A 70777-nucleotide genomic window follows, 5' to 3' on the forward strand; every position below is an offset into this window, starting at 1 on the left:
CTCTCCCAAACACAATCAACAAACAGAGAACTGGTAAATCATATAACATTCATTCTTGCTGTTAAAAATCTTGAAGTTATGGTGGTAAATATATAAACCCTTAAGAACTTGAGCAGGACCTTGTGAAATAAGAAAGAATATTATGACCCTTGGGAGGAGGAGATTTCCATTTTGTCTCCATATTTTCTCTCTCCTATCGTATGAAGTCCGAAACTGCCTTTGGTATTCCATTTTACTCCCACAATAATAGCAGTGAGGAAGAGATTCTTCATTTACTTATCGTGAAATGGATAGTTGGGCTCCTTTTATTTTCCACAAATATGGGATGTAAGTATTGACGCAAGCCCTCTGATAGAATGGCGGTCTCGTTTGCTGGTAAGCGGGCCGTGGGGATTGCAAGAGGGGACTTGCTCCCTGTGTAGTGGGGTGTAGGGGGGCACAGCCCCCGCTCAAATTTTTTATTTGAGGATAGCTTTGTACTTTTCGATATTAGGGTTTTTCGCTATATATTTGTAACGAGATTTACTTTCTCTGTAAGTAATTCAGAGAGATGCGAGGACGAACGATGTAACCCTATGCTCCATTGAGGTAGAAAGAAAAATCTCATCTCACCGAGGACGTAGGCAATCTTGTCGAACCTCGTAAACCTGTGTGTATTGTTTGTTATTGTTTTTCTATTACCTTTTGCATTGCTTTTAGGGTTGTGTTTCTATAGTTTTCATTCACCTATGATATATAAAATACTTCATACAATAGGAGGCCAACATATTTGACGGTTGATTTCCTTCACCAATGGTGAAGGAAAACTTTGTAGAAAGTTTTTCTTCATTCACGAAATCTCTTCCCACATTATCCTAATTTCATCGTAACTCCCAAGTCCCAACCCTTATTGACTAAGATTCAAAATGTTATATCTGATAGTTTAAAAGTCTAATATGAAGATTCTGAACGCTAGTATCCACGAGTGAAGGTATTCTACCTTCACCCAAGTAAAGAAAAAGTTGTTTCCTTTTTATGTCTATGCTTTACCAAGTACAATCTCGTGAATCTTCACTTATGTGAAGTGGATTCCTAATTTTAATATAAAAATTATTGAAATTTTATATTAAAAACAATTATTCTAATAAAAACGAAAGGAGATTAATTTCTTTCTCTTTTGTAAGTTTGAGAAGGATGAAAATTTCATCCGGGATCATGCTTTCACATTTCTTAAAAAAAATAATAATAAATAAATAAATAAATTTAGCCTTATAAAAGTAGAAAACCATTGGTTAGTTGACTGGTGGGGGCCCATAAATTCAAACAAATAGATTTTTTTTGGTAAGGAATTCAAACAAATAGATGACCTACAGGACACGGCCCACCACAGGTGGCAATACTGTATTCCGTACACCGGAAATCTATGAATTTTATTATCAACCAACTAAAAGTCTAAAACGAGTAGAGTCAGAGATGACTACCACCAGCCTCCAAGTCCTACACCATTCAACAACTAACTAAACCAAAATTCCAAAATACAAACCACCAGCCACACACACTCTAATCTAATTGTTTAATAAGGTTAGAGAAATCAATGCAACCACGAAACTCTTGTTACTCAATAATCACGGACTCGATTACGAAAGCTTCTGGTCTTTATCGTGCCATTTGTCTTGTTTATTTAATTAAGAGCTTAAAATCATTATTAAGAAAAAAGGTTCTATACAAGTGGTGTGGAGAACTGAGAATGTTTTCTCATGTCATTTCACATTGTGACCTTGTGGGTCTAATTGGGTTGATAATTTCAACCATATAGGCCCTTTATTGAAACCGTTTTTCACATTATGATTGGTGTGATGTGGGAAATTCCCCACATAAAGGGGAGTTCACATCCTTTATAGTGAGCAATGAGATACGGTGAGTATCGGGCGACCGAGAGTATCAAGGTAAACGCCCCAAGGGACTCCTAGACAATTGATGCTCACTACATTGATACAATGGTTGTAGTCAATTTTCACATCATAAGGGCATGTGTAATCATTGCCCAAATTGTTAATATGAAAACCATGGGGATAGAAAAAAATTCCGTTGCTGCTTGGGTTGTAGCCTAGTATACCCACTTAGGGTGTATATTTCCCCTAAGGTAATAGCCAAAGGAACGAAATCCCGGGGGCAAGTTTGAAAATACCCACCTAGGCTTGAGATTTCATTCCCCTGGCTGATACCAGGGGTTGTAGGTACTTGGCTGCAACCCAAGCAGCAACCAAGTTTCGATTCCTCTCCATAGAGCCTAGGGACTAAAGAGTGATCCTAGGGTTGGAGTGACATAGGGATGCAAGCCTAGGTTCTCCAGACCCTAAGATCACTCTTTCGTCCCTATGCTCTATAGAGAGGAACCGGATCAAAACCATGGCCATCTCCTACCTAAATTCAATTATATTTACTTTATGCAACCCTCCTCCCCCAGTTTGGATCAGTCTCCCAATGTTGGAGGGGGCAGATTTGGACCCTCCATGGGGTGTGGGTCCAGCATGCCAAAGATGGGTCCCACACCCAATGGAGGGTCCAGATTTGTCCCCACCCGTCCCTATGCGGGAAGTGGTTCCAAACCTCTCTCTCTCTCTCTCAGTTAAAGTAAAGCACAACCCTAAAAAATAAAATAAATGAAAAAGGAAGACTAGGGTATATGGAGCCTGTCCCTAAGATCCGAATATAGAAAAAGAGAAATGATCACTTCACACTGAAATGAAAAATCCTATCCCTATTAAATGCCCCTTTATGCATTTCATTGATCAGCGCTGATGAAAAACCACGCAACCTGGCACCGACACCCATTCCATAAATAAAATACTCGAGTTTCTTCCTGATTATTAAGATCGAGGGGTGGGGAAAGATATGATTAATTAATTATGTGGGAGCATTGCCCTGTTATACTGGTAGCTAGGTGGGACCTATGAATATTAATGGAGTCCACATCCTACCTAGAAGCTACGAGAGTGTCTTAGAGAGTCATGTGGGCCCAAGTCTAAGGAGAGAAAAACGTGGACAAAAAGGTGGTTTCTTTATTAATTATCTGTGTCCCCTTCCCCATGTCTATCTCTACGCAACCTGAGTAAACGTGGATTCCGTGAGCTAATTTCAGGGGGTGGATTCGCGTAAGATGGTATTGGTCACAAGGTTGTCAATCTGGTGGGACTGGTCAGTGCATGAGTGTCCGGAAGTAGTCACTGTTTTTCTTTTACCCTTGATCCGTACTAATCCCCCAATATGGGATCCCCCTAAGATTGGGATCGGCCTGAGTCAAAACTGATTAGATTCGGGCGATTTTCCTGATACTAATCCAATCCCTTTAACCATGAACGAAGGCAGAACTCGGGCCATGAGGCCCATGACACGCCAATGCTAAATCCCCAGTCCCAATTCCAGGCCCAGGCCCAGCCCAGCCCCATAGTAGACTAAACATGGGCCTAGGCCATGTGGAAATCCTGGAGTTGGCCAAGCACATCCTTTTGGTACAATTACATCTTTAGATGCTAAAGAATGTGGTTCTAGTTCAAAGTTGAGGCCAGAGTTTCTCAAATTACCAATCTGCTATTCTGTTCATCATTGTTTTATTTCCCTCTCTTCTTCTTTCTCCCACCTCAATGGGTTCTAGGGAGGGGCAGAAATCTACGTAGACTTACTAACCCAGGGTGCATGACCATACATGGAGGATTCTCCCATTATGTAACGGATTTTTTTGTTGACACAACACAAGATATCAAATGATTTGTGATCTTTTTTTCTTCCCCTCCAAATATAACACATTATTTTTCCAATGAGGGTAAATAATGTTATTTCACAAGTATGCTAAAAAAAAATGAGTTAGACAATGCCGTTATTGATAATGATATAATGATAAGTCACTTTTAAATTATTTAAAATTTTTATCAGGAAAAAATAAAAAATAAGGACTAAAACAAATGACAATTAAATGAAGGTATCAAGTTCTAACACTCCTATAGAAGTGTCATTTACGACTGGGGGGAGGGAGGAGGGGGAGGGTGACTGTAATTGTCCATACCATTCTTTCATGAGACACTACCCCATATGTTGAGGTGTCATTTAGGCACTCCCATAAACGTGTGGTTTGAAATTGACATTGTGAAACTTGGACTTTGCCTTTTTTTTTTTTTTTTTTTTTTTTTTTTTTTTTTTTAATTTCTCATATCCAAGGCAGCTTACCCCAAACAAATCCAACCCATATGACTAGTTAAATTTTGGAGGCGGTGTTATAAACCTTTTGAATGAAACCAAATAGTAGGGACTTTATAGGACTTTCATTCTAAGGGAAATAGAAGAATCAACCCAGAAAAACTAGTCTACGAGCAACTCGACTAAAAGGAGAGAGTAAACACTAACGTGTAATAGTGCTCTATGATCAACTGTATTGTAGGCTGATCGTTGACCAAGCTGATTTATGATTAAAAAAAAAAAATCGTTATTTCTTTGGTGGTATATGAATGATCGAAATTATTACCTAAATTTCCAACAATTAGAATAATCATCAACCTTCCAAATGGCATTAGCTAAGTGAGAAAAACAACATAAGGTTACATGATCTATGTAGACCAAGAATGAAGAAAACTGGTACTTTGTTGAAAACCTAAAAAACCTTTATAATACATTGAACTATCATTAACCTTATGTGGTTTATGTCACATTTCTATCAAGTTCCTCTTTTATGTCTTCTTTCTTAGATTTTTCCCCCTCCAAGGGCCCAAGACTTTCCCTCTAAATATTTTTCAAGTGTTAAATAATAGACCGATAGACACCCATTACACTGGAGTCATCAAAGAACAACTTAAATAGCATGCTTTACATACTTTTCCTTTTCTTTTCTTTTCTTTTCTTTCTTTTTCATCTACTTGCCAACCTTTTAAGATCAATCCAAAAGGAAAGAGTCTAAAGAAATGTGAGCCTGCGCATGGATGTTAGATAAGTCACCAAAAGCATATATTTTGTGGACACTTTTAGAACCCACTAAGGCCATTAGGCCCATAACCAACTACAATTTGAGTCTCAAAAAGGGGTAAACCTAGTGCTGCTACACTAAGACCAAGTCTACATCTTTAGTGGACGTGAATAAGTGATTGTGAAATACTGAAATATTTAGGGGTCTACCCGTTAAACATTGACTGGAACCAGAGGGTCCCTACGGTCACTCAAAGTGTGTATTTGTATAACCTCAATGTTTTTGAGGGTGATACAATTAAAAAAAAAAAAATCAATAAAGAGATATAAGACAAGAAGAATCACAAAGGATCATTTAACTCTGGGGTTGTTTATGGACTCACTTAACGAAGTTAAATTGGAAACAATCTCTTTATAAGTGTGTCAACCGATTGATCCCCATCGATTTTGGTTGAGCCTAATCAATCATCACCAATTTAAGATCCAACATTATTATCGCATTACTTAGGGCCCGTTTGATAACGTTTCTACTGTTTCTGTTTCAAGAAACGACAGAAACAGAAATTTCCGTTTCTGGGAACAGAAACAGAATTTTGGGTGTTTGATAAGAAAGCCAACTGAAACACTACTTAAGGTTAACGCGGGAATAAAGTTCGCTGAAACGCTCAGAAAGCCAACTGAAACACCTCCATCTTTGAAGCTCTTTCAAAGAGGAGCTCCAACAATGGCGGTTGGACGAGAGGTTTCAGTGGTAATGATAGGAGGTAAAGGTTATTTTCTTTCTTCGTCATCGGTCTTCGCCATTGCCAATGGTCTCTCCTAGGTAAGAATTGATTCTGCCGTCACTGATAAGCTAACTAAGAAACACTCCCTCTCTACGGTTTCTCTGAACAACTCGGAATCGAGACTTCTAACCCTAGAAGAATCCCGAGCTGCTCTTGTTGTCCTACTGAACAAGCTCGCTCTATCCAACACTAGTATTCGTGACTTTCTTCCTGATTCGATTGTAGAAACCCTAAATGCTGGATTTAACCCTGAAAGCTTGGACTTTGGTTCTGTATCTGCATTTCTGGATTCCTTGTTTGCATTGAATTCGAGAAAGCCCGAGGAGGTTGGGGTGACGGATGGAGAGCTGGCTGTGTTGGAAAACTCTTCTGTCGCTTTGGTTGGCATTTCTGCGCTTTTGGATCACTCCTCTTTAGTTTTGTCTACTGTTATTGATGTAGTAGCTTCACTAAGAATGGTAGTGATGCCAAACTCCGTCTTCAATATCGATTTTTTGTGCCCCATTTTTGTTTCGAGAAACGAGCGAAACAAGTAAAACTTGTTTTGTCATTCATGTTTCTTGAAGCATAAATTGTTATAAATTTCAATTTATGTTTCAAGAAACAAGTGGAACGAAACACTTTTACCAAACGGTATTTATGCCGTTTCTTTGTTTCTGAGAACAAGAAAACACAGAAACACGTTTCTGGTTACGTTATCAAACGGGCCCTTAGTTAATTATGCCTCTTAGATTAGGTATAGACATGTTTCTATTTAGTCACTCAGCAACTAGTCCAAGTAGGGGTGAAATATTCACACTATAATCATGTTTAAACAAGTTAATTGGACTAAGTGGAGATTAATTGGGTCATAAATAGTATGTAAACATGCCTTAAACAAGTTGATCAAGTTATAAATTGTCGGTCTCAGTTAGGCGCCCATTAGGCTACAATTAAGCATTATGAATGCTTCAATAATAATCAGTTTGAGTCTGGCACTGAACCATTTACTAACATGTCAATTCAATTTCAAGTTTTAACCAATCGATTTTGACTGGGTAATACTATTATGTTTGTCTCGAATTCTTGACCCATTTTGAAGAATGATCGCTTCAACATATTTTGGCGGCGATTCGAATGGGATATTTTTTTAGATCAGTGATGGTAGCAGAGGGGTTAGTATGGCATAACCTGATCGACCGTGACCCGATGGATCGACCAGATATGGAGGAGTATATAATGTACTATCGATTTGTTGAGCAAGTAGAAATTTGGGGTTTTCATGTTAGAGTTTTCTAGGCGAGTTTTCTCGTTACGATTTGGGTGCTCTTAATAGAAATCTCTATTGTAATTTTTCCTTCAAACATAGTGAAACATCTTCTTTTTCACCAATGATATAGAATACCATATTGGTATGTAAACCTCATTAAATCTCTTTATTATATGTGAATTTATATTTGTTTTTCTTTGTATGTATTAAGTGTTTGTTCTAACAAACAGTAATGTGTCCAACTTTTGACACTCCTATCTATATATTAGGAAAAAAAAATACATTGAAATAGTGTCGAAGAAGAGAAATTGAAAGTGAAGCTACTCATGATGACATCATGCTAATATCACCGAAGAGCGGGTGGGCTTCAGGGAGGGCTGAATGAGGTCCAGATAGTAGAAGAGATTAAGCATGCATGCATGGCACATGCATAGGATTTGGTGCCTTTTGGTTAATGAACCATTCAAGGGATTGGTAGGATGTTAGTCAGAAGCTTTCTCAAATGTCTTCTCCAATATTCCTTTTGGCCATTACAGATTTGCACAGACAAGGAGGCATGGTGTATGGGTACGTAGTGGGAATCCAACCCACCACCAAGTGACACTGGCGGCAGTGCCATGCCGATTCAAAAGCAACATATTAAAGGGAAAAAAGAAGGAGACGACCCATTCCAAAGCATTTGGAGCCAAATTTCTAGTCCAAGAGACTAAAGACCCACTTTCTATAATACAATGCTTACAAAGTTTGTCACTTCTTGTTGTCATCTAAGTTCTAATAATCTGTCATCAACTAAATGTTGTGAATTGTGTAGGAACATTGCTGAATGGGTCAGATTCCATATGGGTTGGTGTAATCAAAAGCTAAATCTTTCTCTAGGGTGTGAGAATTAATGATGAACCCAAAGTTGAATTATAGATTCATATGCCTAGTTCAAATACCAGTATCGGATGACTTATTCATATCGATATTGAACGATACAGTATCAAATATAATAGTTCATAACAATGGCAAAATAATCAAGGAACTAATTTTTATAAGAAAAATGGGATTAAACTAACCAATATGGACTGATCTAGCTGATTAGATTATCAGTATTGATATCATATTTAGAACTATAATTATAAGGTCACATTTTTTTTTTCTTTTTTTGGATAGAATAATCACCACTATCTTTTTTTAGTCCAATATCTTTTGTTAAATTAGATTTGGTTCTATATTGTTGTATTGATTGCATGTGCAAAGATTGTTTAGTACAATAAAGCAAATTATACCATCAAATTATGTGCCTTCTACCATTAATAGCACGTGTGTGTTATATACAACTTAAAGAGACGTATTATATATCACCCCATATTGTCTATATAAAATAGAATAAAATACGATGAAACCAATATAAAAAAATACTTTTAAGAGTCTTTGCCTAGAATCATTCATTCTAAAATTGACGGCTGATAGCATGCTCACCCATATAACCTTTCTCAATAAGCCTTATTAGTTATGGAAAAACGTTGGGCACGCCAGCGTTGTGGTCAACCTTGTGTCTATCTCTTTCCACCTTTGAAAAAGATTTTCCTACCTTTTTCATAATGCGCTTTCCATTGATGCATGATGTTAGCTAACACTCGCATGTCAGCTGCATGCCTATCCTCAGCCTTTGGTTCATTTAAAGTAAAAATCCCAGTATTACCCTATCAGTTGCTAATATTAGATGCAAAAGTGGATGTCTCTAGAGAGAGTTCTTGAAACATGCTATGTTTTTACCACATGATATGTTGGACAAAGAGCATCAGACGTCAACACAAGTGACTGACAAATACCGGCGTACATATAACACATGGGATGAATAAATGGCCATATAAGAGTTTAGTTTGCTTTGGGTTGAATCAATTGGTTTTGATCGTTCGAATTGATTTAGATTGAAATTTGACATTTCTCCACTACACTAGTGATCATGAACTTGAAGAACCAACCTCTCACTTACACATGTAGTCCTCTTTTCCATTTTTTTCATTTTTACATATTCAAAGCCCAGGTGTAAATAGGATGAGAAATTTATTTATTTATTTATTATTGTTATTATTATTATTTTATATTTCATATAAGTTCTTAGTTCCTGCTTTCTACAGTTTTTTTTTTTTTTTTTATCTATTAGGCTATGTTTGAAAGATAAGAAAAGAAAATAGTGCAAAAGATATAATAGGATAAATTCATAATTACATAACAAAAAAATTATATGCATATTTTTCTTTTCTTGATTTTCAAACATAGCGTTAAAAGTATAAAAATAGAAAGAATTTACTTTAAAAAAAAAAAAAAAGTATAAGAGAGAGAGAGAGAGAGAGAGAGAGAGAGAGATAAAGAGAATAAAAAAGAGAGTTTCAGAATCAAAGATGGAGTGCAACAAGAATTTTGGAATCCCATATATCTAACGGTTTAGAGATAAGGAGCAGAGTACACCAGTACATAATGATGTTATCCGGGAGGGATCTTTTGGGTCTGGAGATTCAACCTTTATTCTGATCCAAAAACAAAGATTAGATAATTTTTAGCCCATCAAAAGTAAAGATTAGACAATTTTGAGAATCTCTTTGTGCTTCTCTTTCAAATCTCAACTCAAAAAATGAAAATGCTTAGTTAGGGAGAGAGAGAGAGAGAGAGAGAGCAAAGTTGCATGCACAGTTGCACTTAAAAGTTGCAAGTGATAAAGAGGGCACCTACCTACAAATATACCCTCAACTCAGAGTCCTTCAATTCAATGGCTTCGAAAGGTGGAATTCGCGTCGGATTCACGAAAGCATCGAAAAGTTTCGAATAGTTAAAAGCTTTTCTTCTCATGGATCCGATATATTAACACTTCCACGCTTGATTCTGATTATTCTCTCTCTCTCTCTCTCTCTCTCTCTCTCTCTCTCTCTCTCTCTCTCTCTCTCTCTGAGTCTCTGTTCTGATTTGGGGGTGGAACCACCAGCTAGCAAAGGTAAATGGGCAGACGTGGGATGCTGTCGGAGACATGGCATCATATTCTACGGCATCGATGTGATTGAACATCATCATCATCATCTTTCATTCCTTCTTTATTCATCAAATATTATATATAAATAGATGATGATCTTTTGATGCCGTATCTCGAATAATCCAATCCAGTTGCACACACCTTTGACACAGTTACCTGATTCCCGTATTGATTCCGATCATTGAACTCTTTCAGCTCTTTCTATATTTATAAATGGATCCTGCTTTCGATCTACTCCGGGCCTGAAACTTTGCTTCATCCTTACTCGTTGGAGAATTGGAGATATTAGTTTCTCTCTAATTCCTGGTACGTATGATTTCACTTCCTCTGTTTCAATTACACTTCATTTCAACTTTGAATTAAATTTAAGATTTTGATCTTACGTTGTGATTCCTATCTTTCTTTCATTTGTTTCTGAAATCCTGATGAAGTCTGAACTCTGAACTGACTTCTCATGGATACGAAATTAAACCACTGCTCCATATGAGAACAGAGGAGTTTTTTTTTTTTTTTTTTTTTTTGTACGAAGAACAGAAGAGATCGTAGAAAGACTGAAGAGACTTCTTCTGTGGATTGGTGGGACCCATGGCCCACCGATACGAAGTCGGGTTTGGATTTTCAACCCAAGCGCTATGCTAGGCTTGGTTTGAGGAATCCGTATTGGATTGATAGAAATTGATATAATACCGATACATATCGTAGGAATTGATGCTTCATAGGTATCAGTCAAAAATTGGTCTTTCTTGAATTTTCGATCAATGATTTAGTTCTCGGGTATTTGGGTCCAGATCGGTCAATTTTACACCTATTTATTATTATTATTATTATTATTATTATCCATGTTCCAATATCAATATCGAATCCGGATAGATCAGGTATCAATATCGGTCTTAGTCAAAACTAATATAATATGGTTGATTCAATATCAAATTACCAATACTTAGAATCATAATTTGAACAGACAGCATTTCAACAAAAAAAAAAAAAAAATCGATAGCATTCAATTTGTATCAGTATCTATAACGGATTCAAAGATTCTGAATTTGGACCCATTTTAGGGATGTCTAGCTTATTAATCATCACTAATAACATAGTATATTGATGGGAAAGGGTTATGATGCCAGCGTGGGAAAGAATTTATACATCACATCAATAGCAACATAGAAAATGGCATCATCCGATCCACATGTAGCCTACAATCCTCATGGATCAAAAAACACGAGAACGTGTTAAGAGTGTTGAGTGTTGAGTGTTGATTGTGAATCCTACATCTCATCATATGAGATAATGAGATGATGCAAATTGGAATTAAAAGGGTCAAATCAAATGAGTAATAGTGCCAAAAAATACCCTTGTGAGAGGGTACATGTGGAATCTGTACTCTAGCATCATGGGTTCAAATTAGAGGGGTAAAGAGTACCAAAAATACCAACCTACTTCAATGCTTCCTCTGTTCCTCTTCACGTGCTTTATCAAGTACAGAGCATAGACAATGCTCGAAGGTTTCTCTTCCAATTTTTCATTGACTTCAAGAATTGATTGATTCCCATCTAATTGAGAGTGTTTTGGACAAGGATGAACACTCAATCCTTCACTCACTCCTTGGTCCCTTATCACTATATGCTACTCTACTTAGGAGCAAGGGAGTTTTGACACAGAGGCCAGAGTCACCCTTCATTATTAACATCTGGTAGTGAGTGAATTTTGATCATCTCTTATTTGTATATAAATTTCCAGGTTGTTCTTCAAGTCTTGGGGAGTACAAACTATATCCAACACACAAGTTCCTGCGAGGGAGCATTTTGTAAGTTGCCCATTAGCTTTCCTTCTTTCTTTATGTCAATTTCCTTTTTTCCCTTCTCATATTATGAGTTTTTCAAGTTCTGATCAGTCTTGCGATTTTATAAAGCTTCTGGCAAGATACCCACTTGCCCATTTAGAGGAAGAAAAAGATTTAAAAAACCTAGAAAATTATCTATGATTGATGAATATTCTTCATTTTGTATTGAGTATCAAGTGTTTTGTTTGGTTGTGCTTAGTTTTTCATTTGGTTATAGGAGAAATCATGAATGCGTTAGCAGCAACCAATAGAAATTTCAAGTTGGCAGTTCGCCTTTTGGGTTTGGATTCAAAGCTCGAGAAGAGCTTACTCATTCCTTTCAGAGAGATCAAGGTAAGAATGAGTTACCTCAAAATTTGAAATTTATTTATTTATTTCACCCGTGCCATTTCTCCCGCCATTGAGAATCTGTTCCATATTTTTCTTCTCACTTGGATCTTATTTTGTGCTTGACTCAACTCAGTAAGCCTTAAACTACATCAGCTTTCTCATTTTTCCCATTACCATTTTATCTAGTTGGGCAACTGGGATGCTGCATAATTTCCTTAGCAATTGTAAGGAATTTGTAGGTTTGTTTGGTTATCAAAACTTTTCATGCCTTTGGTACTTCAACTCTGAATGCCAAAACTATTGTATTTTTATGCGAAAACATGAACTTGAATTCATATGTTTCTGGTATAATACTAATTTTCAATTGAGAATAGGTTGAGGAAATTTATGTATGATTGTTTAAGGATTAGAGGCATTCTAGTCAATATAAGGAGGAGTCTGTGCTTACCTACTCTGCTCTCACTAGTATTCCCTACTTGTATAATTTATCTTTTTAAATGATTTAGTCCCCATCTACGTGTTTGAATTTGGTGCCAGGTTGAGTGCACCATACCCAAAGATGATGGCAGTTTGGCCTCTTTCGTTGGTTTCAGGGTTCAACATGATAATGCCAGAGGCCCAATGAAAGGAGGTATTAGATACCACCCAGAGGTTGGTCCCTATTCTGGTGTCAGATATCTTACTAAAATTTCATGTATCTGCACTATCTTTCTTCATAATTAATTATGAAGAAAAGGCTAAATTCAGTTCTAATGAAATAAAATGAAGCTCTAAATATAAGTCTTTGTCATGTGACACTTGATATAATCCCAAGTTTAATGTAGGTTGACCCTGATGAGGTGAATGCTCTAGCACAACTTATGACTTGGAAGACAGCCGTAGCAAACATTCCATATGGTGGTGCTAAAGGAGGTATAGGGTGTGATCCAGGAGAACTAAGTATCTCTGAACTAGAGCGACTTACTAGAGTTTTCACACAGAAGATACACGATCTAGTTGGAGTCCATACAGATGTTCCAGCCCCTGATATGGGAACTAACCCCCAGGTTTGTTATTGAGTATATAGATTTTTGGAACATTTGATTCAACAAACAAAAATGCATTTGAGATATTGCCAAGATGTTTGTACATATTTTCAAGTTTTGACTGACTTTCTCTTTTTGTGAGTAACAATTAGACAATGGCATGGATACTGGATGAGTACTCAAAATTTCATGGCTATTCACCTGCAGTTGTTACTGGAAAACCTGTAGTAAGTATTATCTAGAACTTCAAAAAATATTATAAAAATGCAATCATATCTAACAAAGTCTTGATATCTCTTACTCAATATTTTCTAATTCTCAACGTTTTATGAATCATTTTGATAAGATTCAAGTTTATCCATAGCTAATTAGTTCTCTCACATTCCCTGGAGTTCATAAGTGATTAGAAATCATATAATCTTTTTTTTTTTGTAACATTTAGAAATCATATAATAATATTATGCCTTAAACATATCTAATTAATGATTTATCAGTAGAAGTTTCTATATTGATCACATTAAACAGTTTAGAATCACAATTAGTGCCTTATATTAATTTGTATGATTACCATATTGACCAAATTCGTGTAAAATGTTATATATGTTAATGTAAATTATTGCACAACTTGTGTTATTATTTGTCATTCAGAATATATTAAGATTTAAGTCATGACAGTGGAAAATTGTTAATGTTAGGATCTTGGCGGATCTTTAGGAAGAGATGCAGCTACAGGAAGGGGAGTACTTTTTGCCACAGAGGCTCTACTTCAAGAATATGGAAAGAGCATCTCCGGCCAACGATTTGTTATACAGGTCCATATTTTTTACATGATTGTTTTATTTGTAAAAATCCTTTAGCCATTATAACATCTATAAATTTCGCAGCATTCCTGATTTATTCAAAATGTGCAATCTTTGCATGATAAAGATCAGATGTGGAAACTTGGAAGGGTTCCTAAAATCATAACAAAGTCATACATTTGTGGGTGGCAGGAGACAAGTCAATTAATAAGAATGAAAACTACCCTTCATCAATATTTGTGTCTATTTAAATAGATTGTCTGGTGATGGTAAATCATTTTTCCTTTGAAACCTCAGGGATTTGGAAATGTCGGTTCCTGGGCAGCCCAACTCATCAACGAAAATGGTGGGAAGATTGTTGCAGTAAGTGACATCACTGGAGCTATAAAGAATAGCAATGGTCTAGAAGTACCAAAATTACTTAAACATACCAAAGAAAATCGAGGAATTAGAGGTTTCAGTGGTGGTGACCCCATTGATCCAAAGTCAATATTAGTTGAGGACTGTGACGTTCTTATTCCTGCAGCCCTTGGCGGTGTCATCAACAGGTTTTTCTCATTTTTGATCTCTCTCTCTCTAAAGTAACATTACTTCCCATGTCAACTAGAAAGTTGAGGGTCAAATATTTCTAGATAATTTCATATACTAGCTTTTCAGAGAGAAGATAATTCTCTATTATAATACACAACCAAAACTTATTAATTGACGATTTTTTTTCTTTTGATCTGATTGAAGGGAAAATGCAAATGAGATAAAAGCCAAATTCATTATTGAAGCTGCCAACCATCCAACTGACCCAGAGGCTGATGAGGTAAGAGCACTTTATAGATTTGGAGAGTTATAAACAATGATGTGTCAAGGCAAATAAAATGATCATAAACATGGGTCGATCTTCTTCACAGATCTTATCAAAAAAAGGTGTCATCATCCTTCCAGATATATATGCCAACTCAGGTGGAGTCACTGTGAGTTATTTCGAGTGGGTTCAGGTATTTTCTTCTTTACTTGAGGGATTTCTTCTCTCATGAATTGGCTTTTTTCAATCCTTTAGTTCTTAGGATTTTTTTTTTTATGAAATTGAATTTTCAATATCATTCCCACCATTAGAATCCATTACTAGAGTCTCTTATTTATATATAACTCTACTCTTTTGTTTGACTAATAGAATATTCAAGGATTTATGTGGGATGAAGAGAAAGTGAACAATGAACTTAAGACTTATATGACAAAAGGTTTAAAAGATGTTAAAGAGATGTGCAAGACTTACAACTGTGATCTCCGTATGGGAGCCTTCACCTTAGGAGTCAATCGAGTTGCTCGAGCAACTGTCCTCAGAGGTTGGGAAGCTTGAGATGAAGTACTGCAAAGATCAAGAAAACTAAGTAGCATTGCAATGAGAAAATATTCCTCGACTCCTATGACTTACCAATAATTTCATGTATGTTAGTTTCATGTTAAGGCTTTAACTTTTTGTCAGTAACATCTTTTTATTTATAAGACCAGAAGGCACCTAGATTCAAATGAGGAAAGATGCTGATAATTGCACTTTTATCATTCTGTTTGGCGCAATCAACACTACTTTCACATAAATTTTACCTGTACTATTCTACAATGCTTCTTTTTACAAGTTTCAACTTCCAACCTCCAGGCTCCCTTTGTTTTCTTTTCCTAGAGAAAATGAAAATTTTGGTTTATATATCAATATAATCATTTGATGTTTTTTCTTTAATAAATATAATTTTCATGCTTTGTATAAGCTTCATTTGTTTCACATAAAATAGGAGGATTTTGTTTTTACCGTAAATATAATTTTCTATCGCTTGCTCCTAAAGTTGTAAAACTTTAATGACAAAAAATTTCAAAAAGACCACACGTTTCACGAATTTTGCCTTACCAAATTTTTATGCTCAATTTGATCGTAAAATCCTTCCTTGTTACTTTTCCGATATCTAATAATTATACTTACAACTTTACAAAAAAAAAAAAGTACATTTCAAATCACATTTACCTCTTACATTAGGGTGGCGGAGGAATCACTATCCATGCAAAATTTTCAAAGTTATTTTATTTTTCTTTTGGTAAATTTACTTGTACAACATTCTACATGGAACAAATAGAAGCTATGAAATTCAACCACTTAGTTGATATGCCAACATTTCAATTTCCAAGTAAACCAAGAAAACCTTGGAGATTATACCTTGTGTTCCCTCCATCCCACAAGGATAATTATTTGATGCTTTTCACTATCCCAAATGTTTGTTCATTAAAACCTAAGATATAAAACTTTGTTGAATTTTCCATAAAGTTCAAATTTAATCATGCACGCATTTATTGTATTCACTTTGTTCCAATTATTTTCTTCCATTACTTAAATCAACTGATATGAGTAATGTTGGAAACAAAGTTTGAATTAGTGATTTATTAAAGCATTAATAGTATTCTTAAAGTGTGGCTTCTTTCCATACAAAACAAGGACGAGGAGGCTAAATTACTTTTCTTCTCTGAATCGTGATTTTCAATGACATTCAAGTGCTTTAACCGTTGGTTGCATCATGAAGGCAATTTAGGTCCACAATGAAAAAGTCAAGCTCAAGAATCTCAAATTTCCTTTTTCCACAAAAAAATAAATTTGGTTTGCGGTTTTTGAATCATTTATTTGAAATTCCAATGAATCTAGGCAAGGTGTGCTAGAAAAACAACCTAGACCCTACACTAACTGTCTAGGTAGAATCTTCGTCCTCCATTGCAAGACACACACTTGTAGCTAGCACTACCCAAAAGACAATGAGTGATTGGTAAAGCTATTTATTCACAAGGGAAAATCTAGTTGTAACTGAAGTTGGTGAAAATATTTTCTTATCTCTAACTTAAAAATCATTTGAGAATAATTCAAGAAGCAATCAAAAGGAGAAAAATGGCAACATCCAATACAATCATAACTTGCCAAATTTTGGCTTGCAACTAATATACATCCTTATTCTTTTTTTTTTTTTCTTTGGTAATCATCCTTATTCTTTTTGAGAGCTTATGCAATGAACATATTTGAAGTTTGCACAAATGTTTTTTTTATAAGTAGGCTCCAGTGAGAATTATCTTTGCTATGAACTATAATGGTTACTAATTAAACAAATCAATCTCTATCGGTCACTGACCATTGCTCCTCAAACACAATATTCTTTGTTGCATTCCAGTGCTTAGAAAGACAAGTACTTTGGAATGCAAGGTGAAAAGGGAAAAACAGTTGTTCTATAATCTTCTCGGCCCCTAAAGCACCACCACGGCCACCGCCTCTATCAGGTCCACCCCTTAGACCACCCCTCCACCACCAGCTTGGCCTCCCCAACCTCCACCTCTTGCAGTGGCTTGTGATTGTCCTTTGCAGAAAAATTGAAAGCATCTAGGGATTTTTGAGTGGTTAAGTGAGACAGAGAATGGATATCAAGTTAAAATCTTACAAAGCATAATTGTGTTCTTGTTACGTCGAATTACAATGAAATAACTTCACTAACTTAAACAACAACCTGCCTATATCTTCTTTTCAAGTGACATCAAAAGATGAGTTTGATATGGGATATATAGGATCCAAGTTCTAACATTGTTAATTGCAATAGATGATACAAATCATAAACAAGGACCTAACAGTTGTAGTGTAACTTTTAAGTTATGAAAGAAAGGATTAAAAATAAGTATTTTTCTTAGAAAAATATAAATATAACAACAACAATAATCATAATCTTATCACAACTAAATGGGGTCGGCTACATAGATCCAATATAAGAATAAGAATATAAAAGGGCAACATTAGTAAAGTACGATGAGGTAAAAGTAGATAATAGAAGAAGTTAAAGCAGTAGCCCCAGAAGCATCACAGAAACATTCCCTACAAGGGGTCGGTTAACGGTTCCTTGTCCTCTACAAAACTTTATATATGGTTATACTACAATTGAGCTCTACCATATGCTTGTCTTTTCTTACTACTTCGTCAATAGTCATTTTGAGCCTGACCTACCTCTTCTGGTTCTATCCAATAGAAAAATATAAATAAATTAAAAAAATCCATCAGGATGTTACCATAGAGGTAACATTTTTCAATAAACATAAATAAGGTACTATATGTATAGTTGCATATCAGTACGTTAAGGTGGAAATTGGATCCTCCACACGTAAATTCACCTGGACGCAAGGATTAAAGTATTGGTATCGGTCGCCGTATCGGTTGGCCAAAATTAAGATACGTATTGGAGGGTATCGTATCGTATCGGAGATACACTAAGATACGCTAAAGATACACACATAAATGGATAGGAAACATTTTTTTAAACACTTTTGCATAAAGAATTTGTTAAAAAAAACTATTGATAACATATATTATGCATAAACACTAAATTGAGGGTATCGTACTAAGAATTCAAGGTCTGTAGTTGTCCCATAAATGTAAAATCCTTGATCCCAACCTTGATTTCCACTTTAGTTAGAGAGAAATATGGCTGACAGCAACTTTGGAACAAAAACCCTTCAAAAAATCGTTTTTTTCTGAAAAATTACCCATATTGGCCATTATATGACCGTAGCGCCGATACGTATCGATACTCACCGATACGTACCGATATATATATATATCAACACTCACCGATACGTGCTGATATATATCGATACGTACCGATCAATACATACCGATACTCATCGATACGTACCAATACATACCGAAACGTACATTTTACCTAAATTTTATATTTTTCATAGAGTCGTATCGATGTGTATTAGTGGTGTATTGATGCATATCGGTATGTATTGTAGGATATATATCGATACGAAATGATTTAAAAAATTCAATGTATCGTATCGGTGTGTATCGTATCGACCGACTAAATTTAAGATACGTATTGGAGGGTATCGTATCGGTATCGGAGATACTTAAAACCATGCTTGGACGTACAAGTGAGGATTCAACACTGGTCCCATTGGTTGTCATATATACCCCTCTTCATCCTAAAAATGACAGAAAGTGGACAAGTGTCCAATCCTCACATGTATGTCCAATTGAACATACGTGCAAAGGATCCAATCTCGTTAAGAAAGTGTGGCTCCCCCTTAGGTAAACTCAAGCAAGAGTTATTCACATGAGCACACTCCCTCACGAGTTGGGTGCATAGTTAGCAAATTCGGATTCGGGAATTATTCGGACGGAGAATTATTCGGAATAATTCGGACGATTAATTTAAGAATTCGGTCAAAAAAGCGGTCAAAAAATCTTATTGGGGTTTTTTTTAAAAAAAATTTGTTTTTTTTTTTATTTTTTTATTTTTTATTTTTGGTTCTTTTTTAAAATAATGTTTAAATGGACCGAATAATTCGGTTTAATTCGGATTCGGTCCGAATTATTCGCGAATAATATTCATTTTTGAAAAAGTCGCGAATTTTAAAGAATTTTATTTTTAATTCGGATTCGGTCCGAATTTTTGATAAAATTCTTTAAAATTCGGTTCGGCCGAATAATTCGCGAATTATTCGGCCGAATTGCTAACTATGGTTGGGTGTGATATTCGGTTAAGACTACACTTCAACGTGGAGAAGAGGAGACAACATTCTCCACCTATAAATAGAACGAAAACTCTAAGGTAAATGATTTGAACTCTTTTGCCATTTCTTCTTCTTTGATAACCGTTAAACTAGACGAATTGACGGGTAACAGCCAAGTTATTGTTACTTGGACCCGCAACCAAAGAAATGGAATCGTAAAGGGTTGTTTAGAAAATACTAAAATATAGGAAGGTATTTGTGAATCCAAAAGGGGAAGCGAATTATTTCATTTCCTTTTCAACAAAAAAAAAAAATTTATTCTATTTCCTTGGTTGCAAACTCATTAGCAGCAAAAAAAAATTGCGCCAATTCCCCCTATTTCCGTTGCTTAGATCACTTGAGCATCGGAGAGTCTCTTAAGTCCATTTTCGATGACTTTTCTCTTGTCTTTTGATATTTCGTACACAAATTTACGGCGAACCTGAAAAATGGAAAATCTGATCGCAGCACCCACATTCACAGAGAATAGATTAGCATGATAATGGGATTAAAGGAGTTTGTTCCCCCCCCCCCCATTATCAATTTGCATTGTATTTAGTTTAGAAATTAGAGAATCGATTAGCATGATAATGGGATTAAAGGAGTTTTTTTTTTTTTTCCCTTATCAATGTGGAATTTTATTTAGTCAGCAGTTTAAACTCATGAAATATATGTAATGAATCGGCTAAATTCATTTTACCTGAACTTAAAAATTGAAACCAGAAAGGAGAAGCTTCTGAACTCAGACATCCATTGGAAGCTTCTGATAAGTGATGATGGCTCATCTTCTCATCTCAGAGTGTGGTCGATTGCTTGATTCTGCTCAACCTTTTTCTAGTGTTGAGTACCCCACTCCTGCTAGCCTGCTATAGAGCAATTCAGAATAAGAAGTGAAATGCAGAGTAAGCCCAGAGAGAAGAAGTTCGATCATGTCCTCCCCGAAACAATCGAACTGGAATTCCCCAAAGAACCTCCAAGCATTCAAACTGAAAGAAAATGATGAAGATGGAGGGTCGTTCAGTGTAAGGATATGGACCAGTGTAGAAATTTGGAGAACGTTTTTCATCCGCACAGGATATAAGTACAGATGGCCATATCATCTGATATCCGTCAGATAGCACTGAGCTGTGAGTTGGAAGGGAACCTTTTATTTTTCTCATTTGCCCTTTTGTGGTGTTGTGTAAAGAGTAACGTTTATAAGATTGTGTGACAGTTGTGGCGTTTCTGCAGCAGAAGCAACTTGCAAGAAGCAAGTAAACAAAAAACAACAAATGCACATCCGTTACTGCTCTTCACCTGTGCTCCTTTACCTAATCTTTCTCCCAAGACACGAGAAAATTTTGAGATTTCTGTGGAGAACTCTAGACGGGTCTTTGCCGCTTGTTCTAAAATAGGCAAATTCATTAAATTTATGGGTTTTTTTTGCTTGCCAGAGGAATTAGTAGTTGTAAATATCAAGGCAGATTTTGCATCTATCACTGATCCCTATTGGGCTTCTGAGCTTTTCCCTATTTAACCGTTCAATCGTCTATGGTGGGTTGTCCCTGGCTTGCACAGAATTCGAAGTGAGGAAAAAATTCCAGTTGCGAGATGACCCAGAAGAGGAAATCCGCAGAGTTCACTGCTTTGGAGGAAAGTGATAGAGCGCTCAATCACATCTTCTGTGGCACTGCTAATTCTCTGTCTCAACTTTATGGTGAAGCACTCCATCAGCAGAAGTTGCTCTTTCAGGCTGGGGAGAGACGTGCTTTGGTATTAACCCAAACGAAATTTCCTGCTTAAGGGGTTCTCCCTTGCTTGGCTTTCTCTTTCTTTTTCGATTGCTGAACCAATTAATTGTACTCTTTTTTTTCCCCGAAATTTTTTAAGATCTACTTGCTAATGCAGAGACTTTAGTTCTGATTTTCAATGCTGTAGTCTTATGCCGAGGATGATTTTTCTCTTCCTCTTTGATTGCTTCAGAATTTATTCGTGAGTATTTTCTAGAGTTATATCATAGTGCCTGTAATTATGTCTGATATATTGGCTCTGCTCTTATTTACTGGTATATGATTTTAAGTTTTAGGGATTTTTTATTTTCTTTTGTTTAAAAATGTTAAAGTAATTGTAGTTTCCATGATAACAGTTCTCCTCTGTTTCGAACAAATCCAATATTTGTGATTTTTCCCCCTTTCAAATTTTTGACAGCTACATTTGGGCCAAATTTTTATTGTTCTCTCTGGCTTCTCGTTTGCTATTCCATTGATAAACTTATAATTCTGGATGTCTTGGTGGAAGAATGGAAGTGAGCTCCTAGATATTCCTTGAACTTCATAGCTTGTTTGGGGATTTTTCAGCTTTGGAGCAAAATAGCTTTAACATATTTAGTCAACTGACAAATGCCAAGCATTTGCTCATTTAAGCTCTAATAAAGTGATTGGTTAACTTCTACCACAGTGTTTTATCACAATTTGTCTATGAGGGGGGAGGAGGGAGGGGGTGGGGAGGGGAGATTTAAAAAAATAAAATAAAAAATGAAAAAAAGGGAAGACTGGTAAGTCTCATATCAGGGGGCTGTAGGTGTTTGTTCCTTTTAAGAAGTAACTTCATTAACAGATAAAATGGTGATCTTTCAGTCAGAGAGCTGTCCTGTGAGAATACTGTTATCATTGTATTCTAGATATGAATTAAATAGGAGTTTTTAGATGTTATTGGGCCAAATAGTTTTCTGATTGTGTTGTTTTGATTAGACTTTCGAGCATTTTCCGATTAAAGCCTTCATCAAGGTATGAACTGGAAAATAAGTGGCAGTGTAAGGTCATAGTTAGAAAGCCATTTATTTCCTCTTTTTATGAATTTAAATCCATGTTAGAAAAAACTAATGGACGATGGATGAATATCACTTAACTTCAGCTTTTGCATCTTCAATATTCTTAGTAAATATCTGGTTGATTATGAACCATCCACTAAAAGTGTAGATCAGTAAGAAGCGCTAACGACCTTAAAACTAATAATCCAAGGCATAGTACCATCCTCTGTGATAGATCATTAGATGTGTGTTATATATATGATTTTAATGAATATTGGCATTTCTCAAATGTTGCCAAAAATTCTTGTTTCCTATTTTTATCTGCCACATTTGTTGGGTATCTAGTGTAACACGGTTATAATTTGCATTTCAATCAAGGGCATACATTTTTTCCCATTATGTTATATTGGAATTTTTTTTTCCTTCTAAAGGAAAATACTCTGTATTGTTATTGGTCTTACTTAGTGCAAGCCACATTGTTAAATGTATCATTAAAGAGGTGAATATTAACCTGTCATTAGTGATTTTCTTTTTCTAATATGCTGAACCATGAAATCGTTCCTTGGTGAATGTTGAGAATTTGAGTAACCAACTTAAAGAAATTTGGTTTTTTTTGCTAACGAGAGTGTCCAGGCCTTTGGCCCAACTAATCCCCCCGAACGCACGTGTACACCCCACAGACGCGAGTCAGGTTAGCCGGCTCCTATGAGAGCCATAGAAACCGTGGGGCTGGCCCCAAGGGGGTAAGAGAAGTCAAATTTCAAGAATTTGGTAGGAATAAGGAATATTTACTGGGTGATTAATAACTTTCAGTTATTGATTACTCTTTTTGCAGCATGTTTCTCATCTCCGTACTCTTTTCTTGAAGTCTAAAGTTGTGGCAGGACCACAAGATTGGGGTTCTGGGGGATGGGCATTTGATCTTAGCGAATTTGAATTGGATGATGCATGATGTTCATGGCTTAAATTTAATCACTTCTCTCCATCAGAAATTTTTGAAAATATGTAATACTCTGACTTCCATTTCCTGTTAAAAGTGGTGGTTAGGATCAAATTGATTTGCTTTCTCTGTGGACTTGACATATTAAAAGCAAGTAGAGAACTGAATAACAGCAGAAGATAAATATGCATATAAACTTGCCTAGTTGTGTTTGAGATTCATGCGTGGTTAATAATTACTCAGACACAGAGTGTATGTACAGAAATGAGAATATCCATAATTGAATATGTATACAAATGCATGTAGTCATACTCCTTTTTTCTTTTTTCTTTTTTCTTAGTTGGGTGGTCAACTCTTCTACCAAACTAACAATATTTGGACCTTGATAAAGCTTGTGTGCATTAACCTTCTTGTGTTTATAAAATACTAGTGAAGACATTTCATGCAGCGATAGTGCCAGTAATGTTCATGGGAGAAAAGAAAATAAGGAATAGAATTAAAAATAACTGAAATATAACATTTTAGGCTTCAGTATCTGAATTGTGAGAGAGAGTGTTTGGGAAGGGCAGATGAGCGAGGAGGAAACTAATGAGAGATATTTAAGGGTAGAATGCCTTTCCCTAGTAGGAAAGAAAATAGACATTCTTAGGGACCACAACAATAAAGGTTATTTATCATCTTGTAAATTATTGTTATTATTATTTTTTTTTTTTTTTGGGGGGGGGGGGTTGTTATTTAACAATTTTTATTTAGACTTCTGAATATGTTCAAAGATAGAATGATAATGAAGTACAAACCCGCAATATGATAAGCCACAACCCTAAGCGTAGCAATACAAAAGGAAAATATTTATACGTTTCTCCCATAATGTATAGTTTACTGTTTGGAAGTGGTGGATTCAAATTCTGTCAGAGAATAGTATTATATATATATATATATATATATATGTCAGAGAACAAGATGCAAAGAGCCTTGTATATTTGTATGATACTTATATTTGATACTGGTAATGCCTGTAAGGTATATTTAAGAGGAAGTTCAGGCAGAGAATAATTGTGTGTGGCAGGTTTGGTACTTGGGAAGCCATTTTTTTTTCTAATCCTCCCCTTCTCCCCCTTAAAAAAGGGGGTACTGGGTGCACAAGGCTCCAGCCATTGTGGAGTGTGGGGAGGGTCATTATGTACGCAGCCTCACCCCCCCCCCCCCCTCTTTCACGGAGAGATTGTTTCCTGACTTGAACCGCAAGTACTAGATCGCAATGAAGCAACCTTACGGTTGCACCAAGGTCCCTCCTCTCCTCCCCCTCTCCCCCTTCTTGTCCCTAAATCCAAGCCTTTTGGAAGTTGCGGATGGGATTGTAGTTATATCAGATTTGGCTTCAACTTTTCAGTTAGAATATGGTTTTTCCATAAAATATATCTAACATGTATTTTTGTATTTTCCCCTAGGAAAAACTAAATGAATGGATATTGACGAAGCAACAAGGAGGAGTAACAGTTACAGAAGCAGATATTTTAGCATATCTTCAGGTGTTTATATACAAACTTCTTTCTTTAATCTTTTTTGGAAATTTTGTTTATTTATTTCGTGACTTTTTGTTACTCTTGGCATTAAAGTCAGTAATTATAGCTGGATCCTATTTCTTAGACCATCAAAGTTTTTTACTTCTCAGGCATGGGGACATCCATTATGGTTCATTCTGGATCAATCTGGTTCCTTAGTCCATGATGGATAAAATTTTCTGATTATTAAGACAGCATAATCCATCACCTTGTTGAATTTGTTTTTGGGTTGAGCTTTTGCGCTTGCATTGGCTATTGAAAAAAAATTATGCATGATACTGTCTTGTATCGAGGCTCCTCCCCCCTACCTTGGCTGTAGCTGTACATTGTTTCATCTTGCAGACCCTTTCCTGGATGGCCCATAGTCCTAGCCAAGCACATTCTTCATTTACTTTAGATTTTTTCCAAAAGCAAATTGTTGTCTTCCCTCATGGTTTAACTATGGGATTGCCTGGATTAAGGTCATTGCTAGTGAATTCAAATTTCAATTGGCTTTCATCTTTGTGACTTCTTTGAATGATTTCATGTGCAGAATGAGCTTGACATTGGAGTAGAAGTGCCATCTCTGCCCATACCTGAGCAGCAGCAACACCTCAATATAAATGCTAGTTTACCCTTGTCATCTCCAGGGCCTCAAATGCTAGAGGGAAAATTCTTGCAAGCAACAGGTCCTCTGGTTTTACCAGTGGCCTTCAACATGGACCAACCCAGGAATTCTGCTTCCTCCAATGATGCTCCATCCACTCCTCTCAAGGAGAGTATTCCATTTGAAGTTGCAGGCTATTCGGAGATGTTGGCGCATTGCATGCAGATTGAGGATCAAGAAGTATGAGTGAGTGAAAACCATGTAAACAGCATCACATAAGTTCATCGTATTGGCTTCTTTTTATATATCCATGTCTTCTGCTGATGAGTTCTTGAGTGCTTTCTTTTTTTAATGATTGATTGAATTTAAGGTGTCAGATTGTTTTGACATTCCAGAAATATACTCAGGATGTTATATACTATTTCATGATTTCTTGTTTGTTGGTTGTACAGAATTAGACTTCTTGGATTCTTAAGGATGGAGGTCTTATTGATATGCATTGTGCTGAAGCAGGAAGCAGAATGGAGTCTGTATTTTCTCTCTGTGGATATTAAATCATCACTATGAACTGCTTTACCACCTTTCCCATCTTTACATTGAGTCAGTGGGAATATAGAACCACCTCATACTGGCAAATTGGTTCCATTGTATCTTCCCCTTTGGAAGATCAACAGTGTTTGCAAAGTTAACAAAATATATATTTTAATTTTCTTCTCTAAATCCTTAATACTTAGAATCCTGAAGCTTTTTTGAAGTATGTTGGTGGAACTAGATTTCCCAATTTTCCTATCTGTCAACACAAATTTTGTTTATGGGGGTAACCAACACAAAACACAAAATTTAGGAAGTTACAAATTTCTACTGATTTTGAATGCGGTTTCCTGCTTGTTTGAGCTTAAATCTTACAGAAAGATTCACTTTTGACCAATTACAGTGATACTACAGTTACAGGCAAAGGTGAAATGTATGAAGTTGTTTTCATTTTTGGGCTTAGCACATACCGGGTCTAGAGAGAGATTCTCCATTAAAAGCCCTATGTAGGTGTTTTCTTCTCTGCAACAAAGTTCAAGTTTTCTAGCAGAATTGGGTAGAGTTTTTGTATTTTTATTTTTTCTGCTTCTCTTCTTTTTTTGTTTCTCCTATTGTTCCACCCCTCACCCTCCCCAACCCCCTCCTCTCACAAGAAGAGTAACCTTTGAGGAGCTATTTAGTCCCCTTCATAGAGTTTTGGCTTAAACATAGGCTAATTTTTCTGGGCTCACCAACTCACAGCAGTCCCACTATGATTTTATGGGCATTTGGATGGATAAGACCCACTTTAATGTTGGTGGGATCACCAAAATTTCATGGGAACCACATTGGAGTCAAATGTTTGAAATTTTGCATTTCGACCTATTTCAATCAATCTATTTTGCAAATTTTGATCCATTTGGACATTGTTCAAAGCCAAAATATTTTGTAAATTCCTATTATTTGAAATGAAATAATTTCAAACCCATGCCATGAACTGAATTTCCTTTCAAACCAGATTACCTTTTGTTGTAAGATCTCCAAATTTATTGAGTAAAAAACTTTAAAAAAAAAATTATAAATTTTGGACAAATCTTTGCTTCTTCTTCCCAATCTAAGTTCTAGGGTTTCGACTGATTTTGATCGAGAATCAACAGGATGAATTGCTATAGCCCCCTCATCTGAATATTATAAAGTAAAAGAGAAAAAAAAATGGTTTTGTTTTCCAGCCGACCCACGCAGGAAGGCCTTCTATGAGGTTTGAGGTGTGGTGGGGCAGGAGAGGACGAAACAGCGTGCTTTAGGTTATTACTAGGCATGGACTTGAGACAGTGATGGCCCATAAAGAGGAAAAGGTTCTGATCTTGTGAACCCATGTTGGCTATACAGCTCAGTTGCTCATGGCCGACCCTTATGTACTCTTCAAGGACTTCTCATTATGTATAATGCATAGAAGCTTCTTTTGAGTTTCACCATTATTATTATGTGAGGACAAATGCTGTGGTCCTTCTCATTATGTATTTTGTGGTCCTTTGGATCCACAATCAGACCAATTGCTCATGTGTTCCAAACATGGAAAAGGAGTATTGATTAAGACCCTTTTCCATTCCTCATCCATTTTCATCTCTGTAGAAATAGAAAAGTTAATCTCTCTCTCTCTCTCTCTCTCTCTCTCTCTCTCTCTCTCTCTCTCTCTCCATAGATACATGCAATGTGGTCTCTCAGTCCACACTCAAGTGCTCTCAAACTCCATTATTGCAAGGTTGAGATGCCAATTGGGTTGGCAATGCGTATACAGTTGAAAGATGGCTGGAACTAAAATTGGATCTGGGTTACCCACACTAACCAGAGAACAGAACCAAGTGGGATGATGGTGGGTTCAAGAACTACCACCAACTAGAGTTCCTTGTTCCTACTATTGGGTGGTGGTAGGTAGATGGATGTAGTTTTCTGGTCGACTGAGGCTTTGTGGTTTACTACTCTAGTGCCACATAATACCACACTTTTCTGTCTTTATTCCTTTCATTGTTAACCATTTGAAGTGTGTTTCATATCTCAAGTGAAAGCCAGCTATAGGTTCACTTTCTCTTAAAAAGAACAGAAACATACCAAATAATTGGCAAAACCCACTTAGGAGTTCATCCTTTTCCAACTCTTTAAGTAAGTTTATAAGTTACTCAAAGCTTCAAACTTGGCAAAACTTCTCAAAAGACCTCAAGGCTTCAAGCATAATCCTCAAGGTATGGAACAGCCACACAATAAGGGCCCGTTTGATAACATTTCTGCCATTTCTGTTTCAAGAAACGACAGAAACAGAAATTGCTGTTTCTGGAAACAGAAACAGGTAAGAAGGGTGTTTGATAAGAAGGGTGAGGTTTCAAGACCCACGAGTCCCCACAACACCAACAAGCTCACCATTTGCGCTTCCACCGCAGCTGAGCAAACCGTATGATCGTCTCCCGGTGGTTGCCAGAACTCAGGAGGTTCGCCATAAGATATCACAGAATCCGGTAAACTAGTCGATTCCTTGCATCGTTCCTCACTGGAATCCGACAAAAGTTCACGACTTTGCGAATACCCTGTACCCTTTTCAACTAAATCTCCTCGTAAAGAAACCATTTTGAACCTATCCAATTGATTGGGCATCCTGGTCCAAAAATCGTCCCACTTTCTTCTATAACTGCGATGAAATCCCAATAATCTATTCCGGGAAACTGCCCTCGAAGCTACATCTTTGAAAAATTTCAACCTCAAAGCAACAATAGCAGCAGCCGCCATGGCTCTGCTTCTTTCGTTCCCCAACTAAAAGCCACCAACAAGAAAGCTTTTTCCTTTTCAATCCCTTATCAGTACTGGCTCATACGGGAAGTAAAACGAAAAGGGTTTGCGGAATTGAAGAAGAACTCTGATGGGTAACCCTTGACTCTGCGATTACAGGCTTGACCAAGCAGATTTATTCACGGTGGATGAGGAGAGAGACGGGTCTTACAAGAAGGACGAGATGGATCAGGAAGAACTGCTGATTGGGTCTCTGGGAAGAGGAAAGGAAACGGGGGTTTCTGTGGGCAGAGGCGATGAGAGGAGGTGTGGAGAGAAGAAACGAGATGGATCAGGAAGAACTGCTGATTGGGTCTCTGGGAAGAGGAAAGGAAACGGGGGTTTCTGTGGGCAGAGGCGATGAGAGGAGGTGTGGAGAGAAGAAACGAGATGGATCAGGAAGAACTGCTGATTGGGTCTCTGGGAAGAGGAAAGGAAATGAGGGTTTCTGTGAAGGAGGTGGCATGGTGGGTTCAGAGGGAGGAGGTGAGGGTTCAGGGAGAGGATGAGGCAGCGGAGGAGGGTTCAACAGGGAAAGGACGAAGGAGAAGGGTCTGTAGTTGCAGAGCTCCCTTCGAATGAACAGCATAAATTCCCGTTGGTTCGTTGTTGGTTCGTAGGTCATCGATTTTTTGTGCCCCTTTTTTGTTTCGAGAAACGAGCGAAACAAGTAAAACTTGATTCGTCATTCATGTTTCTTGAAGCATAAATTGTTATAAATTTCAATTTATGTTTCAAGAAATAAGTGGAACAGAACATTTTTACCAAACGGTATTTATGTCGTTTCTGTGTTTCTGAGAACAAGAAAACATAGAAACACGTTTCTGGTTACGTTATCAAACGGGCCCTAAGAGTCCACATACAAATTCCAAGCAATTAATGTAATGGGAAATGGTTCCATAGCCTGTAGAGGGTACACTGGCAACCCCTCTCTCTCTCTCTCTCTCTCTCTCTCTCTCTCTCTCTCTCTCTCTCTCTTATATATGAAATGACCTCTCTGCCCCCATGTATGAAAGTTGCTCTTCATCGCTGTACTCTCCTATGCTGTTTTGCAAAGAGAATCATCTCCCATATGTAATTATTAAGAGTAGGAAAAAACCAAAGGTGGGTGTGTCTGTGCCGGCCTGAGCCTGCTTTTTTATTTTTTTTTGGAAAAAAAACGTATTGTATTTATGGTGATATAGAATAAGAAATTTACAAATATTCACATTCACAGAAACAGAGAACCCGAAGAATCTATTGCAATTATATTGCTTAGATCTTCTGGTAAGGCATTGATATTAAAAAACTACTCTCTAATGTTTGGATTGCAGCCTTGATAAAATATCTGCAGTGGTTGTGCCTGCTGTGTGTGCATTAGGTACACCAAAGGGCGTCATCCTCCATCATCCATGTACATATAACTAATCTTGTGCCTCTCAATTGTATGAGTTTTTGTTCTATATATGACAGTTTATAAGTTCAACACAATGATAAGGTTGCTCCAATGCAGCTTAGTGATTACGGTTTTGAATGAAAATCAGCTCCTTAAAATAAGGATAAAATTACGTACATTATGATCATCCATAGATCCTGCAGTAACGGGGCCTCTGCAATTGGGCTGTCCATTGGTCAATTTTTTAGCTATAATCAATTTAGCTGAAAGGTTATATGAATTAGCTTTAATTCTTGATAGATGAGTTGGTGGACCAAAGTAAGAAATGAACAGGGGACAACACATGTCATCTTGCCATCAATTAAGGCTTTTAATAAAATTTGTTTAGTTTTCAATTCACAGAGATTCATTTTTTTTGGGGTAGCCATTTAATAAAGTTGTTCTTTTCACCATGGTAGAGAAAGTAGATATGATACTCTTGCCTTTGTTCTTTTCTTTAAGCTCTCCTTCACGTTTCCGGGCTTATATAAGCCTTTAATGCTGAAAGGATCTGAAGTAATCGAATCCTTCATAATCGTTATCAGAAACCAACTAACTTTGTAATCGAATCCTTCATAATCGTTATCAGAAACCAACTTACTTTCAAGTTTTTCTTTCCCCATTATGTTCTCTTCCTTGTTGGTTGATATGAGACTTTCAAATTCAAATCTTTCAAGTTTCAACTCAAAGCTTTAGCTTTAATGTTCCATGACGAAACGTTAAAACTTTTGAATCGAACGTTACTGTTGAGACCTGAGAGTGCTTTTCGGGTTACGGTCACTCAGTAAAGTAGAAGGAGATGCAGCATTTGTCTTCTACTTTTGTGTTTGTGTTGAACTGTAACTTTTCTAGCTAAGATTTGCTTAAATTTATACTGCGCTTAATCAGCTAGTGATTGAAAATTTCCCTTCTCCTATTTGGGTTTGATCTTGACAGTAAAATTGATCCAGAGGATAGAAGTGGAGAGGAGGGTAGGATGATAAGCTTTGGGATGGGATGACTCGATTTCCTCAGGAGATCTCAAATTTTCCTTCGATAAAAAAACAGAGGGAAAGGAAAATTTTCTGGATAATTTTTTGGCGCTTGTTCGAGAGCTACCCACTTGGTGGAAATCAAACATTAGAGTTCGAGAACTTCTGAGATTCTGAAAACCCAGAAATCTTTTATGGATTCTGTTCTTTGTTCCAGCTCTCTTTACAAACGGTTGAAAAGGTGGCGGGTTTCCCAATAGAGAAGAAGGAAATTTTAGCTTTAGTTAGGATTATTGAAACGATATGATTTTTGGTTGTTCCTGGGTGGTTGGTAACTTCTTCGAATGAAGAGTGTTCGGTTGGGTATGAATTCAATTAGATTTTTTTTTTCTCAGTTATTTCTTTGGGGATTTCCTTCTGAGTTCAATTTTTATTGACATGCAATAAAAAACAGAGACCCTGGACTTATTTGTTTGATTCAATTAGTGGAGCCTTTTAATTTTATTTGATCTATCGAATTATTCTGGTTGTGAAATGAGTTTCTTATAAACTGTTTCTTTCCCGGAAAATGTGATGAGGGTTTTGTTTGGCAAGTTCCACTGCCCTTCTTTCATTTGCTTTTGCAAACCTTCTCATCTACTTTCTCCTTCCCCATTGAAATTAGAGAACAGCCCACATGTTCCTTCTCCTTTATCTCCAGTTCCTGATGTTGTGGAGTTATCTGGTGAGAGGATTGAGGTAAAGAATGAAAGCTTTGATGGGAATCAAGTTGAAAATCCAAAAAGCAGTCTCAAGAAGCCGTCCTCAGAACCAAGGGTTCCAAAAGAGATTGAGAAGAAAAGAGTTCAGTGGATGGATTTCTTGGGGAAAGAACTTGTTGAGATAGAGGAGTTTGAAGCCAGGTGAGTCAATCTTCTTTCTTTTCGACATTTAATGTTTTTAGTTTTCTTGTTTGATTTCCTATTGGTGTATTGTCGGAGTAATTATTCTGCATGAAATTTTTATTTTAGTAAAACTGGTCATTTGAGTCTGAGCATTGTTTTAACATGGGAGGCATGTCTGAACTGCAATTTATTTTGTGACTGGTAGCACTTAAGAGGAGTAATCCAGATTGATCGAAGTTGAATTCTTTGTGTTTGAATGTGAAACTTCTGAAGAATATATATTCTGATCCTGACACCTTATCCAACATTGTGTTTGACCATTCTATGGATTCCTTAGTAAACTTGCAGGTAATCAAATTAGAGAAAGTATAAGAGAAGTTACGTCGTAGGATGGTGATTGAGAAAATTGTGTTAGGAAAATATATTCCTGCTGAATGAAGATTCCTATTCAATTTTTTGATAGTTCTAGAATTGGCTTCACTCTCACTCCATCCCCCTCCCCTCCCCCAGAAAAAGAAAAGTTAAATAAAAGAGAAGACGATAGAAGTAGCATAGTGTGGTATTTCTGATGAGAGTCACCTTTGTAATCAGCTTTTTTGGTTATACCAGCAGATCTGATGATACCAATATAACATGTGATGGTCAACAAAACTACAATCTAACCTGGCCTCACTCCGGACTCTGGAAAAAAAATTATAAAGGAACAAAACTCCGAACCTCCTTAATTTGACCATGGGTAAGTTGAGTAGGTAATGCGAAGGTCAATTTTTGTTGTTTAATAGAGGATATTTTTAGTTCCATCCCCCTCCTTGTTCTATTTTTCATGTTGACATAACATAGAGGTCGTCCTGATTGAACAATGGGTACTTATTTGCATCCGACGATTATAAGGTTTAGGCTTAGCTGAATTTGATTTGGGAGATGGTAGAATAAGGACCTGGATACTGTTGGGAAGTAGATCATTAAGCTGAGAATTAAATTCTGGGAAGATATGGTTCTGGTTTGAACGGGGTAGCTTAAATGCTCAATGGTAAGATATTCACTTATGATATAAGCGACAAAGATAATTGAGAGGGTCATAATGAAGAGCTTGGTTATCTTACTGTCTGAATCTCAAGCATAATACTTTCTGCTTAATCTGGTTGAGATGATGTCATCTGGTTCACCTTGTGTGTGCATTTGATGTTCATGACTTTGTGGCTTTAGATCCGTAAAGGTAGTGGCACTGTCTCTGATGTTTGGGGACATGTTGCATTTATTTGGGGAAAACATGGAATCTACGGACGGCATCGATTTTGGCCACATGGCAGGTTGGATGAGGAGAATCCTGGACTACAAGTAGGATGCATGGACATATATGTTTGAATTCGAGTCTGAAATTTGTCATAGGGCCAATCCAGACCATTCCCTAGATTAGACATCCAACTGCCATGATGGACACACACCCAGGAAATCTTTTGCCTATTTTGTTGTCTATATTTTGAATTTTGATTTTAAAACTTTGCATAAATCCTCTGAACTGGGAAATCAGAATTTTACTTTGGAGCTCCCATTGGTTTGCTTGCAATAACCGGTTGTGTTCCTTTAACTGGTTAATGTCTTACTAGAAAATAGGCATTTTACTTTGGATGGTCTTCTTCGTGGTTGCTGAGCAATTGTGAATAGCTATGTTGCATTAAGCTTACAAACTGGAGATTGTTGCTGATGAAGTAATTAGAGACTGGAATTCTCAAAGATATTCCCATACAATTTTTTTGAATCTTTGCATACCACCCTTTCTGATCTTGATATTCTTCTGTTCCTTAATTGAATTCAATTCTCCGTGATCTTTCGGAAATTGACGTCTCCTTAGAAATGGAACATTGGTCAAGGGTTGTGAGATTCCTATAAGGTATGGCATCATTTCTTTTCCAATGTCATGACTGTTGTGATACTATGATAATTTGAAAGGTATCTTCAATAGTATCCAACACAGTACAGTAGCCATTCTGATGCGGAGCAAAGGTTATGAAGATGTCGGGACGTTGGATTGGGAAGTCCAGCTTTGAGTGAGAGAGCTGTGTTAGATTGGAGTGTCTAGATCTTTTTGTAGTTGCTAATATTAGTTTTGCTATTTTATAGAGTTCTTTTGCAATTTGTCTTTGAGTAAATCTCTCTCAGCTTGAACGAAATCAAGTTAGATTTTCCCTGTCCGTGCTATGTCACATTGTGAAACATTTGGTAACATGATTCACAAATCTATGCATTCTTTTTCTTCATAAGACTCAAATTTGGCACCAGAAGAGAGGTGGGGCGGGGGTCACTCTGTATCCACACTACTATGCAAATAATTCAATCTCACTTGTGACTTATTTGGGTGTGAAGTTCTGAGGAACAGTGTGAGAGGAGCAGCCAATACTGCAAATAAATCTTCTTGATTATGTCTTTCTGTCCCCAAGGAGCCGATCAACCAGAACTCAACTACTCTCCAAGAATAATTTTAGAAGCTTCTACTGGTTTCTTGGGGCAATGGCGGATATTTATGTTAGATAATCTCACAAAATGGTTGTGGTTTTACGTTCACCCATCAGGAAAATCCTTTTGGCCTAGAAGAACTCGATATTGATCCTGCGTCTTACTGATCTCATTTTTGTAGAATTGCTTGCTACTTGCTCTTTGATTGGATTTGAACTTGCTAAAAATATATGTATTTGATTGAGCTGCTGCCTTGTGGCTGGTTCCTGTCAGCTATGTGGGTATTTCTGTGGGGGTGTAGAGAAACACTTTGCTAATGCAATCAGAAAGCAGGAAACGGGAGCTTTCTACATTACCTCTAAATCCTGCCAATTACCTTTCCTTGCCTGCTGTTCAAGAGAAAAATTTGGATGGAATATGTTCACTGGTTAGAAACTTAGAATAACTAGAATGATCTTTATCTTTATATATATTGACTAGGGTCATTTATGGGGTGTTCAAGTGGATAAGTTAAAAAATGGTTCATCACATTAAAACCTTCACTGATATAGAAACACTTTCATTCTTGTGTAATCTCATAAATGATTGTTGTCATGCTGTTAGAGTATTGAATGTTGCAATTTAATGTTCTTGTATTTCTTGGTATATTTTCCAGTGAATCAGGAGATTCAGATGATGAAGGTGACGGTAGTCGAGGCTGTGTTTGTGTTATTCAGTGACTGTGATTATTCCGCTTGCCTCAGTACCCCTTTGGCTATGGCATTGACAGGAGTACAGCAACTCCAATTCTCTTGGCATCCATGTTCAGGTCCTGTATCCTTTGAGGTCAAGTCTCTGAACATGTGGCCTCATGTTTATGATGTGAACATCAACGAAATTGAGCTGCAAGGGTGAGCTCAAAAGAAAGCATTATCATTGCTTTACAATGTTCAAAAGAAAGTTTTTCCAGTGCATCACGATATCCAATGGAATTCTCTTCAAGCATGGAATTTCATTTAGAGAGCTGCACTGAATGCAGGATCCATTCCTTCCATTGTTTTCTCACCAGGATCTGAATCAGGAATCTTGTTTGAGTTCAAGTTTAATGCAATGCTTTTCTTTTCTGTTAAAGTTTAAAATGATTAAAAAAAGTATTCATTTATTTCTTTTAGATTCTTGACTTGGTTTTGCATTTGATTGTAAAACCCAGCACTAACTCAGTATCCCACATCAATGAACATGTTAAAATTTCCGTTCACTGTGTTCCTGCTTTGTTATTTTCATAGAAGATGTTTATGCTATAATACATCAAATGGTGAGGCTAGAACAGTTTAGTTGTTAATTGATAACACCCAAATCTGTTCAGGTGGGACTATTTTAGACCATTGACCACACTTGACCAAAAGTAAGGATGCAAGCAGGCCAGGACTGGTTGGAGCATGATAAATTTTGAACCAATTTGAGCCCTACCGAATCCTACCCAGATTATTTTTCTCATATTGGTTCAAATTTGAGCCTGATTTTTCCCTGACATGCATGCATAACCCAAACAATCTGGTGCCCGATATGTTTTAGAACAGCCAAACTAGCCTCAGAAACATGTTAAAAAAGGGAACACATGTCCTTTACAAGAGCAGAATTTCATCACATCCATAAATGCTACTATATTGCTGTTTGATTGAACAAGGCCCACACATTGTGAAACTTGTAATTAAGGTAAAAATGAACTATTTCCCTAGAATCAATGGGAAACGAATCTATGGAATCGAAAAAACCAGACGACGGAGTGGGACTATGAGAACAGTGACTGGTCCTTTGTAGTACCAGGCAGGTAATTATGATGGTAGATTCATGGGTGAAGAGTTCCCGTATGTAGAAAAAATTTCTCGATAAATAGGGAGAAGGAACCTATACATGTCTGCACAATTAAACAGATTGTAGGGTACAATATGTTCAAAATACCTGGGACTCTGGGAGGCACCATATATAGGTTGGTACCCAAGTGTGTTTTTTTTTTTTTTCCCTTCAATGACTGAAAGTAAGAATCTCTGTCCAAGTCTACCCATGTTGCAAAATGTTGGTCACAGAATCGAAACCTAGAAACAGTCTCTCCTGCAATGGGCAAGGCTGCGCTACGGTAGCTGAAGCCTTGTGCACTGGGTTTTTCTCTTCTGCTTTCTCTACCCATGTAGAAGCTCATGGATCAATTGGATCTCACTTTGTTCTGCCAGGTCCATTTGGTGCTGTTGGACTCATACTGACTCGGATTGGTTGGGCCTTAAATATAGAGTGTTTGTTCCCTTTGTAGGCCAGTAAGGAGCTGAAGATGCATTTGCAAGGGATAGCGATGGTGCTCTAATCTTTGGCTGAGCTAGTGAAGATGTTGATTCCAAAATTTTAGAGCACAGTGTTAGCATATCAGTCGCGTTGATATCAATATGAATCGGTCGTATTAGGTCAGATCGGACACTTTTGCCCCCTCATTTAAAAGTATCGATACAAGGGTGTTTCTTTTTGTTTCTGTTTATAGGGTTGGGAAAATTTTCGCACTGATCAGCTCTAGAAGAAAGTACCACTCCCGTGAGTAGGGGTGGGGTAACTGGAGGAGAAGTGGCCAAAGCTCAACTTGAGGTCTAGAAGAGTACGCCTGGACATTGGGTTTTTAATAGATTTATAAATATGCCCATTCAAGCTAACGTGCGAAGCACATGCCTCTAACTAATATTCTTGATAGGTAAAGGCTCTCTAAAGTCTGAACCGTCAGTCTGAACCGTCAGCGCATGGTAGGGGTGTCAATTGGTTCGATTTTGGTACAATTTCAAATGGTGACAAGGTAGACTAAGATCAAATCGAGAATCGACTCGATTCCATATTTATATACTCAAGCCGATTCAATTCAGCTCAGTTCAGTTTCAGTTTCAATTCGATTCTGATATGTAGTTTTAATTCCATTTTGTACCCCGGTTATGAAAATGGTTCCACTTTTGGATCATGACTGTGATGGACCAAAGGCATAATAGACTCAAGTTATGGGCCTTATGGCTATTGGTAACTCCAAAATTGTTTTAGCATGTAAATATGTGATGATAAATTGTAAAAAAAATACTTACCACCTAAAAAATCTCTCTTAACAATACTAGGGTTTTTTTCATTTTTTTTGTTTTAAGAGTAATTTGGTTCGGTTTTGGTTCTAATTGATGGTTCTTACACCGAAAACCGAGCTGAACCGAGGTCCATACTCACATACTTAAACAGAATTAATTTGGTTCGATTAGGTCTGATTAATTTGACTCGATTTCAGATTCGGTATTCGGTTTCGGTTTGAAATTGAGGTACATTAGCATTTGTGTCTTTCTCCTTCTCACATGAAATGACTTCGTTGGCTCTAATATATAATACAGTTTTGTCATGTCTCATTGGTCCTCTCTCTTATTCTACTTGCTCAAAGTTCTTGATATTATGTATTCATGTTTTAATACAGGGAGAAGGTTCTCCAAAGGCTGCCAATGTGGGGAAATCCCCCACATCACACCAATAGTAGTATGATAAACTATATCATCCACATGGGACCTATAACTCTATAAGGTCATAAGCTTCGTTGTAAATTTCCATTTCAATTTAATTAAAAAAATAAAACATATATGATTTGATACTTTTGTTGAAATTCCAGTTACTATACATGACACTAAATAAAATATTAATCTATTTATCAAAATAAATAAAAAAAAAGAGATTAATCTAGGTTAAATTAAAAGAAGAAAAAAAGACGTTTTCACACAACAAATTAATTGTAGGTCTTATAAGAAGTATTATCAAACGCGACCTAAATCCACTCATACTTAACTGATAAAGGGTTTTCTACTTTGCAAAGAAGAGGAAACTTTACTTACTTGCCTTATTTGCCTTCGTTCATTTCAATGTGTAGCATTCAACTCTGATGAGCAACTAGAAGGTCTTGTTTCAAGTTATGAGTTCTTCAAATTTTCATTTATTCAATTAAGAAGTTGTATTTTGAAGTCCTTTGGTCAATATTCTATTTATAGCCGGGAAAAGAAAAAAAAAAGTTTAGATGGACAGCTTGGATCATGTGTAAGGTTGACTTGATCAACCTCGTGTCTCTGTCTACAAGAATAAATAATGGACCTCGTGGCTTTGCTATACAAATCATATTGATTTGCAACAGCCAAATACATGGTGTAATGTCTATTTTTTTCCCCTTATGAATGATTGGTTTTATATGATTAAATAGATCTATGTATGGAAAATCTATTAAAATATATTAAATGGAAGTGTTGTTTTCCATGAGCCTTTAAAGCTTCAGATAATCTTATTCTTAAACAGAAAAAATAAATTAAATGACTTAAGTACTAATCTTTGATTGGCTATCTTTCTCCAGACTAATCTCAGTTGATTCAATCAATTCGATTCTGATTATGCCACTATCTTTCTATCCAAAAGTTATATATAAACATTCTAAATTTCATAGTCAATCTCAATTTTATGATCAGTAAAATGTCTCTTTATTATTATTATTATTATTATTATTATTCCATTTCTCCAAATTGTTCGTAATAAATTTGAAAATTTTAAAAAAATTTAAGGCTATATTGATTTAAAAATCAAGTCAAGACAAGATGATGATGTGGATACTAGATAATATGCCCACAAAATTTGGACTTTAAGAAAAAACATCATGTAAGAAAATAAGATGCCCTTGTGGGAAGCGGACTCCATTATGTTGGTATAGAAAACAAATGCCAATTTAAAATATGATAGATGACTATTATGATTTCTTTTATCTATTCCAAGAAAATGCTATCAAAATTGCTTGACCAAGTAAGCCTCTCCTTGATGACCCACCATTTTTAATTCACCATTATTGTGTCACATGCAATATTCTTTTGGTCTAACTGATTATCAAATGGAAAATCCTCCACTGGAATAGTTATCTATCGAGTTTTGGGTCTCTATGATGCAATGATTGATTTATGTATATATGTTTTCATTAAATTCAATATTTTTTGTAAATGTTTTATTTTTTCATTTTTGTTCGTTTCTTGACAACCAAAATAGCCTAAATGAGAAAATGGGATTAGATTGAAATCTACTAGATAGATATATGGTAAGGTTCAAACATTCACAAAGTTTAAATTCCAACAAGATACCAAGTAGAAAATATTTGGAATGTATTCAAAAATTAAGTGCTATTAACGTTACGACATGGGTTAGGGAATAATACAGTGGACCTTTACATCAAATACAAACCTTTTTTTTTTCGAGGACAGCTACTAGCGTAGCTGGTTTGTGGCGTGCTAGTGGAGCCAGGCCCTAGGAGGTTTCGAGTTCGAGACCTTCTATTCCTCATCTCGTCTAAGATCCCCCCCCCCCAACCACCACCCCACCTCCCAAAAAAAAAATTTTACATCTTTTTTATTTATTTATTTATTTCTTTTCAGATGCATCAACTTGAAAATCTGTATGTTTATAATATGTAAGGCAAGAGAACCTTACCAGTTTAGCGTAGGAAACACTAGACGAGCATGCCAATGAGAGGATGTGTGGGAGCATATTCAGTTGCTTAGTATACATCAAAGGGGGGGGGCATCATAGTCTTTTTGCACCCTGCACAATCTAGACGTTTCCTACACCAGACTGGCAAGGTTCTTTTTCTCATATATAATAATTATTATTTTTTTACCATAATATCAATTCTTGATGACATTCCATTAATAACATTTATTTATTACTTTTTAAATTAATCAAATAAAAATATATTTAATTGAAGAAATTTATTAAAAAAAAAAAACCCTAATATTTTTCTCTCAGCCGATTTTCATAAATTCTAATTTTATACTTAAATCCTTACTATTTTTTTTCTAGGGAAGTATTTCTTTATTCTCAAAATGCAGACTACGTCAACGTTCCCTTTGTGTATCTCTTTCCTCAAATAAAAAATGGGCAAATGTATCTTTTCATTAAGAGATGATAGAGATAAACACATGAAGCGATGGTGTAGGCCACACTATTAGACAAAGTTATTTTTTCCTCAATATATTTCTTATCTTCTTTTCTATTTTGGCAAAAGATTTAACAAATTAACACAAAATCTGTTCTTTGGTTCATAAATTCTATCTTTATACCTAAATTTTGATTTTTTTTTTCTTCTAATGTTGGGTAATTGTATTACAATTTCTTGCTGAATATAAATTACAATATAAAGCTTTTGCAGTAGAAACTATGTTGTTGTAGTGTTGATCCTTAGCTGAAATGAGATGAGAAAAAACTTAAAATATATATTAAATCACTACCACGGTAACTGAAAAGACTTTGAATAGAATTGAGATTGAGTCACACTTGTAGTGCTGCCTTAAAGGTAATTGATGTCCTCTACTACCAAGAATTGTTCTGCACCTTCTACCTTCAAGATAAAACAACATTTCCACTAGAAGATGAGATAGTTATTCTAGTCCCTTCTAGGAGCAAAAATCTAAAGCACAGTAGCCCCCCTCTAACCTTATACAAGACTTAGAGAAAAATAGAAGGAAAAGAATGACTTGTATGGTTACAACAAGTAGAAATGGATGGACTGTTAATGTATGAATGTGTGCCTCTGCAAGATATTTGGTTAGGTTTATATAGACCCAAAATTAATCCTTGCACCCTCTTAGATTCCTCAAGAGTAACCTCCAACTAATAGCAAGTTAATTGGAGAATAATGTCATATGGACACGAATTGGGAATTGATTCAATTAAATTGAATTAATCACAATCAATTCCTTAACCCACCTCCCCACTCATGGTAATGACTATGAATGAAATTTAGAGTTTTCATAATGTGTTATTGACCATTTTTTAGTCCACCTCCCCACTCATGGTAGTGATCATGAATGGACTTTAAGGCACCCATATAATGACAATGACCATTTACCTCCATTTGGCAATAACATATGGCATGAATTAAGATTTAATTTCATAAATGAAATTAATCTTAATCAATTTTCTTTGTCCATCTCTCCACTCATGGTAATGGTCATGAATGGATTTTAGGACTCTCATAGGATGTTATTGACCATTTTTCACTACCTTAACCCTAAGGGTCTCACACCATAACAAGACAATCAAAACACATAATAGCAAGATTTTATTTTGAAATTTAAATATAATAAAATAGATATAAAATCTAACATGTAAAGACATATATTTGTACTATAAATCTAGTTATGCCATGTGGAAGATTTTTTTTATTTTATTTTGGTAAAATGCCATGTGGAAGATGAATGTGTTGTAATATCTACCATTGAATATCTAGAGAATAATATTAACAGCGAACCATACATCATTGATATGATGATGGAGAAAAATCAGAACAGAAAATATTTTGATTGGGAAATTCTCCATTTTTGTCTTATAAAAAAGGCCAATATTCAGGCATGGGCTAATATGAATATTGGGATCAGCATTAAAAAATAGACTAAGATTGGAACTTATTATTATATAAATAAAATACAAGCAATAGATAAAATGGATAAAAAATCTTTTTAATTTGAAGATTCATAAAAGAATCAACACCACTTAAACAAAGTTTTTTTTTTTTTTCCTGATTGGATGAAAATGAATGAAGAAATATTAAATCACCTCATATCAAATTTTAAATTTTGGTAAGAACTTAAATCTAAGGTCGAGAATAGGGATTTAGTAATTGGTATCCATCTCCGTTGGTACCAATCCAGATCATCCAGATCAGCTTTGTCAGATAAATTTGTCCCTAGTTTCGTTTTTTTAATCTTTTTTTTTCTTTCATTTTACATTTGATTCGTACCGATCTATCCGCTTGGTATCAATATGCATCCCTGCCAATACCGATACCAATTTGCCAATAGCGATGTATACCTCAAACCATGACTATAATAAAAGGAGAATATGTAAATGAATAGATAGCTTCCACGTCATGGAGAGAGAAAAAGAAGGGTGTCACCCATCATGCCATCACCCACAGAGAACTATAATTATAAGAAAGGGTACTTAAAGGAAAAGAAATGCTTACTAAAGCCTCCTAATGAACAGTAATAATGCAAATTAATGTCAATTGCTCCCATCCCTGCCCCACCTGCTGGGACCTTTTTACCCGTGTGAATGGTCGCCGGGAGACCACCGCCGGTATCATAACCTGGTGGCCCACCGCCGGCTAAGACTTTGGCTTCTTAGTTTTAACAACTCCTCTGCCAGCTGACCGCCCCCGATGAAGAAAGGATCCAATTGCAAATAGAAAGAACAGCGAAAAAGTATTAAGGGTGTGCCGGTGTGGGTCCCCTACCACCGACTCATAGGCTGGCAGAGTGGCCGTGGCTTCCCTAATAGTGTCTCTGTGGGGTCTACATCACAGATCACCATCGACCTGACTGTATTCTTTTTAATCTCAATGACGGAATGACCTCAGATCGGTTTTGTTTAGACTTTTCTCCCATATTGACCAAATTAGCCTTGTAATAAATTTCTCGACAAAAAAACTTTATAATAAATTGATAAATTCATGGATATACCCTGGATTTGGGTATTGGGATCATATTGATCGTAACGATTGGTTTTCTTCATAATATCAATAGTCATTGATATACGTTTATAGGACATATATAGATACACATAGTTTGATACCAGCAAAAAATGGTTATTTATTTATTTATTTATTAGAATTCATATAATATGGATCAATACAACCAAGATATAGAATTATTCAACATTGTTCAAAACAATTTCTTAATTTTTTTTAATGCAAAATGCATAATTTGATACCATAAAAAAATGGGGGGTTTTTTTTTTCTTTTACTAGAATTCGTCCAATATGAATTAATACGACCAACATATAGATTTATTAAATTTCCTTTAAAATAATTTCTTAATCTTTTTTTTTTTCATTTAATATGAGGTAAAATTCCCTTTTTTAGAATTTGACATTTGAATAGATGGTGATATAGAAATAGGACCGAGTTTTCCTCTGCCCATGATATAAATAGTCTTCTCTTATTGAAAGAAAAAAAAAAAAAATTTCTCTTTCTTCTTGTTATCGTGCCATGAACATTATGGTCAACTGTCTTTGCGAGAAAAAAAAATTTATAAGATTTTGTGAACATGTTATTGATATCATCATTTAAAACACTAATACTAAAAAAAGTACTATATTATTGATTTAAGAACGTAATTGAACAAGCTAGACCAATTCAAATAATTCATGATCCATGAACAAGCTAAATAATTGTAGAGATCTTCAGCACAAGCATAGATCAAGGTATCAATATGGATCGGCCATGTTAGCTGATATGTATCAATATTGTAATGATATGAAAAACTAAAATATAAATATTTTGAAGGATAAATGATCTGATACCGATACCGATATTGATATGAAAAACCTAAGACAATGTCCTTGGCCACCATTTAAAATCTCTCACATGTGTTTGACCGAATATTCAAAGATATTTTAATATCCCAAAATGGGGTAGGAATCCAACATTCCTTCCAAGTTCCAGGCTTCCAGCTATTGTGATTGTCCCACCCAATGTTTTCGATAATTACTATGTATTTTTCTTTGGAATTTCAAGTACCCAACATGGGCACTATTTTCTTATAAAGAAAGGATACTTTAGTAAATTCCCATTCCACAAAGACAGTGACTTTACCATCTTTTAATCTAATTGGCCTAATTAACACTTTATAATCAAAAGTTGTTCAAATTAAAACACAAGAAAATATGAGTAAAGTAATTACACGATTCAGCTTTTCCATTTTTCTATTCTAATTACGTATATTAAATTAGGACCCAAAATTTGCAGAGTACAGCAGGGGCCGTGCAACCTTACACGAAACAACAATGTACACCGTAGAAAAGGCTCAGGTGTACTTGATCAGACGGCTCTGGTAAGGAGATAAGTAAAAATGCACACGTAATCTGTTACCTGAACAAGTCAACATTACGTAAACGACTGGTCCACCCACGGGCGACGGGACCGACCAACCGTCCGACCGACCGACAAATCCAAAGTGGATGCCAAGTCATCATCCTACGTGGAATAAAACAAAATAAAAAAAATGAAAAGCAAGGTTGGCGGGCAAGAGACTTGAGGGAGGTGAAGGGTGAGCTGCTGTTGCTTTATTTTTTTGAGCTTTTTGAGTTAGCAAATACCATCACCATCTCATCCTCTTCTCCTGCAATTCCTCTCCTTTTTTCTCTTTTCTTCATTTCTTCTGAAGTGAATCCTTACTTTTTCACATTCTCCTTTTTTTAACGTAATTATTCTCTTCAATTCACCACTCCATTATACTCCTTATAAAAGCTGCTGCTTCGTTCTTCTCATTTTCTGTTCTCACTTTTTCTGAATCAAAAGTTCGATGATCATCAGATAGCTCGTCAATTATGGTAAGTTTTCGAACGATGATGATTCATCGGATCCTTATCTGAGAGTTCTGAACTTTATTTTGATTCATTGATTCTTCTTTTGTAAGGAGCTTCGATTTTATTCTCTTTGGTCTTCTTTTGTTGCAGGGAGCTCCAGTAAACATCGTCGTCGGATCCCATGTGTGGGCAGAGGATCCGGCTGAAGCATGGATTAGTGGAGAAGTGACAGAAATCAAAGGCAACAATGCCACCATAGTCACCGAAAATGGAAAAACGGTAAGCTAGGGTGCTACCTCATTTCACCCCTGTAGTTCCCACTAAATTTTATATTTTCCGATTGTTTCATTTTGCAGCTTCTGGATGCAATATTTAGATTATATTAAGAATACAATACATCCCATTTGAATGCTTACAGTTTTAGAAATAACATGTTTACCAATCAGATTTTGAATGCTTAGATGCCCATAAATAGGGATCACTGGTCTTTCGGGTTCTTTAATCAGGAAAGCATGTTATACATATTTTACGATGATAGATTGTTGGGATGCTTTACAGATGAACTCAATAACTTGTTCAATCTCAATTCAACTAAGCAAAACTTTATCCCAACTAAACGGGTCAGTTCTATTTGAATGACTTTATCAAACTATCAAACAATAATTAGTTGAATAGCTGAGTTGTTTCCCTGAATTTTTCCAGCAGAGGTACCTAAGAAATGGTGTTGGAAAATTTTGATACTCAAGGATATTAATCAAGCTATCTGTTTGTATTTTAGATCGTTGCCAACTTGTCCAGCATTTATCCAAATGACACAGAAGCACCTCCTGCTGGAGTCGATGACATGACCAAATTAGCTTACCTGCATGAACCTGGAGTTCTGCAAAATTTAGCTTCCCGCTTTGCTCTCAATGAGATATATGTGAGTATAGCTACTAGTAGATACTGTTTAATCATTTGATGTTCCAACTTCCAAGTTAAAAATTATGTGGACAGTATCATTCTGATTAGAATTCTGGTAATTCAGACCTACACAGGAAGCATTTTAATTGCAGTTAATCCTTTCCGGAGGTTGCCACACCTGTATGACGTCCACATGATGGAGCAGTACAAAGGAGCGACTTTTGGAGAACTCAGTCCCCATCTTTTTGCTGTTGCAGATGCTTGTTACAGGTATTCCATTGATATTTGAGTGAAACCAACCATCAACAGGGAAAGCGCATGGTCTGATATATGCGGTTGGTTTCTTATATTCTACTTATCAGGGCAATGATCAATGACCAAGGAAGCCAATCCATCTTGGTAAGTGGAGAGAGTGGGGCAGGTAAAACAGAAACAACAAAGATGCTCATGAGATATCTCGCATTCATGGGGGGCAGATCAGGAACTGAGGGAAGAACAGTTGAGCAACAAGTTTTAGAGGTGAGATTGGGTTCTAGTTATATCTATATTAGGAGGTTTCCATGCAGAAGTTTAATGAGTTCTCTGTCCACCAATTTTTCAGTCCAACCCTGTCTTGGAAGCATTCGGAAACGCCAAAACTGTAAAGAACAATAACTCCAGGTAAAAAAATTCAGATGCACTTTACTCTGTTTCTAAATCTGCAAGCCTATGTACTTAAACTGAGGGATTGTGAATGGCAGTCGTTTTGGTAAATTTGTTGAGATCCAATTCGATAAACAAGGGAAGATCTCTGGAGCTGCTGTCCGTACGTATCTTCTGGAACGGTCCCGTGTTTGTCAGGTTTCTGACCCAGAGAGGAACTACCATTGCTTTTACATGCTCTGTTCAGCACCACCAGAGGTAACATGTGTCCTGACTTAATCATAAATAGCTCTGGAATTATAAACAGCCTAACAGTATGCAAAAATTATGGATTCAGTCTATCAGCTAACAGAGCTTCCTTCCCAGGATGTCAAGAAATACAAGTTGGCAGACCCAAGAACTTTCCACTACCTAAACCAAACAAACTGCTATGAAGTAGCAAATGTGAATGATGCCCAGGAATATCTGGAGACTAGACATGCCATGGATGTTGTTGGAATCAGCCAGGAAGAACAGGTGATGGGCTAAGTCTCTCTTTCTTCCCCATCCTTATATAAAATGTCCATAAGCCATCCACATTGACATTACACTTTTTTTTTTTTAATAAAAATTCTCATATAGGATGCGATATTCCGTGTTGTTGCTGCAATCCTTCATCTTGGGAACATTGAATTCTTGAAAGGGAACGAAGTTGATTCTTCCAAACTGAAAGATGATAAATCACTCTACCATCTTCGAACAGCTGCAGAACTTCTAATGTGTGAATCTTTATCTTTGGACCACAACTATCTGCTAATTCAATGCAGAATGCTCCATCTTGTGTGTATGTTGATATAACTTTATAACCTCTATCCAGGTGTGATGACAAGGCCCTTGAAGATTCACTTTGTAAGCGTGTGATAGTTACTCCTGATGGTAACATTACAAAACCTCTTGATCCAGCTTCAGCGGCATTAAACCGTGATGCCTTGGCAAAGACTGTCTACTCCAGATTATTTGACTGGTAAGTGCAATAACTACTGCCTCTACAAAGTTAACTCTTGCAAGATCAATGAGACTCAAGGATGATAGCATGAGATATCCAGTACAACAATTTGTAAATTCAGCCGTGGTCAAATTCCTTAAATCATGTCAAGCATACCTTTTACATTTGCAACTGTGGAACTAAACTGAAATAACCACCTATGGAAAGAAAAGAAATTACTGAACCTAACGTGAGAAGTTTCACTGAGTTGAGTTGGCTCCACCCAACCCTAAACTGAATAACCATGAAATCTTGACTACTTGACCCATAGTATATTTCTTTTTTTTTTGGGTGAAACGAAGTACCTTATGTTTTGGTAGTGGTGAAGGCCTTATGCTTGAAGCAAGTAGAGGCGAATGGAATATTGTTTTTATTAATCTTTGTTTTCCTTCTCTCTTTTTGGCTTTGCACTCATTAGAACTTAAGGTAAATAGAAGGTTAACAATTTAGTTTTTTCAACCCACTCTTCTAAGATGAGTTCTCAAATTACAGAGGTTAAAGGAGAAAATTCTGATTGATATTCTTCTATGCCAAGCATTAAAATTTGTTTGTTCATTACATTTTATAGTCCAATCTGATCTGGTATAGTTACTTGTTAAAATAAGGGCTGTAATAATTCCTCTACATTCCCATGCTCATTTTCCTGAACCATGGCAGGATTGTGGATAAAATCAACAGTTCAATCGGTCAGGACCCTAATGCTGTTAACATAATTGGAGTTCTCGATATCTATGGGTTTGAAAGCTTCAAAGTCAATAGGTAGTGTGATGTATCTCAGATTCTTTGAAAAATGGTTACTTGAAGCCCTTTTTTGTCTGTCTGATAGATCTGATAGTATATGTTGTCTGGCAGTTTTGAGCAGTTATGTATCAACTTCACCAATGAGAAGTTGCAACAGCATTTTAATCAAGTAGGACTACCCGACAGTTCTCAATTCAGGTTACACCAACAAAATAGTACGCTTTCATTACAGATTTATTGAGCACTGATAAGCATATGAATCTCACAGCATGTATTTAAGATGGAGCAAGAAGAGTACACAAGGGAAGAGATTGACTGGAGTTATGTAGAATTTGTAGATAACCAAGATGTGTTGGATCTTATAGAAAAGGTATTTGGTTTTTCGCTTGCCTATTTCATGTACAACTATTAATATTCTATGTCAAATTCCATAGACTTGTAAAAAAAGACGTGAAAAAGTCAATAGTTGTTGGAGTACTGACTTTCTGCCTGTATGCAGAAACCTGGAGGAATAATCGCTCTCCTTGATGAAGCATGGTATGTATTTGCTTCACTTCAAATGGCATGAACAGTATGTGAAGTTCTTAGAAATGAACCAGCAACTAAATTGAAATTTAATCCTTTGTTCAGATAGTTCATATCATATCCAAATGGTTCTGGCCATAAAGTATCTTATTTACTGCTCCACTGTGGCTGGTCTCAGATACCTTCATAGGCTTCTATTCCTTCCACTTGGACCATTCTCTCTTCATGCCACCTAAAAAGATAAAATAGTATAAAACATAGTAGTAAAAAGAAAACTTATTGATTATGAACTTAACTCATGTGCAGTATGTTTCCAAAGTCAACCCATGAGACATTTGCACAAAAGATGTACCAGACATATAAAAGCCACAAGCGCTTCAGCAAGCCTAAGCTTGCTCGAACAGATTTCACCATCAATCACTATGCTGGAGATGTAAGTAAACTCTACAATTAGTATATTATTGTCAAATTCCTTTTGATAAAATTAGTTATCGTATAAAGAGTTCATCTTGAACAGGTTACCTACCAAGCCGATCATTTTCTAGACAAAAACAAGGATTATGTTGTAGCGGAACATCAAGCCCTATTAGATGCCTCCAGGTGCCATTTTGTAGCAAATCTCTTCCCCCCCTTACCTGAGGAAACTTCAAAGCAATCCAAATTCTCTTCAATCGGTACCCGCTTCAAGGTGAATAAGAATACACAGATTAAAAGAATAAACATAACTCTTAGACATATTATTCTCTAATTTCCTTTTTTACTTCAACATTGCTCCAGCAACAACTGCAAGCTTTAATGGAAACTCTGAGCACTACGGAGCCACATTACATCAGATGCGTCAAGCCCAACACTGTTCTAAAACCTGGAATTTTTGAGAATTTCAACGTACTAAACCAGTTGAGATGCGGGGTAAGGTCTTACTTTCAAAAATATAACCCAATGTAAAGACTTTCAGCTCAGATAGTTTTTCCGACTAACAAAGTTCTTTCTTGTTGGCATTGGCAGGGTGTGCTAGAGGCTATTAGAATTAGTTGTGCCGGGTATCCCACAAAGAGAACATTTGATGAATTCCTTGATCGGTTTGGAATGCTAGCTTCAGATGTCTTAGATGGGTATAACTATTGAAAACACACACACACACACACACACACATATATATATATATATATATTTTTTTTTTAATACAACATCATGCTTCTGCACATAAGAAGGATAAATTTGCAATTTTTAAGCTACAGGGTTGATTCATAACTTGCTAGAATGAGACAAAACCCCTTGTCTGAGTAATGTAATCATATACATTCAGCTAAGGAAATTCAATTTAATTCTTTGCATCAGTTAGTCTTCACCTTTATTAGATCTAGTACTCCCTTGCAGCTTTGATGCTTGTAGCTTGATTCTGATGTATCACCCTTTTTTTAACCTGTCACAGATCTGATGAGAAATCAGCTTGTGCAGCTCTCTGTGATAGAATGGGATTGAAGGGCTACCAGGTATGTTTACAAGATGGAATTTGATATATAAGAACAAAGCGTGGGATCTTATCCATAATATTCCCTAGAAAGAAGTTGATTTAATCTCATCAACACTAATTTCTATCTCAGATTGGGAAAACGAAGGTGTTTCTTAGAGCTGGGCAGATGGCTGAACTGGATGCCCGAAGAATTGAAATCTTGGCTAATGCTGCAAGACGCATCCAGAGGCAAATCCAAACATACCTTACTCGAAAGGAGTTCATTGCAGTACGACGTGCTACAATTCGTTGGCAGAAACTATGGAGAGGTTTCACATTTTAAATATTTTACATGTTACAATGTCAAGTGCAAGGAAACAATCATCAATGACTATGAGTTGACTTCTATTTTGTGCTGCATTATACAGGACGGCTTGCACGCAAACTATATGAATACATGAGAAGAGAAGATGCTTCAATTCGTATACAAAAGCATGCACGTGCTCTTGCAGCCAGAAAAGCTTACATAGAGCTACGAGCATCAGCAATAATTATTCAAACTGGGTTGCGTGCAATGGCAGCTCATAAAGAATTTAGGTACAGGAGGAGAACCAAGGCTGCAATAGTTATTCAGGTAGTAACATTTCTCAACCAGGGATTTCTTTATTTGATTTGTGGTAATAAGATTCTAAGTATGAAGGACAATTTTTTTAAAAAAGATAATAGGCCAAATCATTTAATTTATTGATACTTGTTCCTTACAGACTCGATGGCGTAGATTCCAAGCCTTTTCTGCTTATAGGCAGAAACAGAAGGCCACTCTTACACTTCAGTGTCTCTGGAGAGGAAGGGCAGGAAGGAAGGAGCTTAGGAAACTCAGAATTGTAAGCTCTCTTTAATGCACTAATAACTTGTAATTTGCTTCGAGGAAAATCCTAAGCCATTTTTTAACTTCCGATTTTTCTGTGATGGCCATCTAAAGAAATATTTTTCTTGTAATTTATTGGAAAACATAAAGGAAATGTTATGGGTATGTAAACAGTTTCACTGGGATATTTTCCAATGCAGGCTGCTAGAGACACAGGAGCACTTAAAGAAGCTAAGGATAAGCTGGAAAAACGGGTTGAAGAGCTGACATGGCGACTAGATATTGAAAAGCATATGAGGGTACTGTCTTTTTTTCATTTTGTTCAGCCAACTTACTTTTTTAGAGACTTGTCAGATATGATTTGATACGAGTCTTCCAGTCTTCCTGGGGACACTTATTATGGCTTGGTAGTAATATAATCCGAGTTTGTTTGGCCTAGTCTAAGTCATCCATGATAAATATAAATGCTGAATCCAGAGGTTCTCAATTTGTAATACTTGTCTGAGTGTTATCAGGCTTTGTATTTTACACTGGTCAAAGGGTGTTTGAGTACAAGAAACCTTTATGAGAGTCTTACTTAAGTGACAATGGTCTCCTTCGGTTAATTTGGTAAATGATCAGTTGTTTTTTTGTAGACTGACCTTGAAGAAGCAAAGGGGCAAGAAATTGCGAAGCTGCAATCTACATTGCATGAAATGCAAGGGCAGTTAGATGATGCTCATGCTGCAATTATCAGGGAAAAAGAAGCAGCGAGGATAGCTATTGAACAAGCACCCCCTGTCATCAAAGAAGTTCCTGTTGTAGACAACACTAAGCTAGACTTCCTGGCAAATCGCAATGAGGAACTGGAGGTAATAGGCTAACAGCTCCAGCAACTGCAGCTTCTGTGCTCTAGAAATCAATCTTTATATTCAAACCAAATATGTATTCCAACTATACAGGGTGAAGTAAGAGAGTTGAAGGAGAGGGTTGAAGAATTGGAAATAAAGTATGCTAAGGTTAAGGAGGAGAGTGAAGCAAGGCTTCAAGAAGCAGAAGAATCACATTCCAGAATCTCCCAGTTTCAGGAGACCATTGAACGGTACTTAACTGTGCATCCATAAATTCCTAGTCAAATTGAATCTTGTATGATCTATGTATGTTTTAACTTGTTCTTATGTTTGCCATACTTCAGGCTAGAATTGAACTTGTCCAACTTGGAATCTGAGAATCAAGTTCTACGTCAGCAGGCATTGGTCGCATCAACAAATGATGAACTCTCTGAAGAAGTGAACATGTGAGATTGCAAGTTAAATTAGTTCAGAAATTTTCTTTCACCTAGTAAACTAGTTAATGAAGCTTGTAAGTTTTAAGCTAATATTGGTAGTGATCACAATAAGGTTCCCAAGTCCCAACTTTGATCTTTTGGTTCAAAGAGAGCCAATGTTGCAATATTCTAATAGTTTCAATTCTATTCAGCCTCAAGGACAAGATCACAAAGTTGGAGTCGGAGAATGAGCTGCTCCGCCATCAGGCACCAGTTGTGCAGCAAATGGTTGCTCCTGAACAGATGCAGCCAGAAGGCACTAAGGTACATTCATAGTCTAGCTGCCTTTTAGGATAAGACTTACTATGCTTGACATTTAGTTCAATGACTGACTATCATTTTTGCAGATTCTTGAAAATGGATATCAAACAACGGAAGAGCACAAGACGATAAAGGTATATGTATCACTATCAGATGAATTTTCTTCAGAGAAAAAGGATATTAAATGATGAAGAAGCTCAATCATCTTGCAATTTATTTACAATGAGTAAATTTGTTTTCAGGAGCCAGTGCCGCCTCCAACTTCCCTAAGTAAACAAAAATCATTGACAGATAGGCAGCAAGTATGCATTCAGACTCACATGCAGGGAATCTTTACATGATTTAGAACACATCAAACAGTTAATCTCATGTGTTGGATGCTTTTGTTTACTCTTGTAACCAGGAAAATCATGAGACTTTGATAAAGTGCCTCATGGAAGATAAACGGTTTGACAAGAACAGACCGGCTGCTGCATGTATTGTCTATAAAGCACTTCTACAGTGGAGATCATTTGAGGCAGACAAGACAAATATATTTGATCGGATAATTCATTCAATCCGGTCATCTATCGAGGTAGTACTTTCCCCTATTGCCAGCCCATCAAATAGGTTATAAATTAAATATTCTGCATTAATTGATCAAATAGAAGATATCTATTTTGACTGATGAACTAGGTTTAATATGTGGGTGTGGTTTCCTGTATAATTCTCTACAGAATCAGGAAAACATCAGTGATCTTGCCTATTGGCTTTCAACAACATCGACACTTTTGTTTTTTGTACAAAATACACTCAAGGCAAACAGCACACCCAAAAAAACTTCAGAGCGTGCTCGGAGCTCACCCACCACCCTCTTTGGGAGAATGGCACAAGTAAAACCTCTCTACTACTTTCTTTTCAAATTCATTTCTTCAGTACCCAAAATAATGAATAGAAAAATTAAGATGGTATAAAATTTTTATCTCAGGGCCTTCGTTCTTCCCCCTCGGGCATGGGGATTTCAAGTGGGTACAGTGGAATGGTAGGCAAACCAGATTTGCAATCAAGAGTTGAAGCTAAGTACCCTGCCCTCCTATTTAAGCAACATCTAACTGCATGTGTTGAGAAAATATATGGGATGATCCGGGACAGTTTGAAGAAAGAGATCAGTCCCTTCTTGAACCTGTGCATACAGGTGAGCATTTGTATAAGCATGAATCTAATGGAAAACGACCAAATCTACCTATGAATAAATTCTCAACTCCAACTGCAGGCACCGAGATCAGCAAGAGCCAGATCAATAAGAGGATCCTCCAAAAATACTCAATCAAGTATAGCTGCAAAACAACAAGCATCAAGCATACACTGGCAAAGCATTGTAGGAACCCTTGATTGCGCCTTAGCTACAATGTGTGAGAATTATGTAAGTAGGAATCTTCCTTCATCTACTATTTTACATATGGTTCCAATAAGGGACTCCTAACCCCTTCGTAATTATTTCTGAGATGTGTAGGTCCCTGATATAATTATAAGGAAGACTTTCTGTCAGGTGTTCTCCTTCATAAATGTGCAGTTTTTTAACAGGTTTGCAGCTTCTCCAATAACACCATACAGCAGATATTTTGTAAAGTGATTTAGACATGCAAAAGCAACTAGAAATAGCTCAAGCGTGTGACTTTATTTTTTTTTTAATCCATTTAAATGACACAAATTTATGGTTTCTTTCTTCAGTTTATTGCTTCGCCGTGAGTGCTGTTCATTTAGCAATGGTGAATATGTGAAAGCTGGCTTGCAAGAATTTGAGCAGTGGTGCTCCAAAGCATCAGCCCAGGTATGAATTTGCCAGGACAAAAATTTGGGGGGCTGGGGAGGGGGGGTATTACAAAAGACCTAAACTTTTTGGATGTGTTGCAGTTTGCTGGATCCTCATGGGATGAACTACAGCACATAAGGCAGGCTGTTGGGTTTCTGGTATGTTAACTTGACCCTGGATCATTAGCTACTAACTAATTTTGAGAGTAAAGATTCATTATTTACTAACTTGCATTTTATTTTTCTTCCCTATGGCAGGTTTCACATCAAAAGCCTCACAAATCCTTGGATGAGATCACAAATGAAATCTGTCCGGTAACTTGCTATGCTTTGAGTGGTCTACTAAAACTATAGAGCAGCTTGATTTACATAGCAGTTCCATTAGAAGTAATGAGCATGAATACATTATTTATTAGCACCCATTTTATATTGTTTCAGGTGCTGAGCATTCCACAAATATATCGCATTGGAACAATGTTCTGGGACGACAAATATGGATCCCAAGGGCTATCTCCGGATGTAAGTCTTTTTTATAAAGTTTTTATCTATCAATTTGATTCAGCATCTACACCATGCTTCTCCATTTATATTAGAATGTTCTAGAATCCCAGGAGATAAAAAAGAGAATGTGTTCCATACCTTTTCTTCATTTATTTTTGTCATCTATAGAAAGCAGCCAATAACTTAAAAATCACCAACGACTGTCATTGTTTTTCATGAGAACAGAACCAGCCACCTTACAACCCCTAGATTCCTGCGTTTTGGAATCTTTATGTCAATCATCTGAGTTTAGAAATTCCAAACTAGAACCTTATTCTAAAATTTTTCACTTCTGGGTGTCCAGGTAATTGGCAAGATGAGAGCATTGATGACAGACGAGTCCAGTAACATGCCAAATAACTCTTTCTTGCTTGATGTTGACTCAAGGTAATCAATCATAAGAAAAATCTCTCAACAAAAATATCTAAAATTCTTTTTCAAAGAAAGAGTGATTGTAGTGCATGATTTAGAAGAGAATATCTAAAGTGGTGCAGTTCTTTTTTTTGGCCAAATTCCAGCGTTCCTTTCTCTCCAGATGAGCTATCAAGATCGTTTCCTGACATCAGCCTATCCAATATTGATCCACCCCCACTCCTCCGTCAGAGTTCTGAGTTCCATTTCCTGTTATAACGGGAAGATAAAGATTCTCATTACCATTCATTTTCCCCATATTCATACAGGTAAAACAATATTGTAATTTATTATTCTTTCCTTCCCCTTACCCTGAGGGTAGAGTTGTGTCCACAATGTAAATTGTAAAGTCTTAAGTCATATCTGGTTGCTTATGATTTGGTGGGTTTACCCAACTCATTTTGGTTTTTCGATGTGCCATTGTAATTGTTCATTGAGGGTTGATTTTTGTATTGAAAAACACGATTACAGATTTTTTTTTTTTCCCTTTGAGGCTTTGTATTGATTTTGGAATTGTAACTGAAGAATGAAAAAAAAAAAAGAAAGAAGAGAGATTGTTGTTACTGATATCTGTACGAGTCCAAATTTGCAGGAGGTTTTGATAGCCCCATTGTTTTAACTTTCAAACATTTTGTATCTAGACACATGCTATTTTCATATTTGGCAATTGCTTTCGGTTGGTCTTTCTTCGTCTGTGTAATGAAAACTCCATGCGTGATGGAGGCAATATAGGAGTTTGTATTTGAGTATTTGATCAAATATGATTGTGCCCGGATCACGTTCCAACATTTAAAATATTATCCCTATTTATTGGGGTCAGTTACATGGGGATTCCAAGCAAGGACGAGCACAAGGATCCATGTAAAAAGATTGACTAGGTATGGTTAATTATAGTAAGTGTCGGCTGTCAATTTGTGCACCGCTACAAATTAGTTACAAGCTTATAACGATAGACTACAAGAAGGTACCGATTGTCTCCCTGACGTATCATATAGATTAGTCAAGCCATAGCATCCTAACCACCACAAACAAACTAATTGCAGCTCATGTGTTACATCTACCACAAGACAATGCATTTGGGACATATTCTTTATCAAAAAGATTGCCAATAATACATTAACCATTTGTGTACTGATGCACCTCTGCCAAGGATATTAAGCTATATACTATAACAGTAGAGGATTGCTTAACCTGAGGAACTGTGAACTAATCTGAAAGGGTCTAAGGAAGAGTGGAGGTATGGGCAGAGGTTGTATTCCACGAAGAATTGCTGTATACTGTGGCTGTTTCTTACATCATTCCAGAGCTGAAAAATTGCATTGATAGGGATGGTGAGTTCCCCGAAAATTCTCATGATCACAACTATGTAAGCATAAAATTCTATGCAATGCTTATGTTGAATTTTAATCATGGTTTGGAAACCCAATTTTGTTGAAAGGTTTTTATACCAAAATAAGTAAATGAAAACAATATTGATTGATTGTATGAACCACAAAAATTTCAATCAAACAATATTTTCTTCAAGGGAAATTCTCAGAAAAAGGAATTGAAAATAATTCCTCATTTGAAGTGAAGGAGGCTGGAGAGTTATAGGGGTAGATGATTAAGCTCTCCACTATTTTTATTGGGGGAGAATTTTGAAAAACCAATAATGTTAAATGGATTTTTTTTTAGGTTAGTTATTTTATCTCTGTTTTACTACTTAGGATGCTTCCTCTGTGGGAGTGGGACCGCCTATCCATCTCATGCATGGTTTCAAAACTTGGAATGAATCAGCTGAATTGTCTTGTCTTGATCTCAATTATGACTGATTTTGATCCTTCCGATCTGATTTGAATCAAATCAGTAGAAACTAATCCCATATCCAACTTTGAGTTTTTAAACCTTGATGCATAGGGGATTTAAACTATTGAATCAATGGAGTCCAAATGGTTACTACAATCCTGATATTGATGTACTCAGCTATTGCCACCAGGGTTGGTAGTTTAGTGGAAGGAAGTCTTTGTCTCATCAATGCTCGAGTCGATTGGTTGTGGGTTCAAGTTGGCACGTCCCACTATTGTTAGTTGATTTTGCAGAAATATTGCTTACCATATAAGGTTTTGGCCTGAGGGACTATGATCACTATCATGGAGCACCCTTTATTAAAAAAGAAAAAAAAAATTGCACTCGGCTCCTTGTGTTCAATATGGCTCAACACTACCAAGTACCAGAACCACCGATACATGATTTTATTCTCTGGTTTTGAAGTTTTGACTACATTGCAATACAACAAAAAACATGGTAAAGTTAAATTCTAAACATGGAAGAATGCAGGCTCACGAGAAAAGCCGTGAGAGTAGATTGGGATGCGACCAAAATGTTTGTGAAAGATCCTTAAACTCGCCGGCGAGGTCGTCTATAGCCACGGCGGAGCTGGGGTGTTGGGCGGTCAAAATACCCAGCAGCATAGATGGTTCCTATTGTTGAGACAAGTCCAACCAAGAAACCAATTCCAGCACCTTCCAACACAAAACATTTCTCCTCATCACTCTTTATATATGGCGAATGTTCATGTCCTGGCGGAGAAATTGGAGTACATGGCACCTTGATTTGCATCCCACACAACCCACTGTTGTTGGCATAGGAATTTGGATCGTCCATGGTGCCCATTTGTCTACCCCTTGGAATTAGACCTTCTAGCTTGTTGTTGCTTAGGTCCAATGTGCTTAGTTGCTCGAGCTTTGCTAATGAGGGTAGTATTTTGCCAGAAAGCTTGTTGTGTGATAAGTCCAGCGTCTCTGCACTCTCCAACTCACCCAAACTCCTTGGAATCATTCCTGTGAGCTGGTTATAGGAGAAGTTTAGAGACTTTAGCCCTTTTAGTTCACCAATGGAATGTTAGATCAAACACCAAGAAACACGAATAATAAAGAGACAATAGATCCGTACAACACAGAGATTTAACAAGGTTCACACACCAGGGTGGTGTGCTATGTCCTCGGGCGAAGAAGAAGGTGATTCACTATGCAGAAGAGAGATTACACCTTAGCAACGGCGAGGAAAAACTCGTCCTGAAACTCTAGCTGCGTGAAAACCCTAGAATACAATGACTTTCTCAACAAACAACAATACATTATATATACTCCAAAATCGTGGGTCGACCCATCGGGTCACGGTCGATCCTGCCGAACCATACCGCGGGGGTGTAGCCCCCGCACCTCCATACGAGATCAGTGATGGGCTCCGGGCTTGGGCCTATCGGCCCAACCCCTCTACTTCCATCACAGATCTCAGAAAAATTTCCATTTGGGTCGCCACCAAAATATGTCGGATCGGGTCAATCTTCAAAACGAGTCAAAAATTCCAGACAAACTTAACATGGAATCAGGGAATTCGCCAGATAGCTGGTTCCCCGACAAGTCCAGTAAGCAATAGATATCAAGGTTGAGGCTAGACAGACCTCGTTCTGATTTCTTCCAATTCACAACCAACCCTTCAAATGCCTGCAAACTCTCACTAACGCCACTGTACCCAAACCACAATGTGGCTGATTCGGTACAATTGGGCTTTTCGATCATTCCTACAAGATTACCTAACTCCGAGGGAATACTCCCAACAATGTTGTTGCTGGAGAGGTCCAGAATACGGAGGCTACTAAGATTCGATAGTTCCTTAGGGATCGAGCCTCTGATAGAGTTGTTTCGAAGATTCAGAACTTGAAGGGTGGAGATTCGTGAGAGAGAGTCTGGCAACGAACCTACGAGCTTGTTATCTGAAAGATTTATAACTCTTTAATATCCATTTCAATGAGCCATTGGGGGTAGGTTCCTTCAAGCTCATTCTCGCTTTAGTCCAAGAAACCAAGACTCTTTTGTTTGGCAAGCCAATCAGGGATGCGTCCAGCTACTCGGCAAGACCTTAGAGATAACTGATATAGCATGCACTTGGGAGATATCTTAACACTATGATTCCAAGTGAGTTTGCTTCCACTAAGATCCATGTACTTGAGGCTCTTGATATCGAACAACCATTGTGGGGTCACTCCAGACAATAGGTTATCGCACACATGGAGTTCTTTCAACTCACTTAATTTCTGTATGGTTGATGGAATTCTACTGACAAATTTGTTCCCGCTCAAGACCAGAGTTGATAGATTGGACAGCTTACCTATCTCAGCCGGAATCTCCCCCGACAAAGAATTTCCTTTCAACTTCAAGACTTCTAGGCCCTTCAAATTTAAGACCGCAACTGGGAATCCACCGGAGAACTTGCTATATAGCTCAAGAACAAAATCGATAGATTGCATAAAAGTTACCTATCCCAGCCGGAATCTACCCCGACAAAGAATTGCGACTTCCAGGCCCTTGATATTCAAGATTGCGGTTGGGAATCCACCAGTGAACTCTTTAATTGGACAAGGACAAAGTCGTTAGATTGCAAAGCTCATCAATCCTAGCAGGAATCTCCATTGGCAAAGGATTGCCACTCATGTCCAAGACTTTCAGGACCTTCAAATTCAGGACTGGGACCAGGGATCCCCCGGAGATCTTGTTATCGGCCAAGGACAGAGTCGTTAGATTGCAAAGATCATCAATCCTAGCAGGAATCTCCATTGAGAAATAATTGCTACTCAAGTCCAAGACTTCCAGGCCGTTCAAATTCAAGACTGCGGCTGGGAATCCACCGGAAAACACGTTATAACAAAGCGTCAACTGTTGCAGAGCAGCGAGGTTCCCGATCTCGGTTGGGATCTCTCCATCGAGATTGTTGTAATCCAACTTCAAAATGTTCAAGTTTTGAAGAGCACCCACTTCACTACTTAAGAGTCCCTTCAAAAGAATTGTCGCTCAGATCGAGGAATTTGAGGCTTGTCAAATGGAACACATTTGAAGGAATGGAGCCACTGAAGTAATTAGACGACATGTTAAGATGAACCAATTTAGTGAAGTTGGCTAGGCCATCCGAAGGAATTTCTCCGTGAAAATAATTTACGGAGGGAGATGTCGAGTTTCATCAAGCTTTTTATGCGAAAGAGTGGCTTCAAGACCTCTGAAGTCCAACGAATCTTGAAATCCAAAAATGTATCAAGAAGGGATGAGAGTTGAAGACCAATCACAGGCTGTGAACGTGAGTGTAATTCACAGGTTACCATGTCCCAACGATAACAATCCGAACTAGAATTCCATGAGCCTAGAGAATAATAGTCTGTATCAGCAATGGAGGAAGAATTCAAAAAAGTCTCCCGAAACAGAATGGATTTGAATTGAAGGAGGGCTTGTTTCTGATCATATGGGCAGCAAAGAGAAGGATTACTGGAGAAGCTAAAGATGAGAAAGAATCCCAACAGCAGCAGGTGTACCATGGCCATTTGCAATTGGTATTATTTCTCTTCTTTACTCTAATAGTAGTACTTGAAGTCACTCTATATAAGGACAGGAGTACTGATAAGAGGTTCTTATAGAGAGGCATTGGCCAAGCGTTCAAGTAAGAGGAATTTGAACTGTGACTCGTGACTCTCGACTTTGAGATCCAATGCAACACGAGTATAAAACCCAAGGTCAAGTCCTGTTAATAATATATAAGTATGGATTTTTCACATGAGAGAGAAAGAGAGATGGGAAATCTCAACATTTTCCAAGTTTTCCTCGAGAACCAATGAAGATAAGGACAGAGATAACATCCATTACAGATAATTGAAGAAGACAAGTAAGTGGTGGGAATCCCTTGACCGTCGCTTTCAAATGGGTGAGAGAGGATATCGTGCAATAGCAGTGGGTTGTTCGACCACAGTATTAAAGTAGAGCACATAATATGCTTAAAATTATTTTCCATTTTTATATTGAAGTTTGTCCTCATCTAGTTCACTATTTCAAATGAAATTAACTTTAATTTCTCATAAATAAGGTTAAAAAAATCATACTAAACTTCTTAATTTCAATTTCTCACCCTTAAAATTAAATAAATTGAAATAAAAATCATACCAAAACAGTACTTTCAGTATATTCAGTCCAAAATTCTAGGCGTATGACGTGAAATATCCAATAGATTTTTCTTTTTATAGAAATAAATTATCCAATAGACACTGAATCAAATTTAAAAGGCAGTTTTGTTAGGTAGAGTTACATTCAGACATAGGTGCATCCGCCTCCAATATTTTCTTACATCCTTAAAAAAAGGATTAATACCCATTAAACACTTTTTGAATGATTGTATGCAAACTAGACCAACCTAATCCAATCCAACTCAATCCATCCCAATTCAATCCAATCATTTTCATATGGACCTGCTACCAATCCGCTAAAGGACTCATATCGTCTCCAGCACGCCAACGCTTTCATGATCGGATCCTCCCCAATCCTTTAGCCCCTCCTACCTGCATCCGATGGCTGGAGGGTCTTGGGGTGCATGCCAAGTCTCCCCTAACTATCGAATACACGTTGGAGAGGCTGGAGAGGATTTGGATTTAGTGTTGTCTACGTGCATTGAATGGATGGTAGTCGCAATACATAATGCACATTCTCAGCCATCGAATACAGCCGGAAGATGACCTGATTCCTCCACGAGGGAGCCCAATTTACGAGAACGGATCAAGTTCATGTACCAAAATAATCTACGGCTCAGACACGTACAAGAATGTTCTGGTAATTTTCTTCACACACACACACACAAAAAAAATTAAATAAATAATCTAATGCTAAAGATCTAGAATAGGCATGACGGAATATTGCAGTAGTGGCTTTTGTAAAAATTGAAAAAGAATGCTCGGAGCTCTTGTGTAAATGCATGTAAATGAAACAATCAGTTTGATTCCTAATGGACATGGGATACCCGATACCATCAGTAGCATATGGTACATACCACAGAAACTGAGAAACAAAAGCAAAAATCATATATGCGTTTAAGTGATGAAAATATGGTTTAAGAACATGGATATTTTTTGTCACTGCAATTTCATAAGATCGCCAACATTAGTTTTTCTTTTGGGGTCTAAACCATGGATTTAGGTACCGGTTTTGATACCAATCTGATACCGACCCAGATTGGTGTGTATCTATCAGTTTTGGCCTTGTTTTTTCAAAAAATTTTTTTTTTATTGAAATGATATGGATAACTGATACGGATCGGTCAAGTATGAGTATCAGTCTTAGTCGATACCAATACGATTCCAATACTTGAAACCATGGTATAAACCCAAAGGGGATAGCTTTATTAGGGTAAAAACTCATTTGAATGGTCCAGCCTTGGTAAGCTTACAAGATGGATTACGATATTGGAGGTTTTTTTTTTTGGCTAAGAATCAACAAGAAGACTTTATTAATAGAAGAATAAAAGAATTAGAGAATACAACGACTTTGAGCTACTTCTCCACCTTATGCATGGCCATCAGCGGAGAAGCAACTCAAACATGGATGAAAAAATCTCAAAAAAATATTTATAAGCATCTATATCTGGGTCTCAGTTGAGCATCCTAAATAATATCCTCAACAAGAAAAGAGGGGGCAATGTACCACTGAGTACGTAGTAGGCCTAGTGGCAGTTGCGTGCTTTGCTAATTTTTCAGCGACATGATTAGTCTCACGATAACAATGTGTAATTTTTCAAGATGTGCTATTAAGGAAGGCTTTGTAGAACCATCATTGCTGTTCGAACATCCATGGAATGTTATGATATTAATCGGCAGTTCCAACCATTGGATAGCTAGTAAATGCATGCCTTAGAGTAGTTGCTTGTTAAATTTTAAAATCTAATTTAATTAAATTTCCTCCTATCTTGGAATGCATTCCCATGTATAGTCAATTGGATAATTATATTTTATTGGGCTTTTAAAATTAGAAGAACCCCTTAAAAATCACAAAGTTCAAAATAGTCATGGGGGCATAGCCTTGTATCGAAAACAAGAAGCTCATGAGAAAACTCTCCTCAAGATTAGCTCTCATGAAAGATGACTTCCATGTAAAAGTCTTCCTCTCCTTACTTTGTCAATTAACAAATTTTCAAAATGATAAATGGTGTGAAAAGTAAAAAAGAAAGTTTTTTGTCAATTAGGGTGATGAAAGAATCTGTCCATCTAAGTTAATTAGACGTTATGATTGGACTCCTAAAATAAATTCTCTTTTTTCTCGCTCCAATTGAGGATCGAATCCCATGGATTAAGAAGTTCTATCTTCACCCCATGTCAACGAAAACTCTATCCAAAAGTTAACAAGGGGTTTATCCAATTGGTAATCAGTCTTCTGCGGTTGATCTTACAAGCTAAAGGAAAGCTTGTAATATTAAGTGGAGGAGGAAATCTTTTCCAATCGCTTAAAAGTGTTGGTAAAACAAAAAGAGGTGGAGGAATGTAGAACTCGTTACACCCTTGGAGCTCCTCTTTCAGTTTTAATTATATTTTACCAATGCTTTCAAGTGACGAGAGAGGATCTACATCCCTCATCACATACCTATCTTGGTGAGATGTGCTACCACCAAATACTTTATGGAATATAAATCAGCATTATAAAGAATATTTTGACTCTGGCCATCAATTTAAATATCATAGCAAAAGCAATTCAATATTTGACTGTGTTTTTTAAAATCCATAGTGAGGGGAAATCCCTTCATCGAGAATCTCGTTCCAATAGAGGAATAGGCATCATTATGGAAGGGGTAACGATGATAGTAGAATTGTGGGTGAACCGTTCTCCATGGGAGAAAGAAAATTCACTTTCCCCGTATTTTATACATGAATAAATAACATAATTAAGAGCCAGACTTATCTGTCAGCTTTTTAACTATAATAATATTTATGAAAGCATGTTTTATAATTGAAAAAGAAGAAGCAATTGTTTTATACAAGTCATTTTCTTGGATCACTATAGAAAATAAGGAGCCGTTTGATAACGTTTTTGTTGTTTCTGTGTCTGGAAATAGTAGAAGCTGTTTTTCACGTTTCCGTAAACAAAAATGGATTTTTTTTGTGTTTGATAAACCTATTTCTCGAAACATTTTTTGCAGACATAATGCCACTAAAAAACCTAATAGTATCATCAATGCCCAAAAGGGAGAGAAGGTTCAATTGTATCTTTTTAGGTTTAAATAGTTGAAAGATTTATCAGGCACAACATCCTTTTTTTCTTCTCTCAAATTCGTTTTAGAAACGACAAAACAAGTCCGACTTGTTTCGTAAAGTTGTTTCTAGAATTGTAAATATAAATAAATTTTGATTTATGTTTCGAGAAACGGGTGAAACTAAATAACTTTATCAATCGTTTTTTAGGTTGTTTCTCCGTCTCTGAGAACAAGAAAATACACAAATGATAGAAACGAAACATTGTCAAACAGTGCCTAAGATTATTATGATACTTGAAGAGCAATTTAAGGGGGCAAAGTCACGGAGATTAATAAGAAAAGAGAGGAATTACCCCAAGGGGTAACTCAATTGGCATAGACCAAATCCTTACAATAATGAGCTCAACAGCTCAACTCTCCTTAGGTTTATCTATTAAAAAAAAAAATGACATTCCATCATCATCATGCCCTCACAAGATTTGAGGTAGATACCATGTTGGAAGAGTATGATGACAATATATGTACAGACTTCAAGGTCAAGTCAATATATGTATAGATGTCACGTTATAGAGAGATTGCCTGAGATTTGAATATGTGTGAGAAAGGGATTGGAATTCCCAACTTCACCACTTTTGGAAAGTTTGCAGTAGAATTGCCGTTCTCCTTTCCTCCTTTTCAGGTCTCCATTCACAATCAACTCTTCAAATGTCCGCAAATAAAAATTGTCGCAGTACCTGGACAATACTGTGGTTGAGTCGTTATATTTGGGATTTTCGACCATTCCTATAAGATCACTAAACTCTGAGGGAATACTCCCAACAAGGTTGTTGCTGGAGAGGTCAAGAATACGGAGGCTACTAAGATTGGATAGTGCCTCAGGGATCGAGCCTCCGATGGAGTTGTTTCGAAGATTCAGAACTTGAAGGGTGGAGATTTGTGAGAGAGAGATTGTTAATTCTCCAGTGATACTGTTGCTCTGGATATCAAGGTGTTGTAGATGGCGCAAGTGTGCGAGGTTCTTAGGCAAGGGGCCTGAGAACTTATTCTGTCCCAATGCAAGTATCGTTAGCCACTCAAGAGTTCATTGGGACCTCGCCTGTGAATTCATTGAAAGACAAATCAATGAATTGAAGGAAGGGATTTAGAAGAATGGGGGATTTACTACCAGAAAACTGGTTTTGAGACAAATCCAAACCTTCTAACTTATCAATCTTTGTGATGGATTCAGGCATTGACCCTGTAAACCTGTTTTTACTCAACATGAGCATTGTTGGGAAATCGAATCAATTGTTGTCATTGTTGGCAATCGTATTGTGATGGAGTCATATTGAAGGGACCGCAATCAATTCCTTGGTCTAATTTAATTTAATTAGATTGGTTCAAGTTCATTGGTCTAATTCAATTGAATTAGATTGGTTCAATTTTATTGGTTCAATTTCAAAATGGAACCCATTGGATTGAACCCATTGGATTGGTTCAATTTCAAACTACTAATGGTGGGACCAACTCAACATGTTTTTAAGTTAAAATAGATATTATATTCTGATATGGGTTTCTCATGTGAGTGAGCAATTAATGCCCAAGAAAACTTAAAGGGTCACTATGACTCCTTTAAGATATGGACAGCAACTACCGTCCAAAAGAAAGAAAAAACTAAAAAGAAGGTGGGACCCTCCTATACAACAGAATAGCTATTTCTCTCAAAGATAGATGACAGCAGGGCATTGCATTCAAGTGTTTTGCAGGCATTCAGGTGTTTTGCAGGCTAGAGTCCGAGATTGAATAGAAGTGAAACTGTTTTTTTGAAATTGAATTATGATATAACAGGTTTCCTTTGCGTGTGACTTTACGGAATCAAGAAAAGAGTTCGATAAGCCGAGACCGAGAATAAGAGTGAGTTTTGTAGCTTTTTCTTTAAAAAATTTGATGCTGCAGATTTGTTAAAAATTGAAGGCAGCAAAGAAAAAAAAAAGCGAAAAAGAGAAGTGAAAAATAGTGAGAGCTGTCTAGAGATGAAGAGAAGCATGGCAGATTGAGCGCGTGAGATATAACACACTTTGAAGAAAAAAAAAGGGGAGTATTGTTGCTGCTATGTTGATGGTTTAAGCGTGTTCTTCTTCTATACATCAAGTAAGAAATCATCAACTGGATTACACAGGCTGAGGTAATTCGTATCTGAAATCCCTATTTTATACTCTAGAGTCTGTTAATTGTTGAAAAACTCTAGATCAATGAGGTATTGGGTTGGGATTTTATTGATTTAAAATTGTAAACCTAGCAAGTTGGGGCTTGTCTAGGGTGTGGGGTTGTTGCCCTTGTCTGAGTTGCATCTCAGATTGAAGCAGGGATAGGTTCCTGGACCGTTGTAGCGGTTGAAAAAGTTGAGTATTGGAGAAATACGAAACCCTATATGGGTATTCCTCCGTGGAGTAGGCACTCTGGCTGAATCACGTATATCTGGTGTTATTGTCTCGCATTTATTTTTCTATATATATTTGAAGTGCGTGTTGTGTAGAGTGGTGGGACATTGTCTGGTAGACCCAGCCACATTGTGGTGTGAGGTGGACATGTCGTTGTTTGCGTGATTGGTAATTACGGGATTGCCCCGGCCAATCTAGAACTAAGCAGTGGAAGCTTTTGTTGAGTTGCAAATAAGGAAATTTTTAGAACCACTGATTCACCCCCCCTCTCAGTGTCAACCTGGGAACATCAAGCATCTCGAGGGCAATAGCATCCTCAATGTTGTATGGCAATTCACCGGAGAAATTGATCCTCGAAAGTTTAAGCAGTTCAAGTTTTCGTCACTGAAATAGACGAGGTGGCAATGAACCTGCGAGCTTGTTATCTGAAAGAATTATAAATGTAAGATCCATTTCAGCGAGCCATTGGGGGATGAGAGTTGAAGACCAATCACGGGCGTGAACGTGAGTGTAATTCACAGGTTACCCTGTCCCAACGACAACAATCCGAACTAGAATTCCATGAGCCTAGTGAATGGAAGTCTGTAACGACAATGGAGGAAGAATTAAAAAAAGTCTCTCGAAACAGAATGGATTTGAATTGAAGAAGGGCTTGTTTCTGATCATATGGGCAGGAAAGGGAAGGATTACAGGATAAGCTAAAGATGAGAAAGAATCCCAACAGCAGCAGGTGTACCATGGCCATTTGCAATTGGTATTATTTCTCTTCTTTACTTTTAAGTAGTAGTTGAAGAGATGATGTTCTTACAGAGGGGATTGGCCAAGAGTTCAAATAGAGTGGGATTTGGCCTGCTACTACTACAGTCGAATTAAGGTCAAAGTCAAAGTAGCCTTATTAACAGAATATATAGGGGGAACAAAATTGTATTTACACGTATGCCACAGCTAACTAATATATGCCTAAGAAAGATCAAAGATGCAATTAATGCTTTGGTGGAGTTAACATCTAAGGTACTAATGTATTACTAGCAATGTAATTTTAATTTTAATTTTCCTAGTACTTCATGAAATGTCCTTCATGTTGGCCAACAAAAGAAACAAAACAAAATGCTTTCTCTCTGTCCAATTCACATTCCCATTTTGTAAAAATAAAGAAGCAATCAATGACTTTGATTTGGAGAAATTACATGATTACTTACTTTTGGATTTTCTTTTACAAAATTACCCATCAAAAGTTTTCATTAACAAAAGTACCCAAAATTAAGTTTGGGCTTACAAAACTACCTACCCAAAGTTTCAGTTAACAAAAATATCCAAAATCAGGTTTGGATTTACAAAACTACCAAAAATAGTGATTCTTCATCTTCCACATATAATCATGTATTTTATTTCTAAAACTTTGAGTCGGTAGTTTTGTAAATCCAAATTCAATTTGGGTATTTTTATTAACTTAAACTTTAAGTGGGTAATTTTATAAAGAAAAACCTAATTTTGGGGTATTTTTGTTAACTAAAACTTATGACGGTTAATTTTATAAAGAGAAACCCAAAAGTAGGTAATCATGTAATTTTTCCTTTTGATTTTAGAGATTGGAGTAGGCCCATTATAAACCCTTCTTTACTTTTACTGTTCAGGGCACTTTGTGTAAATGTGTGTAAATGAAGTTATCAGTATAATAATAACAACAATACTTAAAACCTTATCCCAACTTATTGGGTCGGCTAAATGAAGTTATTAATATGATTCCAATTTGAAATTGGAAAGCCTCAATAGCATATGGTACATACCACAGAAATTAAGAAACAAAACACAAACCTCATATGCCATTGAGTGAAAATTATGTTTTAAGAACAGAGATATTTGCAATATCAGTGTAATTTCAAAAATCTACAACATAAGTTATCCATAGTTTTTCTGTCTTCTCCACACCCCCTCTCACTCTTAAATCCAAAGGGGAGAAATTTATCAGGGGAAAAACTTATCAGAAAGTTCATTTTCTCAACCCCATAGAGACAATGGACATAGACTAAGAATGGCCCTAAAAGAAGAATCTAAAGTTCATGTGGATGAGATGCATTCCACTTCAAGGGGAGAAAAACATGGATAATAACCACATAAAGTCATGTGAATGTGTGGGGTTCACACGCATTCGTGCTTTGCTGGCAAACACAATAATTGAAACAAAAGCCATTGATTCAGGCAAGACCCACACTTTAAATTCAAAGAAAAGAGTTAGTAGGGGCAACCTTGACTGACTTAGACTTTCAAGTCCGCGTGGGATCCACACGTTCAGATGATGAAAAATGCATCCACGGGAATAAAGTAGCAGAGCCATATTTACAATTTTGAACTTTAGGTACCAAGTCCTTGTGTTTTTTGCCTTCTAAACCTCTTCCGAGTCCCTTTCTCTTCAAGAACTAAGCATCCTTCCCCAACCAGAAAGAGAGAGAGAGAGAGAGAGAGAGAGAGAGAGAGAGAGAAATGGCTGAAGCAAAATTAGCTGCAGGGGTTCTTGTTAGTGGTGTGGGTGAGATCCTGAAGAAGTTGATCTTCATGGCAACGGAGGAGATTGGGCTTGTATGGAATGTCAAGGAAGAGTTGAAAAAGTTGGTACGCACTGTGACTGCTATCCAAGCATTAGTACATGATGCTGAAAAACAACAAGAAGAAAAAGAGACTGTGAGACTATTCCTGAGAAGGCTTAGAGATGTAGCTTATGCTGCTGAAGACGTTTTGGATGAATTCGGTTATCAAACAACAAGGCTTCAGGTGACCAACAAGGTGAGCAAATTCTTCTTGCAGTACTCAATTTCAGTTGCTTTTAAGTTAAAGATGGCTCATAAGATCCAGAAAATAAACATGGATTTTGATGAAATTAAAAGTTACATGGATTCTTTCCATTTTGCGAGTGCATCCACACCCATGAATCTGCAAAATAGAAAGACCATGGAGACATTCTCTTTTGTAGATGAGTCCGAGGTTGTTGGAAGGGATGATGAAAAGTCAGAGTTAGTAAGCATGTTAACTAACTCTAACCATGAAGATATTCTTTCGGTCCTTCCCATAGTTGGAATGGGAGGGCTTGGAAAAACCACACTTGCAAAATATGTCTATAATGATTGTATTGTAGCCAAGTATTTTGATACAAGAACATGGGTCCATGTCTCTAAGGATTTTGATGTCAAGAAGATTTTGACAGAGATCACAGAATCTGTTACTAATGAACCATGTCAGATTTCATCTATTGATGTGATACTGCGAAATCTTAAAGATGAGTTGGACGAGAAGCGGTTCTTACTTGTACTAGATGATATATGGAATGAAGATAACGAGCAATGGGATATGCTTATGTCTTCATTAAAAATTGGTATAAGAGGTAGCAAAATCATTGCTACTACTCGTATGATTGAAATTGCGTCAATGATAGGCACATTTGCCACGCACCACCTTAATCCGTTATCAGAAGATAAATGTTGGTCCATTCTCAAGAATAAAGCGTTTGGCAATAGAGGGGCTGAAGAGACTCCAAATATGGTGGCAATAGGGAAGAAAATTGTGCAGAAGTGTGGAGGTGTGCCATTAGCAGAGAAAACACTAGGAGGCTTGATGCATATCAAGAAAAGTGAACAAGAGTGGTTGTCAATAATGAATAGTCCAATTTGGACTTTACCTATGGATAAAGATGGAATCCTTCCCGCACTGAAATTGAGCTATGATCACCTACCATCATCTTTGAAACAATGTTTCTTATATTGTTCAGTGTATCCCAAGGGCACATATATCCTCAAAATGGATTTAATAGCTAAATGGATAGCATTAGGGTTCCTTCAACAATCCACAGGAGGTAGGCTAATGGAAGATATTGGAAATGATTACATCAACCATTTGTTGTGGAATTCATTCTTCCAGGTCTTTAAGAAAAATGCTGATGGTGATATAATTGCGTTGAAGATGCATGATCTTATTTATGATCTAGCATATTCTCTTTCCAAGTTTGACAACCTGGCTATTGGGATTGAAGATTTAAAAAACAACCC

General features: G+C 36.8%; 6 protein-coding genes across 48 annotated transcripts in view; 5 read left to right on the top strand and 1 right to left on the bottom strand.

The window, feature by feature from the left end:
* The first annotated feature begins 9740 nt into the window (after positions 1 to 9740).
* LOC122061184 (glutamate dehydrogenase 1) lies at positions 9741 to 15586 on the top strand. Of its 4 annotated transcripts, XM_042624394.1 has the most exons (12): positions 9741 to 9943; positions 10175 to 10285; positions 11717 to 11783; positions 12037 to 12152; positions 12687 to 12800; positions 12974 to 13195; positions 13327 to 13401; positions 13870 to 13986; positions 14272 to 14522; positions 14710 to 14785; positions 14877 to 14963; positions 15140 to 15586. In XM_042624394.1, the coding sequence occupies exons 4-12, from the start codon at positions 12045 to 12047 to the stop codon at positions 15323 to 15325; spliced, it is 1236 nt and encodes a 411-aa protein (XP_042480328.1). In that variant the 5' UTR covers positions 9741 to 9943; positions 10175 to 10285; positions 11717 to 11783; positions 12037 to 12044; the 3' UTR covers positions 15326 to 15586. The 4 variants fall into 4 exon arrangements, with proteins under 4 accessions (XP_042480328.1, XP_042480330.1, XP_042480331.1 ...); XM_042624396.1 differs by lacking the exon at positions 9741 to 9943 and having other exon boundaries at positions 10059 to 10285; positions 12019 to 12152; XM_042624397.1 differs by lacking the exon at positions 9741 to 9943 and having other exon boundaries at positions 10059 to 10285; positions 12040 to 12152.
* A 4641-nt stretch (positions 15587 to 20227) lies between these two features.
* LOC122060497 lies at positions 20228 to 26129 on the top strand. Of its 6 annotated transcripts, XM_042623596.1 has the most exons (5): positions 20229 to 20660; positions 20747 to 21285; positions 24710 to 24790; positions 25356 to 25655; positions 25862 to 26129. In XM_042623596.1, the coding sequence occupies exons 2-4, from the start codon at positions 21124 to 21126 to the stop codon at positions 25653 to 25655; spliced, it is 543 nt and encodes a 180-aa protein (XP_042479530.1). In that variant the 5' UTR covers positions 20229 to 20660; positions 20747 to 21123; the 3' UTR covers positions 25862 to 26129. The 6 variants fall into 6 exon arrangements, with proteins under 6 accessions (XP_042479529.1, XP_042479532.1, XP_042479533.1 ...); XM_042623595.1 differs by having other exon boundaries at positions 20228 to 21285; positions 25356 to 25670; XM_042623598.1 differs by having other exon boundaries at positions 20228 to 21285; positions 25356 to 25670; positions 25923 to 26129.
* A 4437-nt stretch (positions 26130 to 30566) lies between these two features.
* Positions 30567 to 35696, top strand: LOC122060970. The gene is made up of 2 exons (XM_042624105.1): positions 30567 to 32023; positions 35115 to 35696. The coding sequence occupies exons 1-2, from the start codon at positions 31695 to 31697 to the stop codon at positions 35176 to 35178; spliced, it is 393 nt and encodes a 130-aa protein (XP_042480039.1). The 5' UTR covers positions 30567 to 31694; the 3' UTR covers positions 35179 to 35696.
* An 8881-nt stretch (positions 35697 to 44577) lies between these two features.
* On the top strand, positions 44578 to 55973 carry LOC122061720 (myosin-12). Its single transcript, XM_042625137.1, has 40 exons — positions 44578 to 44849; positions 44976 to 45104; positions 45604 to 45747; positions 45853 to 45998; positions 46091 to 46247; positions 46330 to 46388; positions 46469 to 46628; positions 46737 to 46886; positions 46992 to 47128; positions 47227 to 47373; positions 48052 to 48153; positions 48247 to 48304; positions 48404 to 48505; positions 48635 to 48672; positions 48967 to 49093; positions 49178 to 49348; positions 49438 to 49569; positions 49666 to 49772; positions 50093 to 50153; positions 50265 to 50442; positions 50542 to 50747; positions 50878 to 50997; positions 51182 to 51280; positions 51617 to 51832; positions 51923 to 52062; positions 52156 to 52257; positions 52440 to 52551; positions 52635 to 52682; positions 52791 to 52850; positions 52952 to 53122; positions 53265 to 53420; positions 53516 to 53722; positions 53801 to 53950; positions 54041 to 54111; positions 54259 to 54358; positions 54442 to 54498; positions 54598 to 54654; positions 54778 to 54858; positions 55184 to 55266; positions 55398 to 55973. The coding sequence occupies exons 1-40, from the start codon at positions 44847 to 44849 to the stop codon at positions 55507 to 55509; spliced, it is 4656 nt and encodes a 1551-aa protein (XP_042481071.1). The 5' UTR covers positions 44578 to 44846; the 3' UTR covers positions 55510 to 55973.
* Positions 55974 to 57666: 1693 nt separating this feature from the next.
* Positions 57667 to 59578, bottom strand: LOC122060777 (receptor-like protein 46). Its single transcript, XM_042623878.1, has 3 exons — positions 59134 to 59578; positions 58646 to 59044; positions 57667 to 58148 (listed from the first exon to the last, which is right to left on the bottom strand). Exons 1-3 carry the CDS (start codon positions 59576 to 59578, stop codon positions 57667 to 57669), a joined length of 1326 nt encoding a protein of 441 aa, XP_042479812.1.
* Positions 59579 to 69062: 9484 nt separating this feature from the next.
* Positions 69063 to 70777, top strand: part of LOC122061721 (putative disease resistance protein RGA3) — a 7903-nt gene continuing 6188 nt past the window's right edge. For 33 of the 35 annotated variants that reach the window (XM_042625143.1, XM_042625144.1, XM_042625140.1 and 30 more), the window contains exon 1: positions 69063 to 70777. This exon is cut by the window's right edge and continues 1963 nt beyond it. In XM_042625143.1, coding sequence (XP_042481077.1) covers positions 69222 to 70777 — 1556 coding nt within the window. In that variant the 5' untranslated portion in view covers positions 69063 to 69221. The other 2 variants (XR_006134711.1, XR_006134710.1) reach the window with 1 other exon arrangement.

Source organism: Macadamia integrifolia, chromosome 14 (genome assembly GCF_013358625.1).
Source record: "Macadamia integrifolia cultivar HAES 741 chromosome 14, SCU_Mint_v3, whole genome shotgun sequence".
NCBI lineage: Eukaryota > Viridiplantae > Streptophyta > Magnoliopsida > Proteales > Proteaceae > Macadamia > Macadamia integrifolia.

Excerpts from the sequence above, each read along its gene's own strand:
- LOC122061184 (XM_042624394.1), top strand. The coding sequence starts at position 12,045 with ATGAATGCGTTAGCAGCAACCAATAGAAATTTCAAGTTGGCAGTTCGC. Across the intron at positions 13,402-13,869 it reads TTGTTACTGGAAAACCTGTA|GATCTTGGCGGATCTTTAGG; the intron begins GTAAGTATTATC and ends TGTTAATGTTAG. Across the intron at positions 14,523-14,709 it reads CTTGGCGGTGTCATCAACAG|GGAAAATGCAAATGAGATAA; the intron begins GTTTTTCTCATT and ends ATCTGATTGAAG.
- LOC122060777 (XM_042623878.1), bottom strand. The coding sequence starts at position 59,578 with ATGCAATCTATCGATTTTGTTCTTGAGCTATATAGCAAGTTCTCCGGT. Across the intron at positions 59,045-59,133 it reads TGCCAAACAAAAGAGTCTTG|ATAACAAGCTCGTAGGTTCG; the intron begins GTTTCTTGGACT and ends TAAATCTTTCAG. Across the intron at positions 58,149-58,645 it reads ATTCCCTGATTCCATGTTAA|GGCTAAAGTCTCTAAACTTC; the intron begins GTTTGTCTGGAA and ends GTGAACTAAAAG.
- LOC122060497 (XM_042623595.1), top strand. The coding sequence starts at position 21,124 with ATGACCCAGAAGAGGAAATCCGCAGAGTTCACTGCTTTGGAGGAAAGT. Across the intron at positions 21,286-24,709 it reads CTGGGGAGAGACGTGCTTTG|GAAAAACTAAATGAATGGAT; the intron begins GTATTAACCCAA and ends ATTTTCCCCTAG. Across the intron at positions 24,791-25,355 it reads ATATTTTAGCATATCTTCAG|AATGAGCTTGACATTGGAGT; the intron begins GTGTTTATATAC and ends TTTCATGTGCAG.
- LOC122061720 (XM_042625137.1), top strand. Across the intron at positions 48,154-48,246 it reads GAAAGCTTCAAAGTCAATAG|TTTTGAGCAGTTATGTATCA; the intron begins GTAGTGTGATGT and ends GTTGTCTGGCAG. Across the intron at positions 52,063-52,155 it reads TTTCAGGAGACCATTGAACG|GCTAGAATTGAACTTGTCCA; the intron begins GTACTTAACTGT and ends GCCATACTTCAG.
- LOC122060970 (XM_042624105.1), top strand. The coding sequence starts at position 31,695 with ATGAGGGTTTTGTTTGGCAAGTTCCACTGCCCTTCTTTCATTTGCTTT. Across the intron at positions 32,024-35,114 it reads ATAGAGGAGTTTGAAGCCAG|TGAATCAGGAGATTCAGATG; the intron begins GTGAGTCAATCT and ends TATATTTTCCAG.